Source organism: Heteronotia binoei, chromosome 20, assembly GCF_032191835.1.
Source record: "Heteronotia binoei isolate CCM8104 ecotype False Entrance Well chromosome 20, APGP_CSIRO_Hbin_v1, whole genome shotgun sequence".
NCBI classification, from domain to species: Eukaryota; Metazoa; Chordata; class Lepidosauria; order Squamata; family Gekkonidae; genus Heteronotia; species Heteronotia binoei.
This window is the reverse complement of record NC_083242.1, coordinates 19,269,757-19,341,206: the sequence shown is the minus strand read 5'-3', so window position 1 is coordinate 19,341,206 and position 71,450 is coordinate 19,269,757. Positions and strand designations below refer to the sequence as shown.

Here is a 71,450-nt window from a genome sequence, read left to right as displayed (position 1 = left end):
AGGTATGGAAAGCAGGGTTCCCCCGCACAGGCGTGGAATTCTAGCAGGAGCTCCTTTGCATATTAGGCCACACATCCCTAATGCAGCCAATCCTCTAAAAGCTTACAAAAAAGAGCCTTGTAAGCTCTTGGAAGATTGGCTACATCAGGGGTGTGTGGCCTAATATGCAAAGGAGCTCCTGCTAGAATTCCATCCCTGCCCCCACCCTCCCCACCAAAGCATCATCTAGTAAACTAATTGAATGAATTACTGTTTCATGCAATCAAACTAGTATATCGGTCACTTGAATTTAGAGGATCCGGGCAAAGCTTGGCATGCAGTGAAAATAACTGTGCGGCTGCTTTACATAGAATCATAGAGTTGGAAGGGACCCCCAGGGTCATCTAGTCCAACCCCCTGCACAATGCAGGAAATTCACAAACGCCTCCCCCTAAATTCATAGGATCTGCATTGCTGTCAGGTGGCCATCTAGTCTTTGTTTAAAGACTTCCCCTCCAGGGAAGCAGAGCCCACCACCTCCCGAGGAAGCCTGTTCCACTGAGCTTCTTCCTAACGTTGAGCGGGAAATTCTTTTGATGTAATTTCAACCCGTTGGTTCTGGTCCTACCTGCAAACCCAACTCTTGGCTCAGTCTCCATTGACTCGCGTGCTGATTGCTTTCACCAGCGCTGTAGCTCGGGTGGTGAACCCAGGAGCAGTTGCAGGACTTTTTCTTGTGGCAGGAACTTCTTTGACATATTAGGCCACACGCCTCTGATGTAGCCAACCTCCAAGAGCTCACAGGCAGGGGTCATTTTGTAGAAAAATAGGTGGTGGAGCTCACCCAGGGATTGTGATGCAGCTGTGCCTACTATTCAATGGAGAAGTTAGGTGGAGGGGAAGAGGGGGAACCCTCAGAAAGGTTCAGGAGCTGTGCTCCTGTGAGCTCCTGCTGAATTCAAGGCCTGCTTCCAGGGCTCTTCGTACAGAGCCTACTAAAAGCTCCAGGAGGACTGGCTACATCAGGGGCGTGTGGTCTAATATGCAAAGGAACTCCTGCTAGAATTCCATCCCTGGGCTACACACCCCCTGCCAATGTAGCCAATCCTCCAAGAGCTTACAGGACTCTTCTTACAGGGCCTACTGTAAGCTCCAGGAGGATTGGCTACATCAGGGGCGTGTGGCCTAAAAAGCAAAAGAGTTCCTGCTACGAAAAATGCCCTGAGCAGTTGCAACTCGTATGTGCCGCCCAGGATAGGCATATTTTGGAGCAGCTGCATGACAGTTTTCCAACTTGCACAGCTCTGTGCTAATCCACCCAAGCCCTGTTCCGTCTAGTACAAGATGAATTCCCCCCACCCCCCTGTTGCTGTTTTCATTGCTAATACCTTCCTATACCCCAGGCTGATGAATGGGTGGGCTTACATTGTATTCGGGGGGACAAAGTTTGAGTCCAGCGGCACCTTGAAGACCAACAAAGTTTAATTCTGGGTGTCAGCTTCTGTGTGCACGCACTCTTCTTGAGGAGGGGACGACAGGAACGTCTCTCTGCTCTCCCCCTCTAAATGACAACCCTTCAGATATTTAAAGAGAGCCATCATGTCCCCCCCTCAACCTCCCCTTCTTCAAAACCAAGCTGCTTAGTCATTTCACATTAAGAAGACAATACGCTTAAAGGTGCCACTGGACTCCCAACTTTGTTCTGTTGCTTCAGACTAACACAGCTACCCACCCGAAACTGTATTTGAGAGCCAGTTTGGTGTAGTGGTTAAGTGCGCGGACTCTTATCTGGGAGAACCGTGTTTGATTCCCCACTCCTCCACTTGCAGCTGCTGGAGTGACCTTGGGTCAGTCACAGCATTCGCAGAGTTGTCCTTGAAAGGGCAGCTGCTGTAAGAGCTCTCTCAACCCCATCTATCTCATAGAGTGTCTGTTGTGGGGGAGGAAGGTAAAGGAGATTGTGAGCTACTCTGAGACTCTGAGATTCAGAGTGTAGGGCGGGATATAAATCCAATATAATATTATTATTATTATTTGGTAGTGATGGATAATCACCTAGAGTTTACGGGTCTTTATTTGCAGGATTATGTACCTGACCAAACAAATGAGGGCAGAACAAAGAAGACTCAAAGGTAATGTAGTTTGCTGAGCCCATATGGTTCAGACTAGTATTCACTAGAATACTAAGCAGCAGCAGCAAATAATTTCGTATCTGAAGACAAAGGATCTGAGCTTATTAAAGAGAGCAGGCGGTGCTGGCTGCCAAGTTCCGAAATGACATAATTTGTTGCTCCCCTAGTGGAGCTGCTGGAAGTCAGATGGAGGTTCCCCCAGTTGCAGCCGCTGCTTAACCACAACCGAGATATCCTGCAGATGCTGCTATATTACCGTGTGTACCACCCGTCCTCCAGGGAATGGAGGGCAGGACACGTTATTGCTCTGGGGTTTTTTTTCTCTCTCATCAAATCTCAGAGTTAAGTGATGCTGAGGAATGGGCCAGAGTCATGACCAAACTTGCCATCTGAACAGGGATTCCTGATCCAAGCCTGGCCCTAAGGTTGTACCAGAAGACCTGTCACTGCTGGTTGCGCATGACTTGCGTGCTTATGTTAGCTCATTGGTTTGTAGAATCACAGAATCCCTGAGTTGGAAGGGGCCATCCAGGCCATCTAGTCCAACCCCCTGCACAATGCAGGATCAACCTAGAGCAGGGGTGGCCAAGCTTGCTTAATGTAAGAGCCACATAGAATAAACATCAGATGTTTGAGAGCCGCAAAACATGCATATCAGATGTTTGAGAGCTGTAAAGAAGGCAAATAGATGGGGGAGGAGGGAGGAAGAGAGAGGTGGAAAGAAAGTAACTTTAAATGCGTTCTCCAGGCCACTGGCTGGCTTGGCTTGGAGAAGTGATTTAAAGGGAGAAATGCCTTCTCCAAGCCAGCTGATGGAGCACTACGGGCTTCAAGAGCCACACAATATGTGTGAAAGAGCCATATATGGCTCCTGAGCCACAGTTTGGCCACCCCTGGCCTAGAGCATCTCTCACAAGGGTTTGTCCAGCTGCTGCTTGAAGACTGCCCATGAGACGGAGCTCCCCACCTCCCCAGGTAGCTGATTCCACTGATGAACAACTCTTACTGTAAAAAAGTTTTTCCTAATATCCAGCTGGAACCTTCCCACCCTTCATTTAAACCCATTCTTGCGAGTCCTCTCATCCTCTGCTGCCAACAGGAACAGCTCCCTGCCCTCCTCTTCTAAGTAACAATCCTTCAAGAGAGCAATCATGTTCCCTCTAAGCTGCAGTCTTGTGAGCAAAAATTCTACTTTGTGGACCATTGGCATTAAATTTGTGAGCTGCTGCATGAATTATTATGCTCTGGGGTCATCCTTCCTGAGCTAAGACAAAAATGTGTGAGCTGGAGGCTAAAATTTGGTGAGTTGGCTCACGCTAGCTCAGCTTAGCGGGAACACTGCTCACGTCCCCCCCTTGGCCTCCTCTTCTTCAAATCCAAGCTGCTTAGTCTTTTCACATTAGGAAGCCAACTTTTCCTGAAATGGATGGAGGCTGGGATGGGACATTTTGTGCTCTTGCACAAGATTTGGTCATCGGCTGTTTAGACCCGATGGAGGGCTACATTTGTGCAACAAGTCACAGTAGGTGTCATTTCCATGACAACAGGCATCATTCCATGATGCGTAACTATGCCCCTCCCCACCCAATGCTAGGAGAGCAGCAGATAGGGTGGATGAGGGAGCATGCAGAGTCTAGGACTCAGCATGATGTGCCGTACACCCTTTCATTGGCCCTGCGTAGCTGGGAGCAGGCATCTGCTGTGGTTGAACTAAGATACTTTATAGAGCCTTAAGCCAATTCAGTACTAACCTTTATCAATAGTAGTCTGTTTTGGCTGTTTTGAGAGCCAGTTTGGTGTAGCGGTTAAGTGCGCAGACTCTTATCTGGGAGAGCCAGGTTTGATTCTCCACTCTTACACATGCAGCTGCTGGAATGGACTTGGGTCAGCCATAGCTCTCACAGAGTTATCCTTGAAAGGGTAGCTTCTATGAGAGCTTTCTCAGCCCCACCCACCTCACAGGGTGTCTGTTGTGGGGGAGGAAGATAAAGGAAACCATAAGCCACTCTGAGAGTCTGGTTCAGAGAGAAAGGTGGGGTATACATCTGCATTCTTCGTTGTCGTCTTCTGAGAGATACACATTTTTAAAAGCATGAAACAAGACTTTATTTTGCAATTTACGCTCAAGGAAATTGCTGAGCAGTCGGGTTAGAACGGATAAAAGGAAGTACTTCCCTCTAACCTTTGTCAATAGTAGTCTGTTTTGGCTGTTTTGAGAGCCAGTTTGGTGTAGTGGTTAAGTGTGCGGACTCTTATCTGGGAGAACCAGGTTTGATTCCCCACTCCTCCACTTGCACCCCACTCCTCCACTTGCACCCAAGGCTGGAATGGCCTTGGGTCAGCCATAGCTCTGGCAGAGGTTGTCCTTGAAAGGGCAGCTGCTGTGAGAGCCCTCTCCAGCCCCACCCACCTCACAGGGTGTCTGTTGTTGGGGAGGAAGGTAAAGGAGATTGTGAGCCGCTCTGAGACTCCTCGGAGTGGAGGGCGGGATATAAATCCAATATCATCTTCTTCTTCTTCACCCAAAGGGTGATTAACACATGGAATTCGCTGCCACAGGAGGTGGCAGCTATAAACGTAGACAGCTTCAAGAGAGGATTGGATAAACATATGGAGGTATTAGCCACAGGGTATAAATGGAACTCTCTGTCTGGGGCAGTGATGCTCTGTATTTTTGGAGCATAGTGGGAGGACTTCTGAAGTTCTGGCCCCTCTGATGGACCTTGTGATGGCACCTGGGTTTTTTGGTGGGGGGGCACTGTGTGACAGAGTGTTGAACTGGATGGTCCATTGGCCTGATCCAACATGGTTTCTCTTATGTTCACTTAAGCTGTGCAATATGGCATGTAGTTGCTGTGGTCTTGTTGTTTTGGTGTGATAGTAGTTACACGGTGGAGTGGGGTCTTGTACAAACTGATGTGCCAAATCCCCCACCCCTTCCTTTGGTATCTTGCTTGTGCTGTAATGAACTGATGTTTAGCTTGAAATTAAACACAGATTCCACTTTTCCATTAGGCAAAGTTATTGGCTGCGCGCCCCCTCCAGTCTACACAGAACTGCTACTCCAAGTATGTCGGCAGAAGAAGTGCGGAGACTCGTTTCTTCGGCTTCCAAGTTCGTCGTGGCTGCCGTACGTATTAACCTCAAAAGACAGCTGAACGTTTCCTTTAAAAAACTATTGCTGCTTCTTAAAATGTATTTACTTCACTTAAGCCCCACTTTTCCCCCAGCGGAGGTTGAAAGTGGCATATGACATTCTGTCCTCCATTGTATCCTCACAACAACCCTGTTAGGTAAGTCAGAGTGTACAATTGGCTGAAGGCTGCACAGCAACTTTCCATGGCAGAGTAGGGATTTGAACCTAGATCAGGGGTAGCCAAATGTGCTTAACGTAAGAGCCACAAGACATGAATGTCAGATGTTTGAGGGAAGGAAAGGAGGGGGAGAGAGAGAGAGATGGATGGGTGACTTTTTTGTAGCAGGAACTCCTTTGCATATTAGGCCACACCCCTGATGTAGCCAATCCTCCAAGAGTTTACAGGGCTCTTATTCCAGGACCTACTGTAATCTCTTGGAGGATTGGCTACATTAGGGGTGTGTGGCCTAATATGCAATGCTACAAAAAAAGCGATGGATGGATGGATGGATGGATGGATGGGGGAGAGATGTAATGAAAGCAACTTTATCTTTAAATGCATTCTCCAAGTTGCTAGCTGGCTTGACTTGGCGAAGTGATTTAAAGAGACAGAAGCCTTCTCCAAGCTCACCTATGGGGTGCGGGGGTGCTTTGAGAGCCACACAATATGTGTGAAAGAGCCACATGCGGCTCCCGAGCCACAGTTTGGCCACTCCTGACCTAGATCCTAGTCAGACATTCCAACCACAATGTGATGCTTTTTTTGCCGCTGAACTTTGCATTCCAGCCGCAAGTCCCACCACAGCCCCTATAAGCACTGGTGTTAAAAGGAGGTTTGGAGAAATATCAGTCAAGCAGCTGAGCACCTGTTGCTAGCGAACTGTAATGGCAAAGGGTTCTCATCTCAATAACTTAATGAGCTATTATTCTCTTCCAGGGGAAGGGAGGGACAGTGGCTCAGTGGTAGAGCATCTGCTTGGCAAGCAGGAGGTCCCAGGTTCAATCCCCGGCATCTCCAACTAAAAAGGGTCCAGGCAAGTAGGCGTGAAAAACCTCAGCTTGAGACCCAGGAGAGCTGCTGCCAGTCTGAGTGGACAACACTGACTTTGATGGACCAGGAGTCTGATTCAGTAGAAGGCAGCTTCATGTGTTCATGTGTTCCAGACTTCTGAAGTCTCTCCAAAAGGAACAACTCAAGAAGCTGTTTCGACTCCAAAGAGAGGAGCGACTAAAATCATCCCAAGCTCGGATCGTGCCTGGAAACAGTCTCTTCCTTCTCCTTGGTTGCCCAAAGATGAAACAGAGAGGTATGGAAGCTCAGTCCCATAATAGATGCTTGCTGTTTTTAAAAAGACTTCCGCTCAAATGGCATGCAGCGGATTCATCCGTGCCACAGCTCCCGTGACCCTGCCTGCCTTCCAGAGAGCCTGTCTTTTTGAGCTTTCCAAAAACGTCACTGCCACTCCCACTCCTGTGATAACCCTTTTTAAAATACGAACTGCAACAATGAAATGCTTCTCTGAAGTGCTTCTACGGAGCATCATTCCTCCCCGCTCACTCATCTCCAAAACCAGGATTTTGTGGGGAGGCTTCAGGCTGATGAAGTGACTGGAGCCCACAGGGCTGGTCCATGTGGCTGTTGCTGAGGGACCCGGCATTGTTTGGAAAGGGCTTCAGTCTGGGCTGGAGTATTGTGTTCAGTTTTGGGCACCACATTTTAATAAAGATATAGACAAGCTGGAATGGGTCCAGAGGAGGGTAACGAAGATGGTGAGGGGTCTGGAGACCAAGTCCTATGAGGAAAGGCTGAAGGAGCTGGGCATGTTTAGCCTGGAGAGGAGGCGGCTGAGAGGTGACAGGATCCCCATCTTCAAGTACTTGAATGGCTCCCCTATAGAGGATGGTGTGGAATTGTTTTCTGTGGCCCCGGAAGGTAGGACCAGAACCAGTGGGTTGAAATTAAATCAAAAGAGTTTCCGGCTCAACATTAGGAAGAACTTCTTGACTGTTAAAGCGGTTCCTCAGTGGAACAGGCTTCCTCGGGAGGTGGTGGGCTCTCCTTCCTTGGAGGTTTTTAAACAGACAGCTAGATGGCCATCTGACAGCAATGAGGATCCTGTGAATTTAGGGGGAGTTGTTCGTGAGTTTCCTGCATTGTGCAGGTTGTTGGACTAGATGACCCTGGAGGTCCCTTCCAACTCTATGATTCTATGGGCTGTATCCACCAGTGGTCCTCTGGTGATGCTGAAGCAGGCCACTAAAACTCTGGAACAATCGCAGACAAAGGTTACTGCTGCACACCAAGGCAAGCCACTACCCATTAAAGAGTCTAAGTGCCAGATTAGGCCCAGTTGGGGAATTCCATTGTTGGAATTTCAGACCTGTCACTGGGTCCCTGTGCCCTTCCAGTGAGGTTACCAATAAAACTGATTCAATTGTGCTACAATAGAAAACAACTGTGCATGGGTAAATTTAAATCACTGTGGGACATTAGGTAAATTTGTATCTGACTATCCAGGAAAAAAATATCAATATCAATATTCTATAAAGGTTTTTACCCACAGGGCTATGAGAGTAATATGACAGCTCGTTTAGAAAATTAATAAGCACCATCAATGCATACTAGGCAAAAGCATTCAGCTCAATGAGGTTTTGATCTAGTAGTAAATAAGTACATATGGGGCTCTCAAAACATCAATCAGCAAGCCTCATTTATTCTTGGGACTAATAATAAATGAGGATTTCATTTTGCTGTTCGTCTTACTCATTATTATGTTTAACAGCATACAGGTGCGTCATGAAGAATTCAAAACTGAACTTAATCAGACGGCGTCAGAAAAGAATGGTGGAAGAAGTAAGTTGTATATTCTAAATATAATCCTTGATCTTTAAGATAACAGCAACACACCTTTTCAAGAAATTTTAAGACACTATTTGTTATAATGCTTCTGCTTTCTAGCGATGATTTGCAGTTATGTACTTTGGTCTTTTGGCTTTTTTTTTTAAATGGAACCTTTGAATGCTACATTTACAATAAATCCCAATGTCAGGCTCTGTTCATTTATGATATTAATAAAATAATAGGAGGGAGGGGGGAAGAGTAGAGAACAACTTCCCAGGAGTTCCCAGGAATCTTCCCAGGAATATCAAAGGTTGCTTTTGCATGTGAGATTTTTCCCAACGCTCCCCCCCCCCCGCCCTATCTCTTCAGTTGGTGGTTAAGTTTCCCGGAGGCAATGTCCTTGGTGCCTCCAGAGAGGAGGTGAGAATCTGGCACATACTGTCTACTTCAAAGAGACCTTGGCAACTGAAGAGATAAGGGGGGGGAGCGTTGGGAAAAATCTCACATGGAAAAGCGACCTTTGATATTCCTGGGAAGTTGTTCTCTACTCTTCCCCCCTCCCTCCTTGCTACCCCGGCTTCTATGTTAGTAGGCATTTCTATGCATTACTGAATATGGTTAGTAACAGTTTTATTAATATCATAAATGAACAGAGCCTGACACCCAAGGCTAACAGGATTTTAAAATGCTTTGCATTTTATATCTTTCCAGAACCAAAGGCCACTAAGAAAAGAAAGAATGTGAAATACAGAGAGAGACCAACTGAAATTTCCTCAAGTGTTTCCCGTAACTCTTCTAAATCTAATGAGCTGCTCTCTACAATGTTTCCGAAATCAAATAATTTCTATTCAGTGAATGTAAGTTTCCCAAGTCCATATTCACCAGCAGGGCAAAACAAAGTGTTTAGGAAAGGTATTCTTAAGAACAGAAGATCTCTCTTCAGCACTTCTTCAGATATATCTGAATGCCAAAACATACAGCCAGACTCTCAATGGAAGGGCTCTCTACACCCCCCTGCTGGGCAATCCCACAAACTGCTTGAAATCAAAAGGAAAAAATCATCTTGCACTAGTCCCATGGGGATGACGTCAAGGTGGAAGATTTCTAGATCTAGACAGCCAGTTTTGACCTCCAGGAATACTCCAGAGGTAATGAGAAATAACATGGAAGTACATTCTGTGACCCAGACGGCTGAAGTGATGCATGCCCAAAATTCACAGGTCAGCAAGAAGCCTGGGAAGAGATACAATCCCAAGGAGGTTTCTGGGTATGCTGTATGCAGTGGGCCAGGTAAGGAACTGCATGGCCAAGGTAACTGGGAAAGCGAGTTTTCAGGGAAGCCTCAAAGGCGCTGGCCTGAAGAAACCAAAGAAGGCTTCAGTTCTGCTTCGGAAAAGAACTCTGAGCGCCATCAGGTCCATTTCCAAATGCTTCAGCAAAGTCACCATCCGAAAAACATTGAGCAGAAACACAACTCTGAGAACTGTATCCTGGATGACTTAAGGCAGCCTGAAAACCCAACTCTGCCCATGGCTTCTGTAGATGAATCCGGTGAGATTCTGGCCGGTCTTCAAGATGATCAGGACAAAGACAATATTCTTATGGTGACATGTGATCCATCTCGGGGGTATCAGGTATGCCAGGGAGAAGATCAAGGTGCAACGGCCGGTTCGGCTGTGAGTGAGGCTATGAAGATAGACAGCGCTGTGGGAAATCGGGACATCAAAGGCCATTCAGGAGATCTTTTAAATCAGATACTGTCTTTGAATGAAGCCGATGCCAGGGCTGTCGATGACCCTATGCAGATAAATGACCTTATTTTCGGAGAACCATGGGATGAGCAGGTGGTGTATATCCCACCATCGCTTTCCAGTGTTGGTGAAACCTCTGAAGAGGGAGACAGTTCTTCAGCATCTTCTGATAGGAGCACCCCTGTTCCAAGAAGGCTGGGAGATGAAGAATCCGAGGAGGAATTCACTATTTCTTCTGCCTCTAGCTGCTTGAGTGCCAAATCATTAGCCAGCACAGAGGTGAGAGCCTGAAGGCATGCGGAACTGAGGCACGAGCTGATGCTTCTGTTCCAGCTTCAGCCTTTTTGGGAGGAAACTGCTTGTCCAGTATACCCCCTCCCCACCCCACCCCACCCCGTCAAGAGAGCCAGTTTGGTGTAGTGGCTAAACGTGTGGACTCTTATCTGGGAGAACCGGGTTTGATTCCCCACTCCTCCACTTGCAACTGCTGGAATGGCCTCAGGTCAGCCATGGCTTTTGCAAAGAAAGAACTCTCTCAACCTCACCTAACTCACAGGGTGTCTGTTGTGGGGGAGGAAAATAGAAGAGATTGTAAGCCGCTCTGAGTCTCTGATTCAGAGAGAAGAGTGATGCATAAATCTGCAGTCAGTCATCATCTTCTTCATTTAAACTGGGGAACGCAGTATGATTTGTTGGCATAATGGCACCACTTTAAATACTAGCAGCCTGTGCAATATTAGCTCCTCCTCCTCCAGTCCCCTCAGTTCTTTGAGCCACACAAAGGAGGCTGATGGCAGAGAGGAGAGCAGAAGTTTCAGAAGCCCTGCCCTCCCCCACCCCCATTTGGTAGGAGGGAGGGAACGTGCAAGCACAGATTATCTTACCTTTCCCATATCAGGACAGGTACTCTGGAGTCTGGACCTCAAGCTCATGCCTCTCTGGACAATGCAGCACACTCTAGCAGAAGCCAAGCTTCGTTGGGCATAGAGGGAGGGTGGCTTAGGTGGAAACTGAAGCATTTTGCCAGCACAGGCCTTGGGTCTCCATGCCCAGCCTTCTGGCCCATTGGGTCTGGTACAGCCCAGCTGCTGTTATTCTGTTGAACCTGTGATGGGTGTTTAAATATTGGCATGAGGTTTGTGGTACATGCAGCACAGGTGAATGCTTTTAAAAACAGTCAGCTTTAAGTTTGTGCTGCATATTTTTTTATATACACCATGCCCCTCCATGTTCGCTGGAACAGGAAGAGTAAACCAGATCAATATTTTAGCCCTATTTTTAAATGGAAACACACACTTTATACCATGATTCTAGAGAAAACATTATATAAAATCATACCAGACTTCTCTTTCTGTCCTTGATCATCACAGTTAGACTTATCATTGATATTCTTCACCACCAAACAGGCTTCTGTTACTGTTTTTCTAAGCTGCATTTAAGCCAGGGCTTTTTTTGTAGCAGGAACTCCTTTGCATATCAGGCCACACACCCCTGATGTAGCCAATCCTCCAAGATCTTACGGGGCTCTTCGTACAAGGTCTACTGTAAGCTCTGGGAATATTGGCTACATCGGGGGTATGGCCTAATATGCAAAGAAGTTCCTGCTACAAAAAACCCCTCTGATTCTAACTATTTTCAAATACCTTAAATTGCTCTGGTGTTGTACAGACATCACACAGAACTGCTGGGAAGGAAAGGGTAGAGTATCGTGTTTTCAGCTGCAACTAGATGGGTTTAGCTTAGTTGGCTGATTCTTGGGAAGAGTATAACGTGTAACATACCCGCCTTGTCTTGGTTAACGCTGGATCTGTAGAGTAACACTGCAGGGAACCTTGAAGATGTGCTGCCATTTAAGGCTGATTGTGTCACAGAAGGCTTGGAAAGCTTCAGCAAACGACTCACCATTTGGTATAAGGAAGAATGTTCCCATTTAGGCATCATTTATTGTGCTCGGTAGACAATATTAAGCACAACTGTTCCTTATAGGAAGACCCTTCTTGAAAAAGGGCTGAAGTCAGTGGCTAATGGATTTATTCTAGAGAAAATACTAGGACCTTTCAATTAGGGTTAATTTACCATTTCCAACAGAGACAGATTCCAAAGCATGATCTCTTTGCCCCTTTCAAACCAGAGCAGAGATACCAGTGCCGGACTCAAGGAGGGGGAAGAAAACGCTGACTCCAGTGCAGAAGTTCATGTTCCGAATATGATGCAAGAAAGCAGCACCATTCAGCAAGGAACGTTTGATCAACACAGTGAAAGGCAAAGGTAAAAAAAAATGGCAAGTTCAGATGTGACACCATTGTGTGGTTTGGCACTGAACAGACAAATCCACTCCCACCTCCCATTACTTCCAGGTATTTGGTACATCCTAGCTCATCTTGCTGACACAAAAGTCAAATACTTTAAAAAAAAATTATATGCATGTGTATTGGTGTGTGTGTACATCTGGACGTCATGGCCACCTCTGGTGACTGGTCCCTACTGGGAGCCTGAAAGATATTCAGAAAGGTGGCTGAATAAAGCCTGCCTCTGCCTTCTGGCTCTGGTATTCCTCAGAGGTCTCCCTTCCAGGTACTTGCCAGGGTTGGCCCTGCTTAGCTTCTGAGATATGATGAGATCAGGCTTGCCTGGGCTATCCAGGTCAGAGCTCAAAGCAGACTTCAATCTTTCTCAAGCTTTTGACCAGCAGTGGAGCACCAATCCAAGCATCCAGTTGACATACTTGACTTGACCTGTACATGAATGCACATACACAAAGCTGTCTTATACCAAGTCAGACCCTCAGATTGGAGTCTGTTCTGAGTGTCCCCAGGGTCTCACCAGCTGCCTGTTCCTTTTAATTAGATACGCTGGCAATCAAACCTGGGATCTTTTGCACCCTGATGTAGATGCTCAATCACAGAACCATGGCTCCACTTAAGATGGTGCTCTGTATAGGCAGAGGTGACACAGGAGGAAGTAAGAGGCATGCAGGTTTTATGTATTTTGTTGCATATACCAGTAACTTCTGTTACAACCACTGGAGATAAAAATCTAGTATGTGTTTCACTTCCTTATTGCCAAGTGTGCCAGAGTTATTTTCTAGCATGACTTCCTTGTTTGTGCAGAAAGCACTCTGATTCCCCTTTTTCCCCGTCAGGATGCAGGTAGCTGCCTTTAATACCTGTGCAAATGGTTGAACTGAGCAGAACTGCAGCTTGGTCAAACCCTCGTCTATGACCCCTTCCTCTCTGCCTGCTCCATGCTATCCATAAAATGTGATTGTGTCGCTGGTTTTCTTGCAGTTCTTTTGCCAGAGAAAAGAGAACCAACAAGGATTGTGGGCCAGAGAAGATGAGCGTCGCTCAAGTGGTTTATTTTTCTCATCTCCCCATGTCATCGTAGTTCCACAATTCCCAAGGCCTTCATTTCCAGCCACATTCAGGGCAGTTTGCTTGTTTCCTCCTAGAAGCTTCATTGAGAACCTCACAGCAGCTACTGTCTTATCCATCACTTAGCTTGCATTCAGCTTAATACGACGCAGTCAGGTTCAGGTAGGTATCGCTTGAGACCCACTAGGACCTTGTTCAAATTTCTGGCAGTCTTGAAGCAGCAGCTGGACGGACACTTGTCTGGGATGCTCCAAGCTGATTCTGCATTTAGCAGGGGGTTGGACTAGTGGGCCTCTATGGCCCCTTCCAACTCTGTGATTCTGTAATTGAGCTTAGTCATAAGAACATAAGAACATAAGAGAAGCCATGTTGGATCAGGCCAACAGCCCATCCAGTCCAACACTCTGTGTCACACAGTGGCAAAAAAATTGATATATACACACACACTGTGGCTAATAGCCACTGATGGACCTCTGCTCCATATTGCCTTGCATATAGTCCTTGCAAAGGTTTAGAGAATACTTTTTAAATTGGCCAGCATTATTTGTTCCATCATGTTGATAGGAAATCAAAATACCAAGCTCTAGAACGCAGTGGTCAAATTATGGCTTGGGAGCCACATATGGCTCTTTCACACATAATGTGTGGCTCTCAAAGCCCTCATCTCCCTGTCAGCAGCTTGGAGAAAGCACTTAAAGTTGCTTTCTTTCCACCTCTCTCCCCCATCTGTTTGCCTTCCTTCCTTCCTTGCAGCTCTCACGCATCTGACCTTTATGTCTTGTGGTTCTCAAACATCTGATGTGTTTTCTTTGTATGTATGGGGTCTTATGTTAAACAAGTTTGGCCACCCCTGCTCTTGAACCTCAAACATATATTCCGTTATTGGAATGTGTAAGATCTACCCAGTGCCAACTGCAACAGGATTCTTCTGTGTTAACTTGACGTTTTTATTTTAGCAAACTTCCGCAGAGTATAGCACATGACATCACGTGCCAAAAAAGGTGCTGTCAGTGTTCGGTACAAAGGTGCCTTGTTATGTATCAGACTGTGGTCCGTCAGGGTCAGTATTGTTTGCTCAGACTGGCAGTGGCTCTTCAGGTTCCCAGTGACATCTTTCCCATCATCTACTACCTGACCTGATTCTTTTAAAACTGAGGAAGCCAGGAACTGAGCTTGGGACTTTCTGCATGCCTCGCAGATGCTCTTATCACTGAGCCGCAGTCCTGTTCTCTTTGCCAATGAAACCTACAAGTCTTTGGAGGCCTATAGAAGTTTCAAAACCTGACCGCATTAACCGCTTCTGTACGGCTCGAAGATGGAGAAAAGTAGACTGACTTCATTCCCATACATATCTGTGGCGATCTGGCTTAAAAATCAGTCTCTCTCAAATGTGCTTAACTTCTTAAATGCGTTGTGCCTTATTTTCTGACACCTTGATTATCTCAGGCCTTTGAGGAATATTGTTTTTGAGGTGAATGATGCCAGCAATAAATAAATCTGTTTTCATAAAGTATTAACATTGTATTTATTAGCATCGATGCGTATGTAACACATAACACCTTTGACTTTTTAAAAATAAGCTTTGAAAAATACTGAAAACAATTTTAGATCCCAAACTCTGAAGTTAACCATGTACCAGACATTGTGGAAATTCTTTTTTTTTAAGCACAGCATGCCATTTCAAATTATTCTCTACAATTCCAGTTATGCCAGGTAGGTGTAGTGCCTGAACAAAGTCTATGGAAGCTAGTCTGAAGTTAGCATTTTAGTAGTTCCAAATAGGCCCTCAAGCATGAAGGGCACCACTGAACGGAAGTGGGCCAAGGCAATGTGGCTTCCTGAGAAGGGCCCAACACGAGCTCATTTACAAAAAGGAAGGAGGAAGAAGAAGAAAGAAGGTGAAGATATTGAATTTATATCCCGCCCTCCACTCAGAGTCTCAGAGCAGCTCACAATCTCCTTTACCTTCCTCCCCCGCAACAGGCACCCTGTGAAATGGGTGGGGCTGAGAGGGCTCTCACAGCAGCTGCCCTTTCAAGGACAACCTCTGCCAGAGCTATGGCTGACCCAAGGCCATCCCAGGAATGCTAGTTCAGGATGCAGCCCTGAGAGCTTTACCCTCAATTCACTTGAGCCTCTGGTTTTTGCAAAGCCAGCTTTCCCAGAGGGTGGCAAACAATATTAGAAGACACATTGGTAAAACACTTGGGACTTGTATGTACTGAAATTGTTCAGGAAAGCCAGCCCCGACAACTCCCAACTTGTTTCCCCTTCCCCCAGTGTTTTGAAATCATAGGTTTTAAATCCAGTGACATAAAAGCTTCTACAAACTTTCAGGTCGAAGCAGACCACCTGCAGCTCAAGCAGCTATCCAGTGAAAGACATAACTTAGAAGTGGTTTCTATACAAGGCTCATGGTGGTGAGCCAGAGTCTCTGCCTGGACCAGGCCTATAGCTACAGGGGGGCCCGGGGGAGGCCTGGCTGCTCTAGCAAAAACCCCTTCCCTCTGCAGGGCCCCCTCCATTGGGAGGCACCTCTGCAGAGCTGACAGGAGCTTCAAGCCAGCACTTCTGCAGCCTTCCCAGCCTCCCTCCTCCTCCCCTTCGGCTTGCTGCTGCCTCCCTGCTTCTCTTCCCATGGCTCCTCCAGCCCCGCCGAGAGTCCACCCACCCTGCCACTCTTTTCTTCCATCCCGATGAGCAGGGCAGCTCCGCGGACGGTGGGATCCAGCCAAACTTAAGCGTGGTCCACCCAATGCCTGCTGCCCGTCTTGGAATCCGTGGCAGGCTCCTTTTCATTCAATTCTGAGCCACCTGATTCCCTGCCAGCCAGAGCACCACCACTTCTCTTAGCAACTCGCACCAGTTACGAAGGCGTGAAAATGAACAGCTCTTCCAAGGTGGGGAGGAGGAGGTGGCTGCAAGGGAAGCGAGGCTGGGCCACTTGCAACTCGTGGGGTGCAGCAGTTCGCTCGCCAGAGGTGGTGCAAGCGCGCCTCACAGCAGAGAAGCTGCTGCATTAGACCGGACAGGGAGTGTCAAGCGCGCTCATTTCTGGACCACATTTTTTCTATGTAGAGAGCAGGTCATCAGCTCTCTTCCTCTCCCCCCCTTATTTACAACCCAGCGGGCACGTAGCAAAACCATCTGGCCCTGGGATGTTTATATTACAGGCTGGCCATTAGTACCTCCAAGTCGCCTTTCCCCCCCCACCCCCGGTTTCACACAGACAATCCTTATCTCTGTACAAAGAAGTGTGAGAAGGTTTGATGCTTCCAATAGCCTAAAATTCCTTAGTAGTAAAACAGATAGTTGCCTAGTAACCTCTGAACCCATGACTCAAGTATGCATCTGTAATGTAACCTTTGCTGACATCCTATATAGCAACTGTGTAACTGTTCGTACCCCCATTACTCCCAAGGCTTGTGTCCTTGGCAAAGCTCCTGAGTTTCTAACAATAAACCTGCTTTTGATTCTAAACAAAGGACCTGGTTACTGAGAAATATCGGCGCCTGACAGGGAGACTCTTAACTGGAGGATTGCCAGTTGCCAGGTGGTCCCTGGAGAGTTCCTGGAATTACAACGGATCTCCATGTTACAGAGGTCGGTTCCCTTGGAGGAAATGGTTGCTTTGGAAGGTGGATTCTGTGGCGTTATACCCCACTGAAGCCTCTCCCTGTCCCCAAAACCTCCAGCCCTGCTGGAGGGAAGAAGCAGCCAAGCCCCGTGGCCCCCCCTAATTTTTTTTTTATCTTCCAGGCCCCTCCACCTAAAATTTTCTGCCTGGAGGCCTGGGGACAAGGCTTCTCAGCTGAGCTTCAGGCAGCTTCCTGATGAGGGAGAGATTGTCACAGCTCTCCCAAGGCAGGAATACGAATAGAACACAATTTACATATATTTGCAGAGGGGGAATAAGCTACTATAGGCAAGTTTATGCTACCCGGCCGTGCAAAGCCCAAGGAAATGCAGGTCAATCAATCATGTCTGCAGAGTTTACAAAGCGGGCAAACGTACAGTCTGCAGCTGGCAAAGGGCAAGGAGGACTGGGGAGGGGGAGGCAGCTGCACAACACCTCATTTGGCTTATTTTGGAAGGCACTGTTGGGAGACGGGTGCAATACAGTTCCTTCCCGTGCACAAGCGTGCCCAGGGAACTTCCTGTGATTGCTCAAAGCCTCTTCCAGCAGCAAGGCATGGGAGCTGGGAAAAACTGCATGTGCTGGCAGGGCAGGCCCAGCCTGCTGTCCATGAAGTGGCTGCACAGCACAAACTCTTTCCTGGCCTGCCCATTGGCCTCCATGTCAATCTGGATCAGAACGGCAGCTACGACAGGGACGGGATGCATCCCAAGTTCCTCAAGGCAGTTTGCAAGCAAAAATCCCCTGCAATAAACATGCTTCGCATAAAAGCCCCTGGAAAACGGAGGCTTAAACGTAACCCGTTAAAAGTTAAAGGAACAACATCAGAAACAAACCTACAACAAAAGAAAGTTTGTGCAGGTTAGAGGCAGCGAGGTCTGTACAAACGGAAGACAAGGAAATCCTGCATTAAAAAAACCCAAGGGTATACATGCCTGAAACCCTAACGTAACAAACGCTTCCCTGAGTTGGTCAGCAATTCACTCCAGCCGAGAACGTGAGGGCGATGTAATCAGTGGAAGTGTGCGCGCACACACACTTTCAGAAGAATGTGCACCAAAGTTGAAAACTCACACCTGCCACCAGTTCAGCCTGTGTGTCCCTTGTCTGCAACAATGAGGTCCCCAATTAGTGGTTCAAGGCACTGCAGATCCCCAGCTGTCGTGGTGTTGCTATGTGAGAAGTCCTGCATGTAACTCAGTCGAACAGGCATCTGCAGGCCCCTCAGCTAAGCCTCTGGGCTTCAGTCAGCTTCCTGATGAGGAAGAGTTTGTCCCGGCTCTCCTATATGGTGGCCATCGGAATAAAAACACAATTAATGTACAGCTGGGAAAGAGACAAAGCTTTTCTTGCAGCTTCTGCAAAAGGAGAACAAATAGAGCTGTGACCGGCAGCAGCTGCTTTACTGGTAATTAATGTGGAGCAGCTGCTAATGTTTGCATTTTCCCAAATTGCAGGTTCTGACTCCATGCTGAAAGTGGCACCCTTGGGGACTCGTATTTGGGTAGAAATGCAGCATAGACATGTTTTAAATAAATAACAAGCATCCAGATCTAAGGCAACCTCGGCAGGTTCTCAATAGAAACCACTGGGCAACACCCAGCAAGGCAGCCATGTGATCAGGAGCAACCAATCACCTTCCACTTCCTCTCCTGCAGAACAGGTTACTTGGAGAACCTCTACAGCCCTAATACTATAGTTGAAGACCAAATTCTCAACTCATTTCCAGCCACCCAAGTTAAAGAGGAGAATTAAGTCCAGCACAATACTGCATTTTGAAGCCTGCAGGAAAGCAGGAAGAACTGCAAAATTGTTAACATTTTCATTTTGATTTTAGGATCTAGAATAGCTACAGTTAATGTTACTCAGAGCATGATGTTCCGAAGTTTTTTTTAACAATGAATGCAGGTCTGGATCACAATCCAAGGTGGACCTCACTTCTCCCCCACTCCCAAGTATTAATTTGCTATCTATCATAACTTTATCAGCTACTCTGATCTCACACATGTGCTAATAACAAATGCTGAAAGAAAAGAAGTGGGACATGCACCATTTCACGTGTCCAAACGGTCATGTTCTAAACTGCAGGGGACAAGGGCACGGTCGGAACTTACCATAACTAACTGTTCCCTGAGCTGACTGACAACTCGTTTGTGAGCTCCGGCCAAGGCCATGAAATAGAACATAATAAGGCTGTAGACAATAAAGAAAAAAAAAGAACAAGGCACCTCAATACGAATGCACACCCAAGTTTGGAAAAGGCTACTCAGAAAACAACTAGTAATCCTAAAGTGAAGCTACTTGGGCCACAGCTTACAGGTAAAGCATGTGTATTGTGTGCCAAAAGACCCAAGTTCAACATCTGGCTTAGCAGTGGTTTAAAGAACTCTAGGTGGAAGCTTAAAGGGATCCTACTGATAACAGGAAACACACAAGATTCATTTCTTGCAAGAAAGGCTGAGGTTTGTGGGCTCCCTGTCTCCAGGAGCATCGATGCTCGTTGAGTATAAGCCATGAGTGACAGTCTGGACTTGCCTAGGGCTGTCCATGAATCTAGAAATTCCAGGATGGCTTTATCTGATGTAGTAACGTTTTACGCCATTTGATGTTAGAAGTAGATCCTAGATCTGAATTTCCGCACATGCCCCCACCCCCAGTCTCTCCCCTGTAGTCTCTAGCCTTTCCTAGAGCTGCCCCGAGTTAGGGCAGGGAAGGAAGCAGATCAGCGTGGCTCTGCAGGAAGAGAAATGAGCAAGACACTCAGCCCTGCTAAAGGCTGCTGCGGTGTTTGCGCTGCTCCTTCCTCCAGAGCTGAAGCCTGCAGAAGTACAGAGCACTGACCCCCAAGATGTTGAATGGGGACTCACCAGAGAACCATGAAGAAAGGGACCACAAATGCTTCCGAGGCCATGCTGTTCAAAACCTTCCTCAAAACGTCTGGGAACTCATTGATGGTGTGGGCGATGATGTCCCACGAACGAGTAAAATACACATAAGGTCCACAAGCTTTTGAAGACTGAATGCTGACGGGGGAGGGGGGTTTGAGGAAAAGAGCGAAGTAGCCCATAAAATAAGTATCACAGAATCAGTTTCTCTTTATCGAGCAAAACATTAGCATGACACGTCATTTGATGCAGCTCCTTTCGAAAGCTGCGAGCACGTGCTAAGGTCAGGTTTGGTTAGTGCTAGTCAGCATAAAGATGGCAGAGGCCAGGCAGGTACTTTCAAAATTCCTTTCCAAATTTTCAAAACGAGATGGACTCCACCGCAAAATGGCTGCCGTGGGTGGCTGCAGCCAGTCACAAAACACGAGGAAGTCCCAAGTCAAGCCTTGTCCCATGACAGAGACAGCCATTTCCAAACGGGTGCTCCTTTGAGACAAAAGATGACATCTCCTGAACTTGTCAAAAGTACCTCCTGCTCCAGGGAGCCTGGGCTAGGCTGTCTGCTTCAGGAAAGAAGAAAGAAGGGGCTGGGAGCAGAGTTCCCTCTAAGCTGAGTTCGTGTGAGCTAGCTCAAAGGTTTTTTTAGTCTTCAGCAGTGTTCCCTCTAAGCTGAGTTAGGGTGAGCTAGCCCACAGATTTTTAGCCTCCAGCTCACACATTTTTGTCTTAGCGCAGGAAAATTGACCCCAGAGCACAATAACATACGCAGCAGCTCACAACTGGAATGCCAGCAGCTCACAAAGTAGGATTTTTGCTCACAGGACTCTGCAGCTTAAGAGGGAACACTGGTCTCCAGCTCACACAATTTTGTCTTAACACAGGAAAAATGGCCCCAGTGCAAACTAATTTACACATCAGCCGCCCTGAGCCTGCTCCGGCGGGGAGGGCGGGATATAAATAAAAATTATCTATTATCTATCTATCTATCTATCTATCTATCTATCTATCTATCTATCTATCTATCTATCTATCTATCTATCTATCTATCTATCTACTCACAATTTTAATGCCAGTAGCTCATAAAGCAAAATTTTTGCTCACAAAACCCCACAGCTTAGAGGGAAACACATCTGCACGCAGGATGCGGGGAACAACTGAGACAGATCATGACATACAAGGAAGCAAACCCCTTGAGTTCCTGTTGTCATCCCACCTAAAGATACTGAATTTTTGACACCTGAGCTTGGTGAAAGAAAGACTGACGTGCTGTCAGTGCTTTGCCACGGTAACAGAAAGTAGCACACTTGGAGAAGCAAGCCAAAAAGTTATGCCGACAACACGGCCACTTACTGCGTCATGCTGAGTCCAAGGGGAATAAAAGCCAAGATTAAACCGATCAAAAGCACCACCAGGAAGAAAAAGTTGGAGCTCGATGCTCTGAAAGGTCGTGCAGAAGGCTTACACGTGTGCATCAGGCTTATCTGGAGGGGAGGAAAAAGAAAAATTACCTCTGCCCACATGCCACAACACATGGGCCCAAGACAAATGACGGTTTATTTCTTCTTTTCTCACCATCCCATCATCAGGAACTAGCCTTTCAGAGCTACTCCTTGGAAAATGGGAAAAGGCAAAAAATCTCCCTATCTACCCCCAGTGGCCTGCCAGCAAAGCCCCTATGTTTTACTGGCCACTTGAAACTGAAGAAGAAGATATTACATTTATATCCTGCCCTTTGCTCTGAATCTGAGTCTCCAAGCAGCTCACAATCTCCTTTACTTTCCTCCCCTACAACAGACACCCTGTGTGAGACAGGTGGGGCTGGCAGAGTTCTCCCAGAACTGCTCTTGAGCAGAACAGCCCTGAGAGAACTTGTGGCTCACCCAAGGTCACTCCAGCAGCTGCATGTGGAGGAGTGGGGAATCTAACCTGGTTCTCCCAGATAAGAGTCTGTGCACTTAACCGCTACACCAAACTGTCTCTTTCCTGGAAGGAAGGCCCAAGCCCACCCCAAGATTCTTAATTTCTCTCTCCTGTCAACATCCCCTTCCTCCACTGCAGCTTCCAATCACAGTTCAAATCATGAAATTTTGACCGTTTAAGAACTTGCTCATCCAATCAAGGCCTCTGAGCTGTGTTCCAGAACTGACAGAGTAGTCTGGCTATTGAAGAAGATGATGATATTGGATTTATATCCCGTCCTCCACTCCAAAGAGTCTCAGAGCAGCTCACAATCTTCTTTACCTTCCTCCCCCACAACAGACACCCTGTGAGGTGGGTGGGGCTGAGAGGGCTCTCCCAGCAGCTGCCCTTTCAAGGACAGTCTTAGAGCGGCTAACAATCGCCTTTATCTCCCTCCCCCACAACAGACACCCCGTGAGGTGGGTGGGGCTGAAAGGGCTCTCACAGCAGCTGCCCTTTCAAGGACAGGTGCCCTTTCAAGGCCAGCTGGGTGGGGCTGGAGAGGGCTCTCATAGCAACTGCCCTTTCAAGAACAGAGTCTCAGAGTGGCTCACAATCTCCTTTACCTTCCTCCCCCACAACAGTCACCCTGTGAGGTGGGAGGGGCTGAGAGGGCTCTCCCAGCAGCTGCCCTTTCAAGGACAACCTCTGCCAGAGCTATGGCTGACCCAAGGCCATTCCAGCAGGTGCAAGTGGAGGAGTGGGAAATCAAATCCAGTTCTCCCAGATAAGAGTCCGCACACTTAACCACTACACCAAACTGGCTCTCTAGTTTGAAGAAAACCGCAAACAGGGTTCCAAGCAGATTCCACCCAGATGAGGGAAGTGGGGTAGGGGTGGGGGTGGGGAACACCACCCAGGATGACGTTGGCAGTTGCAGAACGTTTTTTATAAAGTCACACAAGATGAAAATTGTTTGTTTTCCTACTGTCAGGTGGGACACCCTGTTGTTACCTTTTTGACATAAAAGATGACAAAATATTTTATCGTTGCAATCGCAGGGAGAAGCGGACAATAGAAAGTGCCGACCCAGCAGATGGTTTGCCCGTAAACAATTTCCAAGACGTTGTCGGAAACATCGAACTCCTGCAGTCCGCACCACCGGCAGGCCTTCAAGGAGCAGTGGGTAACAATCAGCCTGAGGACGACAAAGCGAAAATGAAGCCTGGGATTTAAACATCCAGCAACAAAGCTAAACGGAGTCTTTTTCTATCCAACCCCCCCCCCCCCCATGCATTTACGGAAGGAGAATCACACAAACGGAACTGCATTAGAAATGCATTCACAGCTTGCCCCAATCAAGTTGCTTTTTCATCTTTTACCCTGCCCTCCGTAGCTAACTTTGTAATGAGGAAAATGAGGGAATCTAGTACACGCCCCCCTATGCTCTTTGGCGAGAGAGAGGGATAAAACTTATTACCCAGGAATGTTGTCAGGCAGCACTTTAGGCAATACTTCTGAGATGTCACTATGAAAGCCAGGGCGGGTGGGTGTTCCGACCCAACAGCGAAAAAAGAAAAGCAGAACAGAGTAGGCAAAAATAAGTAACCATATGCGAGTTGGAAACTCTGCACCAGGAAGAAGTTAGATACAGCAGCCTGTATGAATTATGCAGCTCCTTTGGCCAGGGCTTCACAAAGATGGGCTTGGTTTATGCCACAGCCTCCAAAGCCCGTGCACAGAACTCAGGGGAAGAAATAAAATGTCTCTCACTTGGGGTGAAGGTTATGAAACAGCAGAAGAAGACAGCCCAGCTTCTTTGGACCTGATCATTTGATTTCAAAAAAAGGAACTTTACAAAACTGAGGGGCATAGTAAAAAAGGAAGTTGAAGGGGAAGTGCTGGAGAGTCAAATCCCTACAGCAGGGGTGGCCAAACTGTGGATCTTTCACACATATTGGGTGGCTCTTGAAACCCCCGCTGCCCCATTGGCTGGCTTGGAGAAGGTATTTGTCTCTTTATATCACTTCTCCAAACTAAGCTAGCTGGCAGTTTTGAGAATGCATTTAAAGTTGCTTTCTTTCCACCTCTTCCTCCCTCCTTCCTCCATCTATTTTCCTCCTTCAAACACCTGACGTTCACGTCTTGTGGCTCTCAAACATCTGATGTTTATTCTATGCGGCTCTTATGTTAAAGCAAGTTTGGCCACCCCTGCCCTTGAGGATGCTTGGAAGCTATTTAAAAGCACACTAATTGAAGTCCAAGTAGAATGCATTCCACAGGTTAGGAAAGGCATGCCAAGCCAAAAAGAAGGCCTGGGTGGTTAACAATGCAAGTCAAAGAAGCTATAAGAAGTATTCATTCAAAAATCTGAAGGTTTGCCCTAATTAATTGAACAGGAGGGACCCACAGGCTCTGGTAAAAGAAATTGAAATTAATTTTGAGATGCTGAGGAACAGGTTGATAAAAGCATCAAGACAAACAAACATTTTAAAAAATATCTAGAGCAGGAAACCAGCCAGAGAAGTAGTGGGGCCCTTGAATGACAAAGGAATAATGGGATTGCTACAGGAAGATGAAGAGATGGCAGAGACTGCTTCTGTGTTCACTGTGGAAAGTGGGGCACATACCCATGCCACAGCCCCCATTTTCAAGAAGGGCTTCAGTAGAACTGAGCCAAATTGAGGTGACCAGAGATAAAGTTCTAGAACTGCTAGGAAACTTAAAACCAGATAACTCTCCAGGTCCTGATGGCACACACCCAAGAGGTCTTCAGGAACTCAGAGATTTATTTTATTTTATTTATATCCCGCCCTCCCCACTGAAGCAGATGTGAGATAGGTTACATAAATAGGTTAGCAGATTAACTATAACCAGGGCTTTTTTGTATCAGGAACTCCTTTGCATATTAGGCCATGCCTCCCTGATGTAGCCAATCCTCCTGGAGCTTACAGTGGGCCCTGTACTATGAGCCATATAAGCTTTTGGAGGATTCGCTACAGCAGGGGTGTGTGGCCTAACAAGCAAAGGAGTTCCTGCTACAAAAAAAAGCCCTGACTAACTAAATGTGGAAGGCGATTGGGACGGGTCGCTGAACCACTACTCCAAAGCTCTCAACCTAGTGAATTATGCCAATAGTGAAGGAAACCACATTTCTGAAGACATATCACTAAATTCAGTCACTGTACCAGAAGACTGAAGAGTAGCAAATGTTACCTCAGGTTTTAAAAAGGGATCCAGAGGGGAACAAGGAAATTACAGGCTAATCAGCCTAATGTCTGTGCCAGGCAAATTAGGGAAAAACTGTAATCAAAGATAGAATTCGTTAGGCACATAGGAGGACAAAGCCCACTGAAGGAAAATCAGCATGCCTTCTGCAAAGGGAAGGCCTGCCTCACCAACCTTTTGGAGCTCTTTGAGAAAGCGAACAAGCAGGAGATAACAGTGACCTAGCAGATATTGTACACCTGAACTTTCAAAAGGCTTTTAGCAGGGTAGCTCACCAAAAACCCCTGAGTAAACTTAGCCGTTTACATAAAGAAGAAGATCCTCTTATTTATTTATTTTTTACTTTTTATTTATATCCCGCCCTCTCCGCAAGCGGACTCAGGGCAGCTTACAACATTATAAAAACAATTAATCCAATAAAACATATAAAACCATAATTTACATATCAACTTTAAAACCATTCTATAGCGCTATTTCAGTCCAGTATAGGCGGTATTGACTTCTTAACTATGATCAGACCCACCGATGTCCGGTGGCAGCCCTTTTTCAGTTAGACCACAAAAGCCACGACTTCTAAATTCAGTCACTACTACACCATTCACGCCTACTTGCCTGGATGCCAGGGGTTGAACCTGGGACCTTCTGCTGACCAAGCAGATGCAATCTCCTTCCAAGCCACCAGCTGTAAAATCTTTACAAACTGACATAGCCCTCAGTTTCAATTCTGAAGACTCCCTCCCTTCTTGTGTTATTTGCAGTGTTGCGTTGTGGCCTGAAAAACCTCATTTTGAGGTGGGCTTTCACCCGCAGGCCAGCTGGCCGGTGGCAGGAAAGCCCTCCCCAAGTCAGGGGATCCCCCGCTTGGATCGATGGATTGGGATCCCTACTCCAGACCCTAGTACCAGAGACCATTTTCAACTGCTGTGTGTAAAAAGCTGTTTAAGGTTAGGAGGCTGTCCATAGACAAGGAAAGGTTTGCCTCTCAGGGGGTTTTCCCCCCACCCAAGTGGCATACTCACTTTCTAGGGAAGTCAACAAAGACCGTAACTGCAAAAATGATTATGAAGTCAAAGATCATCAGTTTATACATCTCCTGCCCGACCCGAGATTCCCAGCACTGAAATGAAAAGACGAGACAACAGAATAAGCCCAGCAACTGGAAGAAACAAAGAAGATCCAGCAGCCCACAAAAAACAGCACAGCTTCTCCTCCTAGCCCCCAAACAGAATTCAAAGTAACTACTAGAATGGGGCAAAATGTCACCTTGTTCCTTTTCAAGCAGTTCTAAAACCTTCCCACTTTTTCAATTACTGAAAATGATCCCAAGATAGAGCAGCATCATACCAACACTGCCTAGTATTAGATCCAGGCTCACTCACGTTTTGGAACTTCATTCATGGTGGCTCTTTTCTTATTTACTACATTAATATCCTGACTTTCTCCCCAATGAGGACCCAAAACAGCTCATGTCCTTTTGATCTGTTCCATTTTATCTTTTCAGCAAACATGTGACAGTCTAGGGTGACAGGCTGGCCCAGAGTCACTCAGTGAGCTCACACGGCACAGGAGGGATTTGAATCCAGGTCTCCAAGAGTCTGGTTTGACACACTAACCGCTACACAACACTGGCTCATTTTTCTTGGCAATGACCCCAGAGTGGGAAGATCTAGCTCAGTATGCAGAGTAGGTTATATAACTAGGTAGGCGAACGGATTGCAAGCTAAATTAACTTTGGTCTCATTTGGAATGAAGCAATATTGCTCCGTAATAGGGGTGTGCTGTCAGGTTTACCCGAACTGAAAATATACCTGAAAAACACCTTATTGCAGGGGGGGCTAATGGTAGCTCTCCAGATGTTTTTTGGCCTACAACTCCCATCAGCCCCGACCATTGGCCATGCTGGCTGGGGCTGATGGGAGTTGTAGGCCAAAAAACATCTGGAGAGCTACCGTTGGCCACCCCTGCCTTATTGGTAATTTTCAGGTATATGTCAGCTTTCGAAATGTATCTGGGATTTTTCGGGAGAACTGGGAAAAAAACCCAGATATATTTGGAAATAACTGGCAACACCAGGCTTCCAGCAGAGCCCCAACTGAGTCTGCGAGGAGAGTTCTCCCACAGGATTGGCTGTTTGGCAGGCTCTTCTGGGCAGTCTAAAGCAGGGGTGTTGAGGTCATTTGTTGTGAGGGCTGGATCTCATATAAATGAGACTTCATTGGTCTGGGCCATGCGTCTCATAAAATGTAATGCCAGGTAGCAGAGACATAAATAATGATAAAGGACACAGAAAAACGCAATTAAATATTTTTTTAACTTTAAATAAAACATGCTTAAAAGATTAGCGGTCTTGCAATATTTTGTTTACAGTCTCCGATAACAGAGAAGCAAGAGAGAGAGAGAAGGAAACAGACTTGCTTGTGGGTCTGATAGTAGACCTCTGGGGGCCTAATTCGGCCCCTGGGCTGCATGTCTGACACTCTTGGTTTAAAGGGATTGCCCAAAAGAGTGCCAGCTGAGCTGCCTCAGCTATTTATAGTGACTTTGCCACTGGTTTTTTTCCCCTCAGTGTTTTTTGCTTCGGGCATATTGGACCCCCCAAAAAAAACTGTATTCCCAGATTCGAATCCTTACTGGTATTGGGATCCAGGGGTTTTCAAGAACTCCGAAAAATTTTCCAATAGACTTGAACTGAAAAATACTGAGAGAGAAAAACTGCACACCTCTGCTCTGTAACCCTCACACAGCAGACGGGGGATGAAGGCAAGAGACTGGTTTGTCTGAAGCCATTTGGTCAATTTACAACAAAAACTGAATTCAGCCTTCTTAGCCAATATCCTATACCGGCATTGCATTCTCCCAGTAATCTGCAGAACGCCCAAGATCAAAAGTCACTTTCCAGGTACCTCCACTTGCAGGTGAGATCCACTGCAGAAAGGGCCTGTATCGTGTTTGCAAAACTCCCTCCTAGAGATTTTCACCTGGCACCATATTTTAGACAAAGAGTGAAGTCTCTCATTTGTGGATGCTTTGGGGAGCTGATTTCCCTTCCACACAATCTGTAGTGGTGGAAAGTCCCATCAAGTTGCAGTCCATTAATGGCGTCTCTTCATGGGGCTTTCAAGGCAAGAGATGTTCAGAGGAAGTTTGCCATTGCCTGCCTCTGCGTAGCAACCCTGGACTTCCTTGCTGGTCTCCCATCCAAGGACTAACTGGGGCTGACCCTGCTTAGTTTCTGAGATCCTTATAAAAACCTGTGCCATAGTTTTCCTTGTTCGATTGATCCTACAGATGCTCTTTTTAAACGTTTGGCCATATTGTGTAATTAGGGTTTTTCACTGTTACTGTGAGCCACCTTGAGTCTCTATTAGACAGAAAGGCAGCCCAGAGGTTTGTTAAGTACACAAGCAAGATCTCGTTATGGAGCTTGTCTGTCAGCACTCCTCCACTCCTTAAGAAACCTTTCAAGGACAAGCGACTGAAAGGGAGAATTTTCCCCACAGGCCTTGTAATGATTTACGTCCATATGCAAAATCTGCTTACGGGGTAGAGCTTGTAGTTGTAGCCACAGGCTGCGCACTTTTGATCAGCACAGAAAGTGATCCGAGTCCACAAGGAGAACAAAAGAACACCAATGTTGGCCAACCGCACAAAGACACACCTGGGGGAGGGGGGGAGACAAAGAAAATGAATATTCCTTGTATTAGAGAAGAGAAGAGATAGGATTTACACTCTACCCTTTGCTAGCCAAAGGAGTCTCAGAGCGGCTTACAAATCTCCTTTCCCTTCCCCACAACAGACACCCTAAGAGGCTGGTGGGGCTGAGAGAGCTCTGATAGAGACTGCTCTTGAGCAGAACAGCCTTGAGAGAACTTGTGGCTGACCCAAGGTCGCATGGTGCACATGGAGGAGTGGGACACTTTGTTGCAGCACCTGATCACACAAGGAGACAGAGAGCCAAGTGATCCCACTGTTGTTGGACCATTAGCCACCTTGTGAGTTTAAAGTCTTTAACAGAAGAAGAAGATGATATTGGATTTATATCCCACCCTCCACTCCGAAGAGTCTCAGAGCGGCTCACAATCTCCTTTACCTTCCTCCCCCACAACAGACACCCTGTGAGGTGGGTGGGACTGGAGAGGGCTCTCACAGCAGCTGCCCTTTCAAGGACAGAGTCTAAGAGCGGCCTACAATCTCCTTTACCTTCCTCCCCCACAACAGACACCCTGTGAGGTGGGTGGGGCTGAGAGGACTCTCACAGCAGCTGCCCTTTCAAGGACAACCTCTGCCAGAGCTATGGCTGACCCAAGGCCATGCTAGGTGCAAGTGGAGGAGTGGGGAATCAAACCCGGTTCTCCCAAATAAGAGTCCACGCACTTAACCACTGCACCAAACTGGCTCTCCTAGAAAGGCAAGGTGCACGTTTCCTAAACAAAATATATTAATAAAGGCCCCTTCATGATATTCTGTTGAAGAATCAAAATATTGGCTCAGAAAGATAGCAGACTAGGTAGTTACCTCATCAGTGTCAATCGGATTTCAAATGCTGGAGAATAGTCTTCAAGCTTGATGAGAACGGAAAAAATCAGTGGGGCAATGAAGTTGGTTGTTGTGATTACTACAGAAGGCAAGTACTGTACCCAGAGATTGTCCTCCAATTTGCTTTTCTTGTCCTGCATAGAGAGGTATATCTGGTTAAGTGCAAAATCCAGCCAACTGGTGGGAGAAATGTTACTTTCCCCTTAGGTCTCCTATGACCCAGTTCTTACATTGAATGCCAAGAGATAAACGCTAAAGAGCAATCGCAGTCATTAAAGTTGCAGTAACACAACTAAAGAGAACAGTAGTCCTCAAATAAAGAAGCTTCAAGGAAGGATTACAATGTGCAAATTGCTGAATTTAAGTTCATTCACAAGTTTAGAACAATGAACTCACCAGGGCTGAATGGGGATAATGGGGATTGGATAAACATATGGGACAGCGGTCTTTCAGTGGCTATTAGCCACAAGGTTTAGATGGAACTCTCTGTCTGGGGCAAGTGATGATCTGTTTCTTGGTGCTTGGGTGGAACAGTGGGAGGGCTTTTCTAGTGTCCTGGCCCCACTGGTGGACCTTCTGATGGCACCTGGCTTTTTTTTCCTTTGGCCACTGTGTGACACAGAGGGTTGGACTGGATGGGCCTGATCCAATGTGGTTTCTCTTATGTTCTTATGATGATAATTTTCTGCTCCCAAGCAGTTCCCCCTCTGCCCTAATCAAGCTGATAACAATACGTATGGGATTTTTGCATCCTGAGATCATTCTTTACAATATCTTTCCCACCTTCTGGCTGGAATATAAAGACTCAGATCTCCATTCTTATTCATATCCTATGAAGGCAGCTTTGACTCTCAAAGGCTCATACCCTACTCACACTACACTCAACCTTGGCCAAAAGGTTGAGCAGGAATGGAGGCTCATACCCTGAAAATCTGGTTGGTCTCCTTGGTGCTCCTGAACTCAGATCTAACTGTTCTACTGCAAACCAAAACAACTCCCCTCTGAACCAATGGATGGGTATATACTGCTGCTGCTTTAAAATTGCTATTGTAACAAAAGGGAAAAAAACTATGAAAGTAACAACTGTTGATACAAGTCTTGGTTTGCTACTCTATATTTTGAAACAAAATTACAATAGAGCAGGGGTGGCCAACAGTAGCTCTCCAAATGTTTTTTGCCTACAACTCCCATAAGCCCCAGCCACTGGCCATGCTGGCTGGGGCTGATGGGATTTGTAGGCAAAAAACATCTGGAGAGCTACCGCTGGCCACCCCTGCAATAGAGGGGTTACAGAGGGGTTGATGTTACAGCAGCAGAAATGGATTGCCTAGGTAACTTTCCATTTCATTTGCCTTCTTCAGGTTGCAGTACACTAAGTAAGGCTTTGAATTCAATAATGTAATATCCAGTATTTCCTTCAAATTTAGACACTCTCCAGCTTTTACAATTGTTGTACAGACAGTTGCAGTTGGAGCCTCAGAGATCAACAGTCTTCCCTTAGAGGTTACCCTTTGTCAGATTCAAAATCTCTCCGTGCTAAACTTTAAAATTGCTAGCTTGCTCTTTTCTCAGTACTGGGCTACTTGGAGCAGTTTGTAAAATTTGCCCATCACTTACATAGGAAATATTTTCTTGTGAATAGACAGTGGCTCGATAGATTGCATAAAAGCAGGCTGACAACACAGCAAGGACTATGAGATTTAAGAATATTCTCAAACAATAGATACGGATTTTCTCTTGGGTGGTTCTTTCCGCCGCTCTCTGCCGTAGCCTTTCTTCTTCCAAATCTGTCTGTAAAACAGAAAAAAAGCAGTCAGTAAAAGGAACAAAGAAAACCACTGAGATTATGGTCACAGATCTGCCCCTTGACTAATACTCAAACCACTGTTAATCCATTTTAAGCCAAGGTCTGAAGGGTAAGGATCAGTATTCCCTCTAAGCTGAGTTAGCATGAGCTAGCTCACAGATTTTTAGCCTCCAGCTCACACCTTTTTGTCTTAGCTCAGGAAAAATGGCCCCAGAGCACAATAATGTATGCAGTAGCTCACAACTTTAATGTCAGTAGCTCACAAAGTAGAATTTTTGCTCACAAGACTCCACAGCTTAGAGGGAACATTGGTTAGGATGAAATTCACTTAGGAGTTGGAAGGGCAGGGACTGTTACCTCTAAGCTGCAGAGTCTTGTGAGCAAAAATTCTACTTTGCATTAAAGTTGTTAGCTACTGCATAAATTGTACTGGAGCTGGAGGGTAAAAATCCTTGAGCTAGCTCACGCTAACTCAGCTTAGAGGAAACGCTGCCAGGGAGTGCCTTCTAGGTGCTGAGTTCCAATTTACACAATGAAGTTTGCAGGCCACTGGGGATTCTGAGCCTTCACTGGAACGTGGTGTAAGAACAACAGCACGTAGAAGGAAAACATCTTTTTCTTGTCCAGCTGCTGAAGCCACGGTGAGGAAGAAAAAGAGTGTATTTAGATTCTTATTGTGGGCATGTTATCAGCATATTTCAGTATTCTCCCAGGCATGTGGTGCTTGGGGGGGCACAGTGGCAGGGCTTCTAGCCCCACTGGTGGACCTCCTGATGGCACTTGGTTTTTATAGCCACTGTGTGACACAGAGTGTTGGATTGGATGGGCCATTGGCCGCCTGATCCAACATGGTTTCTCTTATGTTCTTATGTTCATGGGAGGATCCATGGACTCCACTGTGCAGTCTAATGATAAGAAAACAATGACTAAGTTCTGAGCAATCAAGGGACAAGAACGGGAATACTTGTCACTTGCTAGCAGTTCCTGCAGGAAGCCACAATGAAGCAAAAGCTCGTCTGTATAGAACGCTTCACATAGTGGTTTAGCCAACCGAAGACTGTAGAGGTGTGTTATCCTTCAAAAGGCATTGCCTACAGGTGTGTCTCAGTTTTGCCTCCAACTGGGATATGCTGCTCTGAGTTGCCCCAGCCACAATTTAACTAGGATTCTATCTCAAGCACAAAGCAGTCTGACATGCAATGGGGTGGGGGTGGGGGCAGGGAGAGGATGCACAAACACACACACACACTCACTTTAAGTTCATAGTGCAAACTGATGTGCTTCAGCTGTGCAGCATTTACATCTGTGATACAGAAGTCCCAGCCAGCAAATATTTTGTTGCAATAGCTCTGAAATTGATCTTCGTTACGGACCAAGCTTTGCTTAAACCCTTCGACGGATCTAGGAGAGGCAATGCATTTTTTAAAAATAAAAAAGTTCAAAGTCCTCTTTAGCGATAGTTCCATTTTTTAAATATAAGAGCACACGAGTAGTTGTCACTTAGTCCTATGCATATTTATTCTGAATTAAGCTCTGTGGAACTCAATGGGACTTCCTCCAAAGCACGTCAGCTCTGGGACTATCCTCAAATAAAGAAGACTTCCAGGATATTCAGAAAGTTGGTTTTATTGACAGATAGACCAGATGCTTCACACAAAAGTGTCAGATCTGAGGCATGTGGGTGAAACCCAGGAATACATACTTTATCTCAGGCCGTTACATTGCCCACTCAAAGTTGCAACTAAAAGCCCATCAAAGCATTTACAAATTAGTTCTCACAGTACTTTCTCTTTTGCAGACAGTGGGCAGCAAAGCTGTCTCCAGGAACAGATAAAGATGACCTTGAATACCAGGTCATGTATCTATTCTTGGGGCATACTTATGTGTTACACAGAAAGGCATAATCGCAGCCAAGCAAGCCTATAACAGATACATCTTATATCTGCTGTATAAAATCACAGAGTATATAAAATGGCAAGGGATCTTGACAAGTATTAGCGCTAAAATGCAATCAGCATCTCACGAGAAATATGTTGTTATGCGGTACCATTCCTCACCTCCCCCCCAAAAAAATCTCTGCAAACACATCACTAAATATGCAGCTTCAAATCCACTTGCCCTTGTAGTAAAAGGGAAGTCTGAGCACCTACAGCAGAATCCTGGGACTGATGCATCAGCTGGCCTGGCCCAACAAACTGTCATGGGACCATCTGACAGCTTTTCCTACGCTCCAGTCAGCAAGGAGCAGTATGCATCTCTGCCATGCCAGATGGCTGCTCCTTTAGATGAAGAAGCTCTGAGTGCAGCACTACAATCAGGCCAACTAATGAGGGTTTAAGCTCTTTAAGCTGTTGTGAAGAGTGCCGGTAATATACTGTCAACAATGGTTTTATTATCAATAATCCTATTCACTTCTTTAGAGCTCTTCAAAATATGCAAAGCCCTTTTTATAGGCTTTATCATAGCCCTTATCTTAGCCACCCTCAAAACAAATTTTTGATGTTGGTGATGATATTTCATTTCATTTTATTTGATTTATATCCCGCCCTACCCCACCAAAGCAGGCTCAGAGCGGCTATCATAAAACAGGCGGGTTTAGCCACACACACACACCTCACAAACATTGGTTACCTTTTAACAATCCAGAAAAGGCTCAGCAAAAGGTAAGTCAGGGTGGTCAGCAAATACGCAAGAGGCATCTTGTACCTTATAACGCCAAAATATACAGTATCTATTGCGTAATAGCCATAAAAGAGACTCGTCATTTCGAGGAAACCCTGCAGCAGGTTAGAGCAACAAAGGAAGGCTGAGTTACTGCACACGGCTCGGCACTCAAACAAACCAAGGATGACAGTCAAGTCGACCTGAGGAGCTCCTGACATAGAATAAGAGTTGGAAGGGATCTCCAGGGACATCTAGTCCATCCCCCTGTGTGACAAACTGTATTTCTCTCAGCATTACTGAAGTTGCTCAGTGATGCTGCAACCCTAGTAAAGCAAGACTCTTCATCGTTATTCTTTTGCTTATTAGGAATACAACTGCATAATCCTACAAATTGCATATTGGGATAGTTCCATCCAGGGCTTTTTGGGTAGCAGGAACTCCTTTGCATATTAGGCTACACCCTCCCTGATGTAGCCAATCCTCCAAGAGCTCACAGTAGGCTCTGTAAGAAGAGCCTCGTAAGCTCTTGAAGGAGTGGCTACATCAAGGGTGTGTGGCCTAATATGCAACGGAGTTCCTGCTAGCAAAAAGCCTGGTTCCATCCCTCTCTTCCTCTAAGGAGCTCACAGTGGTTGTCACAAGCAGGGGACTAGGGAGAACCTCTACAGGCTGCTACCACTCTGGTACAGGTCTGTCTGAGAGAGCCCAGAGCACTCAACCAACCTCTCTGTCTTCCTTCTTGGCAAATACTTTCCTCTGTGACCAAACAGGTATGAGGACCCAGGCAGTATAACAATAAGTTTATTGTAGGTGCTCAAGAACAAACAAGTGGGTTTTAATTATTAGCAGAAGAGTGGAAAAGAGAAAAACAGTAAAGCTGGTATAGAGAAAAACCCTGACATGACTAACTACATGTTCCCTCCTTCAGCTTCCAACTCACTCACCCCTCTTTAGATGAGGGAATTCTCTTGCTGCAGCCTCTCTTCAGCTCAGCCTTTCCAGAGAGAACACCCCTCCTCTTCTAGCTATGACTCTTATCCTTTCCTCCAAGGTCCCACCTCTCTATTCTTCATTGGGCAAGTTTTCCCTTCAGAATTTCTGCCCACCCAATCAGGGACAGAAGGAATCTTGGGAGATGTAGGCCTGGTTATTACTCTAATACAGGCTTCTCTGGAGCCTACAGGCCGCACTAGGCCTCGGTGGGGTAGGGCGGGATATAAATCGAATAAAGTAAAGTAAAGTAAAGTAAAGTAAGGATCATGACAGTGGCATACAGGGTTCTTAACAGTTGAGGTTTAGAATCCAAGTCAGTGACAGGGGAACAAACTCCCATTTGTCAGAGTGTCTGTATTCTAACACTGTGACAAACTGGAACTTGATTCTTCTCAAATACTAAGGGAGAGATGAGAACACTGAACTAAGCTGCATTTGCACTTCTGTGTGCCCATGATACCTGACATAGCAAAGAGTTTTCAAATCTCACCTGTGACGAACTGTGGCTACACGATATACCCTTCCAATGTGTGCCCTTGAGTTATTCAGAAAGCTGAGATCCTAGTGATGCTGTTACCTTTTGTTTTTAGCTTTAAAAATAAATAAATCAGAGCAACTACTTACCGTGCCAGAAAGAAGATCTATAATGTAAGTGTAGAAATAAATTAGTCCTTTGGTCCCACTAACGATATACTTTGTGCATTCCGTCTCTGTAAACAGATTTTTTTAAAATCACTAGAATAGAAAATATAAAGAACCTGATACTTTGCTCATTAATGACATTAAGCTTCGCTTGTTCTTTTGCAAAGGAAAAAAATCTTATCCTGCCTCAGAAAGAGGGGCACTGCGGAGAGTTTTTAAGTCCTCCAATGGACAAGGTGGACAAAAAGAACGATTTCTCTGCACAACGCAGGGCTTTTTTTGAGCAGGAACGCAGTTCCAGCTGGCTTGGTGTCAGGGGGTGTAGCCTAATATGCAAATAGGTTCCTGCTGGGCTTTTTCTACAAAAAAGTCATGTGTGAAAAAATGGTGCCATCAGGGGGTGTGACCTAATATGCAAATGAGGTCCTGCTGGTTGTGCACAACGCATAATTTACTTATGGAACTCATTGTCACAGCCTGTAGTAATTGCCTTTAAAAAGGGACTGGAAATTGAGGATAAGCCTATCTATGACCAGTCTGGAGGCAGCAGCATACCGCAGACGTAAAGCAACTGGGTGACAATAGCAGGGGGAGACTTTGATCTTGGTGGCTCCCTTGCGGGCTTTCAGGAGGGATCTGATCAACCCCTAATGAGAAATAGGATGCTGGCCTAGATGCCCCACTGGTCTGACCCAGAGGGGTTCCCCTCATTTTCTTACCTGTGCTCCCCAGAGGTTTAACGTAGCTGCCATTGAAGACACCATATTTAGAAAGAGTGCTGGGAAGTGTGACAAAGCTGAACATCAGGAGGAAGATGACAAAATTCAGCAACACCAGGAACCGCAGAAAAGAGAAATAAGACTGGATTCCGGTGCCAAATTTCCCTGCGTAGATTTTTTAAAAAATGCATTTATAATCAACACATTGTTCAGGAAAAACAAAATTCTAAAAAGCACGGGTACATACATCAATGGCACTTAAGTAATGGAAAGCTAAGGATGCACCTGACCCTTTCACATCACATAGCGTCTTCCATAAAACAGGGATTCAACATAGACAATTCAAGGATGATGGCAGGGCTTTCTTGTAGCAGGAACTCCTTTGCATATTAGGCCATCCCCCCTCCTATTGTAGCCAATCCTCCAAGAGCTTACAGTAAGCCCCATAAGAAGAGCCCTGTAAACTCTTGGAGGATTGGCTACATCAGGGGTGTGTGGGCTAAGATGCAAAGGAGTCCCTGCTACAAAAAAAGTGATGGGCTTGTACTGCCCTGGATCTTAAGGAAATGGGGCAAAATGCATAAGCAACTCTGCAATAAAACTAAAATAAATTGTTCCAGCAATGTTCTCATATGGATGACACTTGTACTGTAGCCCATGCACTAGGTAAGATCAAGGATGACTCGCTTAATGGTTCATGGAATAACTAGCCTACTGCAAGCTCACTGTAGCTTCAGTGTACTAATACGGTCAAAGTAGATCAAAGAGATTCTTGGTTCTCTTTCCAGGAGTGAAAAGCACAGAAAGGACATTGTTATAGAGTGGCAAGTTGTGGATTTGGTGATGTTTCCTTATTGAACAGTTATTTTCCCTTGCTCCTCTAGGGCAAAAAAGTATGTGCTGTAGTTTAGTTTCACTTTCTTTTACTGGATGTTCACTGTAAGTTTTTGCTCAAGCAGAGTCCAGGAAAGGCTCTGCTTTTGTTTTAATAAAACTTTCAATCCTTCTGGCATGGTGTGCTTATGGAATTATCATAGGCATATTACAGGGATGACTATTGCCTGGTTGTAGCTATTTGGGTAGGAGGCTTGTGTTTATCTACTACATCAGGGTGGCCAAGCTTGCTTAACATAAGAGACACATAGAACAAACATCAGATGTCCGAGAGCCGCAAGACATGAACATCAGATGTTTGAGAGAAGGGAGAGAGAGGTGGAAAGAAAGCAACTTTAATTTTAAATGCACTCTCCAAGCTGTCAGCTGGCTGTTCCTGCATCCTGGCTTTCTTCCCATGCTTTTTGGTTTAACCATCAAGTGCCTAAGGGGCTTTTGCAGACACTTCTCTGAATGTTCAAAATGTATTCCTAATCTGCACTTATGCATGGAGAATGGGCAACAGATGTTCCAAATAAGAAGCAAACAAAAGCATAAAGCATTCAAAAAACCAACAATACCCTCAATGCTGTGAATGTCGTGTCTCCAGAGTTTCAGGTAAGACAACAATCCTTTGGTCTCCACTAGAAACTTTCTCCACGATTTCCTACTTGTCTGTTTCCACTGGTCCCATCCTGACAGGTATTTTATATTTGGCTCCTGAATATCTCTTGTAGAAAAAAATTAGCAAAACATGAGAATCATGTCCAGGGTTTTCTTTTAGAGCCTGTAAACCCACCACACTGCGGTTTGACTCAAAAAGTTTCAGAGGTCCAATAAGGCTAGTTCTAGAAGTTCTCTTCTCCATGGTTAAATAAGCATAACAAGCCAAGAAAGCAGAATTACGGTACCTAATTTATCCAGATCAAGGAATTAAGCATACATTTAAATGTGAAATACACACTTAAATAAACCTGTTGGTTATCCTCCAGGTTCCTGTTCATTGCAGGCAACAGCCTGAAGAGGAAACCATTGTTTTTATCTGCTCCTGCAGGGCTGGGCCCAAAAAACATTAAACTAGTAACTTGCTTTAGTCCCCAAACTGGCCCACCGCCATTTTTTCCACTCTCCACTGATCATTCAAGTCACCCAGAGGCCTTTTAGGGGCTTAACGACACTTAATTTCTTCACCAGCATTTCCACATTAAGAAAACCAATTTTGTGACTGATAAATGACAAAGAACAGCTGCTTACAGACAGGCAGTTTGAGGCAACCCAGAGACGCCCCAAAAACCAACTAGAAAAACCCATCCAAATGAGCACATCTTCTGCCCGTCCTCCCACATCCTCAGAGCAGCTCAAAAAGCTAACGCTTTCGAAGTGTACAAAATATCTGAGCCACATGCCAGTCGCCTCTTTAGCATCTGAATGCAGAAGCACACAAGCGAGGCACCTTGGTGATGTGAACTCACCAAAAGCGGCCCCAAGCCACTTCCAGCTTTTTTGTTAAACAATATATATTGAATGGGGAGGAAAAAGAAACCCAAACCAATCTACAGGGATGGTGCTCAACAACCGTCTGATCACGCCAAGTTGCCCCGCGGACGGGATGGGAACGGTTTGCAGGGAAGAGCGTGGGACGGTTTAGCATGCTTCTTTCTGAGCCAACCCGATTTGGGACACCTCCCATGCGCCCCAAACTGCCCATATGTTAGCAGCCAACATCTCCACAAATCTGGAGGTGAAGAACAGGAAAAGACTGAAGACTCCCACCAAACTGAGAGCCAGTTTGGTGTAGTGGTTAAGGGTGCCGACTCTTATCTGGGAGAACTGGGTTTGATTCCCCACTCATCCACTTGCAGCTGCTGGAATGGCCTTGGGTGAGCCATAGCTATCGCAGGAGTTGTCCTTGAAAGGGCAGCTTCTAGAAAAGCTCTCTCAGCCCCACCCACCTCACAGGGTGTCTGTTGTGGGGGAAGGAGATAAAGGAGATTGCAAACCGCTCTGAGTCTCTGAATCAGAGAGAAGGGCGAGGTATAAATCTGCAGTCTTCTTCCTTTCAGACATAACTGAGAAAGCATTTGCAAGGTCTATTCAGAACCCTACTTAATACAGCTGATTCCCAGGCCCTGCAGGTATCCTAGAGACCCCTTTCCATTTATTTCTGTACTTATTCAGAAGGTCTGGCTCTCTTCCATCTCATCAACTCAATCAATCCACAGCATTTACTTAACCTTTACCTCAGTTAAGTAGAAGCTAACTTGATGGGATCACCTCATGGTGAAAAATAAGTTTTGCTTCACATTATCCTGATTTTCTTGGTTAAACACAATTTTATTTGGTAATATATGGTAATTATATCCAGTTCTAACAAAATATTAACACTTACTACCTTCCCCTCCTGTAATCACTTTCCCCTCCTCCCCTCCCCCCAAATCTTGACTTCTGCCGGTGTCAGTTACCTAAACTTCTAATATCAAAAGGTATCTTTAACTTTTAAAGAATCTTAATAAGAAATAAAAAGAAAATATATATATATAATTTTGCAAAGAAGTTAAAAAACACCATTTCTTATACTTTATAAAGTCCCACCCAGTTGTTATAATTCATCTTCTTTCTTCTTCTGAAGACCTAGGTGGTATTCTCAAAAATCACCCAGTGTCCTTTTATTTTCCATTCTTTTTCTATGTACTTTCTAAATTTATCCCAATCCCTTTTAAATCCCTCTAACTCATAGTCTCTCAAGATTCTTGTCAGTTTGTCCATTTCACTCCATGACATAACTTTTACAATACAGTCCCATTTTTCTGGTATTTTATTTTGCTTCCATAACTGCGCATATAATGTCCTAGCAGCTGAAAGCAAGTACCAAATAACAGTTCTATCTTCTTTTGGAAATGTCTCCATTTGTAATCCCAATAAGAAAGTCTCTGGAGTTCTCTTAAATTCATATCCCAAGATTCTAGAAATTTCTTGTTGAATCTTTGCCAAAACTGTTTCGCCCTTTCACAAGTCCACCACATATGGTAGAAAGAACCTCCATGCTTTTTACATTTCCAACATCTATCTGGCATCTTGTTGTTCATTTTTGCTAGCTTTTTAGGAGTCATATACCACCTGTACATCTTTTTATAACAGTTTTCTTTAATACTATAACATGTCAAAATTTTCATAGAGTTCTTCCACAAATATTCCCATGTTTCCATCTGTATTTCTTTATTAACATTAATTGCCCATTTTATCATTTGAGATTTTACTACTTCATCTTCAGTAGACCATTTCAGTAATAGTTTATATAGTTTTGAAACCAAGTTTCATTGTCTCCAAGCAGAACTTTTTCTAATTCGATTTGCTCTTTTCTTATTCCTTCACTTTTAATGTCACTTTCCACCAAATTCTTAATCTGTTGAATTTGAAACCAATCATATTTGTTACTTAATTCTTCCATCTTTAATTCGATTTTACCACCTTGGATTTTCAATATTTGACCATATGATAGCCACTTTCCTTCACCAGCATATATTTTTATTACTTCCATTGGCACTATCCACAACGGCTTTCATCTCCATATTTTTTATATTTTAATAATAATAATAATAACTTTTTATTTCTATCCCGCCCTCCCCGCCGGAGCAGGCTCAGGGCGGCTCACAACATAAAATACACATTACATCAATTATACTTATAAAAACATAGTTAAAACAATTACAAATTATTAAAATTAGCATAACAATAAGGCGTTAACAATAAGCGTTATAAACAGGTTATCAGTGAGTTTCACAGAATAAAAGCATTTTCAGCAGCCTCTAGCGTTGTCACTAGTTTTGTCACTAGTTGAAGGCCATCTTGAAAAGGTGGGTCTTACAGGCCCTACGGAATCCATCTAAACATCGTAGGGCCCTCACCACCTCAGGGAGTTGATTCCACAGTAGTGGAGCGGTGATAGAGAAGGCCCGGTCCCGGGTGGCCTTCAGTCTGGCCTCCCTTGGCCCAGGGATATTCAACTGGTTTTTCCCGGATGACCTCAGTGCCCTCTGGGGCTCATATGGGGAAAGACGGTCCCTCAGGTAGGTAGGTCCTCGGCCATATAGGGCTTTAAAGGTGATAACCAGCACCTTGTAGCGAACTCGGTATGCCACTGGCAGCCAGTGCAGCCCGCGCAGCCCCGGCTGTATGGGCTCCCACCTTGGGAGCCCCAACAACAGCCTAGCCGCCGCGTTCTGCACCAGCTGCAGCCGCCGAATTCGGCACAAGGGCAGCCCCATGTAGAGGGCGTTGCAGTAGTCCAGTCTCGAGGTGACCGTAGCATGGATCACCATTGCTACGTCACGGTGCTCCAGGAAGGGGGCCAACTGCTTCGCCCGTCGAAGATGAAAGAATGCGGACTTGGCAGCGGCCGCTATCTGTGCCTCCATCGATAATGAAGGCTCCAGAAGAACCCCCAGGCTCTTGACCTTGTGTGCCGCTTTAAGCTGCACACCGTCGAGGACCGGCAAGGGGATTTCCCTTCCCAGGGCACCGCGACCCAAGCACAGGACCTCTGTCTTCGTTGGATTCAACTTCAGCCCGCTTAGTCTGAGCCAACCTGCCACGGCTTGCAATGCTAGGTCCAGGCTTTCTGGGACGGAGCCAGGCCGGCCATCCATTAGTAGATAGAGCTGGGTGTCATCGGCGTATTGATGGCACCCAAGCCCAAACCTCCGGACAATCTGGGCAAGGGGGTGCATATAGATGTTAAATAACATCGGGGAGAGAACTGCCCCTTGCGGCACTCCACATACTAGTGGGTGCCTCCGGGACCGCTCCCCCCCAATGGCCACCCTTTGTCCCCGTCCTTCAAGGAAGGAGGAAAGCCACTGTAAGGCCAATCCCCCAATCCCCGCGTCGGCAAGTCGGCGGGCCAGTAACTGATGATCGACCGTATCAAATGCGGCCGACAGATCCAACAATATCAGCACCGCCACGCCGCCTCGATCCAGATGCCGCTGGAGGTCATCCACCAAGGCGACCAGCACTGTCTCCGTCCCATAACCCGGACGGAAGCCGGACTGGTGAGGGTCTACCCATGTATTTAACAGATTTCTCCTTATATAATAGTGTGAGAAGAAGCCGTCCATTTTACTTTTACCATAATATATATATGCGTGCCACCCAAATTTGTTTCCGTATCCTTCTAATGCTAAAAGTTTTTTATTTAACAATATTATCCATTCTTTTATCCATGCCAAACTCACCGCCTCATGATATAGTTAAATCTGGTAGTTGAAATCCACCTCTTTCTTTAGCATCTGTTAACACTTTCATTTTAATTCTTGATTTCTTCCCAGCCAACACAAATTCCAAAATCTTCCTTTGCCATTTACTAAATTGTTTATTGTCCTTCACAATCGGAATAGTTTGAAACAAGTACATTATTCTTGGTAAAATATTCATTTTTATTGTGGCTATTCTTCCCAGTAACGACAAATTGAGTCTATTCCATTTTAACATATCTTCTTCCACTTTATGCCATAACTTTTCATAATTATTTTTATATGTCAATATTTTCATGGTAATTTCCACACCTAGATATTTTACTTTAGACATAACTTCACACTCCATTGAGCTCTGTAATTCTTTCTGTTTTTTAATTCTCATATTTATACACAAATTTTTTTATTTCTCTTTGTTTATATAAAATCCAACCAATTCTCCATATTCTTGTATTTTACTCAAGAGCAGTGGCGTTACTTTTAATGGGTTTTCATTTATGAATATATCATCAGCAAATGCTCTATATTTATAGGAAAATCCCTTCAATTTCAGTCCCTCTATCTCTTTATCTTCCTGTATTTGCATCAGCAAAATTTCTAAAGTCATTATAAACAACAACGGAGATAGAGGGCAACCTTGTCTTGTTCCTTTGCTGATCCATCATATACTCCTTTAAATCTAGGGTTGCCAAATCCAATTCAAGAAATATCTGGGGACTTTGGGGGTGGAGCCAGGAGACTTTGGGGGTGGAGCCAGGAGACATTGGGGGAGGAGCCAGGAACAAGGGTGTGGCAAGCATAATTGAACTCCAAGGGAGTTCTGGCCATCACATTTAAAGGGACAGCATACCTTTTAAAATGTCATTTCCAAGCTCCGGGGTGGTGCACAGCCCCTTGCTCCGCGGGCGGCAGCACCGCTTTTTCTCCTTGGCACAGCTGCTCTGACTGCAAGGGATGGAGCTGGTGACGTTACAAGGATCACGCAGCCTGCCCGGGGCCACTGCTCTTCACCTGTCACCCCAGCCTGGCCGGGGAACTTTAGGGGGTTTGGGCAGCAGCCGCAGGCAGGGAAGGCAGCGGCGGCTGGCCTCTCTCCCCCTGCCCCCGCAGACCAACTGCGCGCCCAGAAGGGCCAGGGGGGTGCCAGGTAGGCACCCAGCTGCAGGGGCTGGTGAGGCCCAGGCGGCTTCCAAGCGAGAGAGCATGCTGAGACAGAGGGAAAAGATCTTGGGGTTGTAGTGGATGGCTCAATGAAAATGTCAATACACTGTGCTGCAGCAGTGAAAAAGGCTGTCAGAACTTGTAACTTTATCTGCCTACTATTAGCCCAACCGACTCCATGTTGTAACCTAACACTAACCCAGAACATATAGCTTAAGCAATTAACCCAAGTGCCTTGCAGCTATTCCAAATATTCTGTGCTCACTGGAGGGTGACAAGATAGGCTCTGGTCAACATCCACAGGTGCCCTTTGAAGCCGGGCCGTTTGGCCTTCACCACAGGAGAGCATCCTCCCTTCTGATAACAGAGCTTGGGAAAGAGACACTTGTCTGCAATCCGTGTGAATGATCGTTGTATTGTACTTTTGCTGAAGGCATAAAATGTAACCAAATGCCGGACTCAGCATTACTGTTATCTCGTAGCTCTAGCACTGTAGTTCTCTAATAAAGATCCTATACTTTGTAACAAGTCTTGGAATCGTCTGAAGTTCGTTCCAGTTCTGACAAAGGCAAACTCTGTTAGGGATTACTAGAGAATAAAATGGCCAATATTGTAATGCCCCTGTACACATCTATGGTGCAGCCTCACTTGGAAAACTGTGTATAGTTCTTGTCAGTATATTCCAAAAAGGAGACTACAGAGCTGGAAAAAATACAGAGGAGGGCAACTAAGATGGTTACAGGATTAGAGCTTTTTCCCTATGAGGAAAGGCTGAATAGTCTGAAAAGACATGACTGGGGGGGGGGGGGGGGGCATGGAGGAGGTTTATGAAATTTTGCATGGGGTGGAGAGGGCTGACAAAGAGAGCTTTTTCTCCCTCTCCCAAAATGATAGAACTCAAGGGCATTCAATGAGACTGATGGACAGTAGGTTCAGGGCAGACAAAAAGAAATACTACTTTGCACAGAGTGATTAAAATGTGGCATTCTGTACCAGATGATGTAGTGATGGTTACAGGAATAAACAGCTTTAAAAGAGGATCAGATAGATTCATGGAGGAGAAGTCTATCAATGGCTACTAGCCATGGTGACATAGGGAACCTCCACAGTCAGAGGGACAAAGCCTCAGAATCCCAGAGCCAGGAGGCAGTTTCAGGGGAAGGCCTCAGCCTCTATGCCCTGCTGTTGGCCCTCCAGAAAAACTGGGCTGCCACTCGTTTGAGACAGGATGCTGGACTAAATGGCCCATTGATCTGATCCAGCAGGGTTATTCTTATGTTCTTGTGCATTAACAGGATTAATCTGACATGTCCATAAAGGAGTGAAGATGTATTTATTAAAATCTTTACTGTAAATCTTTACTGTTACATTACACTATGATCTTTCTGATCTGTCCAAAGACACATTCAAACTCTGTCTTCTCCTACACCCATAACACCACAGGACTGCACTGGTAGCCCAGCTTGTTGATTTAGATGCCACCTCTCCCTTCCATCTCCCCCTGAACACAGGTTAGCTTACCAACCAGAAACTGCCCAGACCCAAGCGTCAAGAAGTCTGTCATATTTTTTGTTTTTGTTGACTAATTAGGGATACATGAGATGAAAATAATCAAGAACATCAGCCTTCCCCCTGCAATGTCAGCATCTTTGCTGAAAACGCACAATGAGCCCTCACATAACATGTCCTGCACTCTTATAAAGAGGAAGGGGAGGACGAAGAGGAAACTCTCCTGGGACCCTTCAGTCTGAAAGACACCGGTCTCTTGCAGCAACCCAGAGGAATGAGCGGGGAGAAAGAGGCCCTTCTATGTCTGGAGGCTCCAGCAACAAGACCTGACCCGTAATGGAGAACTGAGCCGGGCTAATCCAGGACCCTCAGTAGCTCCCCCTCCTCGGTCCCGAAGTCTCTCACCTTGACTCTGACTTCATAGGTGGTGAAGCAGCCCTGCCCACGCGCGATGGTCTGACATCGATCTCGAGGAAGTTGCTAGGCGGCCCGTAGGCATCGTTCAGGTTCTGCGGCTTGGTGATAACGCGCCTGGTGTCCGCCACAGTCTCAGCCGATGCCCGCCCCTGCCTCATCGCCTTCGGCCGGAGAAGAGGCACCTGAGGGGTGCACGAAGGGGAAGAGGCGAAGACGGGGGGGGGGGCTCTTGGGTGTCACAGCGACCCAACGCTCGCCACCTCTTGCGCTCTTATTCGAAAAGCCAACACGACGCCAAGACTCGCTCCGACCCGGCCACCGCCGGCCGCAGAGAGAGAGCGCAACCTTTCATTAGCGCGCAAAGCAGCATGGGACTTGTAGTCTTCTGCGACATCCAGCAGACAAAGAACACTTTTTGTGAACTACAAGTCCCATAAACTGCAGAGAGAGCAGTCAAACGGGAGTCTGAAGAATACTCTTTAAGGGCCCGCTGGGAGTGAAAGGGGGAAGGGGCAGGACACGCGCGCTTCTCTCCCTCCCTCCGGGGACAGCTGGCGCTCCACCACCAGGACATGGAAGAGCCCCCAGTCAGCTGGGCTGAGGCGGGAAGGGAAGCTGCACGGCCACCACCAAGGGCTCCGAGAAGGAGCGCCCAGCTCCAGCCCACCCCACCAGCGCGGCGCAAGACCTCAGTCAGCAGAAAACCCAGCCAGAGGCCCGCTCGCACTCGGCTCGTCTTGTCTTGGGCAGGTGGGAAGGGCCGCCATTCCCCCCCGCTTTCCAGATTTTTGGGGAACGGGGGGAGGAGCCTCCAAACCGGGGTCCCCCGCCCAGGCGGGGGATTTGGGAAGCCTAGTTAAATCTGTATTAATACAAAGTCTTGCCCATTGTTCAGTGTATATTGCTCCCAATCTCAATTTTTCCATCACCGCAAACATAAAGTCCAAATTTAAATTATCAAAAGCTTTCTCTGCATCCGCAAAGAATAGCGCCACTTCTTTTTCTTTATGTCTTTCATAATATTCTACAATATTCACAACAGTTCTAATATTATCTCTTATTTGTCTCCTTGGAAGAAATCCTGCTTGCTCTTCTTTAATAAACTTCATTAAAAATTGTTTAAGTCTTTCTGCTAGTATTCTCGTATATATTTTATAATCCACATTTAACAATGAAATTGGTCTATAATTTTTTACATCAGTGACATCTCTATTTTCCTTTGGAATCAAAGAAATTACCGCTTCTTTCCACGTATTCGGTACTTTCCCCTCCATTCTTATAGTATTAATCAATTTATACAGTTTGGGTGTTAACCCTTCTCTGAGGACTTTATAAAATTTTGCTGTAAATCCATCTGGACCAGGTGCATTCCCCATTTTCATTACATTTATTGCTGCTTCAATTTCCATTTTTTCTATTGGATCATTTAAAACTTTTTCCATGTTTCCATGTCAGCGGAGCCACATTAATTCTTTGCAAATATACCTCCAAGTTTTCTTTACTTATTTTTGATTTTTTAAACAATTTGGCATAGTATTTTAAAAATTGCCTTTTTATTCCTTCTTGATCTACAATTTCTTTTCCACCAGCCTTTATTTTGCTTATAATTTTAATTTCTCTTTTCTTTTTTTCAGTTGCCAAGCCAAATATTTACCAGGTTTATTTGCTCCTTCAAAAGATTTCTGCTGCAGTCTTTTCAGGTTCCACTCTACTTCTTTGTTTAACAAATGTCCCAATTGTGTCTGTAGCATTGTAATCTGCCTAATAATTTTTTTCTTTCCAGGTCTTTTCCTTAATTCCATTTCCTTTTTCTTTATTTCATTTTGAATGTCTAACATTTGTTTTTCTTTTCTTTTTTTAATCTTTATTATTCAATGTAATTAAAATACCTCTCATCACTGCTTTATATGCTTCCCATACAGTTAGAAAGTCCATGTCCTCAGTTTCATTTATTTGAAAAAAGGCTTTAGTTTCTTTTTCTAGAGATGTCACTATTTCTTTGTTTTGTAGTAGATCTTCATTTAACCTCCACCTTCTGGTTTTTTTAATCAACTTTGTTGACCACTTTAATGGGTTGTGGTCTACTCTTACTTTGGGAAGAATCTCTATTTTTTTTAGTTATAAGTCCTAAGTCTTTTGTACACCATATCATATCAATTCTTGGAAAAGTGTTATGTTGCTGACAAAGAGGTATAGTCCCATACCTCAGAGGTGAACTTCCTCCATAAATCCTCCAAGTTTTCTTGTTTAACTAATTCAAAGAAAGATTTTGGCAGTTTCCCTTCCTTAATATTTTTTTTCTTCCCCGATCTATCCAATGTATTTTTAATTGCACCATTAAAATCTCCCATTATCATAATTTGTTCATATGACACTTGATCAAGCTGTTGCATTATTTCTTTAAAGAAAGAGTCTTTCGCACCATTTGATGCATATAGTCCCAGCAGCAGTGGTTTTTTTTGTATTTAATGTTACTTCCACTGCTAAATATCTCCCATCATCGTCTTTAAAAATTTCTTTTGGCTCAAATTCTTGTTTAATATAAAAAAGTACACCTCTCTTTTTTTGTTTAGCCAATGAATGAAATTCCAAACCCAATTGCTTATTCCATAAACATTTATAGTCCATTTGTTTAATATGAACTTCTTGTAGACAAATTATGTTGCATTTTTGTTTTGCAATCCACTGAAATGTTGCTTTTCTTTTTTGAGGTGAATTTAGTCCATTTACATTCCAAGATAATAATTTGTAATCCATTATGTTTTCTTCTTTAAGCTGTGTCGCCAAATTCTTTATGCTCTTCCAAAAATCTTCTCAGTTCTTGTACACTTGTAATTGTAATCCTTTTGCCTTGGAGTTCAAAACTCAAACCTTCTGGTAAAATCCATCAATACCTTATATCATTGTCCCGTAGTTTTCCTGTTAATTTTTTATAAGTCTTTCTATCAGACAGTACTTTCTTTGGCAGCTCTCTCGTAATCCTCATATTATCCTGATTTTCTTTAACATGAAACTGCTCATTAGTTGGGAAGTTCTGAAATGACCTGTTGTTATTCGGATGTGGATTTAGAAGAGATCCACATCCAGATGCCAAAAGTCCTTTTGCTTATGCACTAAAATATCCGGCACGCTTTGCTGTTACATCGCAGGCCCCAGGAGAGCCCTGAGGCTCATATATAGCCCCTTTTCCCTTCTCTATTCAAGTGTAGCTTGATAACAAGAGACTATTGCTGTTGAAGGAAACCACAGCTTGCTACTATGTGAGAACCACAAAACTATGTTTGCTGCGTTACCTAAAAAACAGGATCTCAGACTCTGGTTTAATCCTAGTTTGGAAACCGGGAAAGGAGATGAAGTTCTGCATTGAATTCAGGTGAAGTGTCAAAATAGGATTTTCTACAAAAGTGAAAGTCTCATGTCATTTACAACAGGAAAATGGGGACAGTGAATGTGGAAGCTCAAATGATCTACCCCATACTCATCCTATAAGAAATTAACTACAGTTTATTGCTACATCTTTCCAAACAAAAGCATTCTAAGACAACCAACAAAGGTTAAATCAGGGGTGTCAAACATATGAACATATGAACATATGAAGCTGCCTTATACTGAATCAGACCCGTGGTCCATCAAAGTCAGTATTGTCTTCTCAGACTGGCAGCAGCTCTCCAGGGTCTCAAGCTGAGGTTTTTCACACCTATTTGCCTGGACCCTTTTTTGGAGATGCCAGGGATCGAACCTGGGACCTTCTGCTTCCCAAGCAGATGCTCTACCACTGAGCCACCATCCCTCCCCAAAAAATAGGCACGGGAGCCTAAATCCTGTCCTCTCACATGCCTGATGACCTCGCTCTGCTCCATTCCTTTCCTCAGAACTGAACTTATGAAGCTGCCTTATACTGAATCAGACCCTCGGTCCATCAAAGTCAGTATTGTCTTCTCAGACTGGCAGCGGCTCTCCAGGGTCTCAAGCTGAGGTTTTTCACACCTATTTGCCTGGACCCTTTTTTGGAGATGCCGGGGATTGAACCTGGGACCTTCTGCTTCCCAAGCAGATGCTCTACCACTGAGCCACCGTCCCTCCCCTAACATGTGGCCTGGGGGCCAAATCAGGCCCCCAGGGGGCTCCTATCAGGCTCCTAAGCAACTGGCTGTCATCTGCTTCTTCTCCCTCTCTCTTGCTTCCTTCTGCATCACAGCTTGCTTTGCAAGGCTTGCTCAATTGCACAGAAGCCACAGAGCAAAACCTCTATTTTCTCCATTTGCTGAGGCTCTTCCCTTGAGAAAGGGGGAGGAGGCAGAGCTTGCTTTGCCAGGCTCTCTCAGTCACCAAGCCTCTCTTCCTTCTATTGGCTGAGGCTTCTCTTCCTCCTGGTCCCCTGGGGAAGGAAGGAAGGAAAGAACCAAAACTTCCTTTGCCCAGTTCCCTGGATCTCATGGAAGAAATACGAAGACAGCACCTTTAAGATGAACGAGTGCTGATGTCTTAAGCATAAGCTTTTTAAAACATTCTTTAACTGTGTTTGTCCGTGTCCTTTATAAAGTTTATATCTCTGCTGCCTAATCTTAAATAAGTACACATAGCCCGGCCTGACATGGCCTGGCACAACAAGGTCTCATATCAGATATGGCCCTCATAACAAAATTAGTTCAACATTCCTGGGTTAAACCATGGCAAACCATTTCTAAAGCAAATCTATAGGGAAAACGCAGAAAATACCCAAGTAGCAAAAATAACCAGAGCAGATAAAATCAATCAATTCCAGTTCCTATAAATAATAAGCCTAACCCAAAAGTGTTCTGGACTGCCAAGGTTTCACTGATCCTTTCAAGCAGAAATGGACACCACTCCTTAACACAGAAAAGATTTTGCCCTAACCTCAGCCGTCTTTTTTCTGCAATACTTAATGCATATTCTCTCAGTGGCTTTGCAGGCTCTCGACAGCCAATCCTTTCTACAAGGCTTCTGAACTCTTCAGAAGTTGACCGAGCTAAACTGTGGTAGTCATGCGTTCCAGCTGAAGTTCTCCTCCTCAGCATAGACTGGTAACTAGGCAGTTCTTGCAGGAAAGTAACTGTTGGGGACACATTATGTGCATCAAGCACAAATACATCTGCAAAAGAGAAGGGGGAGAGAAAAAGACAAAGGAGCTCAAATTTTAATGGGAGAATAACAGCGCAAGTCTAAAGCAAGTTACATCTAAATACACTGATGTCAACAACTTTAGAAAGGCGCAACTCCATTGAGGATCGCACTGCAAATTTAAAATAAAGGAAAAGAAAAAGCCACTGTCACCTTTGAGACTAACAACATTTATTTCAGTATGGACTTTTATGGGTCACAGGCAGCCCACTTCATCAGATAAATACCTGATGGGAAAACCATAACAGGAAATTTCATGGGGTACATTGGCGAGGTCAAGGCTTGATGTGAATTTAAGGTACAAATCTCAGTGTAAGGGAAAAGGAGAGGAATTGATGTAGTAAAGTTAGGGGCATGACCCGTCATAAAAACAGAATTTGCAGTTATACATACTGGGTGGTGAGGAAGACAGAGAGGCTCAAACCGATTAGCAAATTGGTACTTTTCAATGTTTTTTAAAATGATCTGGATGAGGGTGTGGAGGGGCTACACATTAAATTGGCAGATGACACCAAATTGAGAAGAGCAGAGAACCAAAAGACAGAAATAGAATCCAATGAGATATGAACACACTGGAAGTGAGTGGATGTGAATAAGACGCAATTTAACCAGGGTAAGTGCTGAGATCTACATCTGGATAACAGAAATGTGGAACACCCATACTGGATAGGGGATGCACTTCCACGTGAACAAGATCTTGGGGTAAGGTTGGACCATAAATTAAATATGAGCAGCCAGGGTGATGCAGTGACAAAAAGGCTAATGTCATGGAGTCTATCAACAGAGGTATGACATTCAAATTACAGGATGTCATAGTCCCACTGTACACTGCATTGGTCGTGTGCAGTTCTGGAGGCCTCACTTCAAGAAGGATGTGGGCAGAATGGAGCAGGTGCAGAGGAGAGCGACGAGGATGATCAGGGGCCTGGAGACCATGCACTGCAAAGAAAGGCTAAGGAACTTGGGAATGTTCTGTCTGGAGGAGAGGAGGCTGAGAGGGGACATGGTTGCTCGCTAGAAGTATCTGAAGGGCTCTCACTTAGAGGAAGGGCAGGGAGCTGTTTCTGTTGGCAGCAGAGGATGAGAGAACTTGCAATAATGGTTTAAATTAAGGGTGGGAGGGTACCGGCTGGATATTAGGAAAAACTCTTTTATAGTAAGAGTTGTTCAACAGTGGAATCAGCAACTCAGGAAGGCAGTGAGCTCCCTATCACCAGCAGTCTTGAAGCAGTGGCTGGACAAACACTTGTCAGGGATGCTCTGATCCTGCGTTGGACTAGATCGGGGCTGGCCAAACTTGCTTAATATAAATGCCATGTAGAATAAACCTCAGATGTTTGAGAACCACAAGACATGAACACCAGATGTTGGAGAGCAGGCAGACAAATAGATGGAGGGAGGTTGAGAGGTGGAAAGAAAGCAACTTTAACTTTAAATGGATTATCTAAGCTGCCAGATGGCTTCGTTTGGAGAAGTGACTTAAAGAGACAAATGCCTTCTCCAAGCCAGCCAATGGGGCAGTGAGGGCTTTGAGCCACATGAGATGTGTGTAAGAGCCACATGTGGCTTCCGAGCTGCAGTTGGCCCACTCTTGGACTAGATGGCCTGGGTTGGCATCTTCCAACTCAGGGATTCTACGATTCCAAATAACATAAGTAAAAATTAACCAATATTGGTTATAAGATCAGCGGCTGATAAAACAAGTTAAGAAGAGCCAATTAAAATCCCCCAAAAAGCATGTCCTGCAGAGGGTTACAGAGACTGCAAATGCAAGTCAGTTTAACCATGTGTGAGCTGCCCAGACCAAGGCAACAGGGCTACCCACCTGAACCTGTTTCCTAGAGGATGCTAGGATTCTTGTCTCAAAAGAAGTTAACTATTTGGGATTCATTATGTGCATCAAACACAATTGCCTCCTGCCAAACTGAAGAGGGGCGAGCTCAGATTTTAACAGAGGAACAACACCCACACCCAGGAAACAAAACACTACCTGGAAGAGAATTTGGATTATTTAGCTGAGAAGGGGCTAAACCCCCCAAGGGCGAAAGAGCAACGCTTATGGGGCGCAGCAAAGAAACGGCCCACCCTTTTTAACCTCCCCCCACAAATTATGAACCCCAGTCGTGCCCCGCAAAGTGCTTCCACTTCGGAGGTTCTCCTCACCGTCTCCGGGGCTTTCTGGTCCTTCTTGGGGAAGCCACTGCGGCTCGCTCATGGCGCCCCGGGCGGGAAGGCGCGGGGGTGGGTGAGGCGACCCCCGCGGCCTTCAATCCCCCCTCAGCGATGAGCGAGCCCTCAGCTTCCGGGCCTGCGGGAGACGGCCGAGCGGCCTCTGGTGGCAGCCAGGCCGGATATGGAGCGGGAGAGGCGGCGGCTGAGGGGAGAGGGGTGCGGCCTCCTTCAGCAGAGGGCTGAGGCAGCGAGTGGGACTACTCAGGCAGTGGGGCTGGATCCCCGGAAAGGGCCTCTCTCCCTCAAAGAAATGCCTCCAGATGTGGCTTCTTCGAGAAGGGAGGATCAATGGCTTCGGCTTCTTTGCCTGTTAGAGTGGAATGGGGGCATATCTAGTTTGAAGTAAGCCCATAGTGAGTCTATTACTTTCACGTAGCCTTAACTACCTGGCAAAATGGGTGTTGGCTTAGGAAACATGAGGAGCATTTTTGGTCTCTTAAGCCTTACAGGGGTGGCCAACGGTAGCTCTCCAGATGTTTTTTGCCTACAACTCCCATCAGCCCCAGCCATTGGCCATGCTGGCTGAGGCTGATGGGAGTTGTAGGGAAAAAGCATCTGGAGAGCTACTGTTGGCCACCCCTGTCTTAAGGAATTGGTGGGTGTGAATGTTGTTCCGCTTTTAGTTGCTGCCTTTCCCCATGGGGGAGCATTATGTGGGTGCACACAGTTAGGTGGGTCATTACAAGTTGAAAGTGCAATTATTTAAGGTGGGGGGGGGGGTTAGGGTTGCCAGATCCAGGCTGGGAAACTCTTGGAAGTTTGGTGGAGAGGAGGTCAAGGACACCAGTGGGGTACGTTGCCCTAGGGGTGGCCAAACTTGCTGGATGTAAGAGCCACATTGATTAGAAGTCAGATGTTTGAGAGCTGGAAGGAAAATAGATAGAGAGGTGGAGAGAAAGCAGCTTTAACTTTAAATGCATTCTCCAAGCTGCTGGCTGGCTGACTGGTTTGGTTGTAGATTTAAAGAGAGTAATGCCTTCTTCAAAGCCAGTTGGCGGGGAGGATCTTGCCAGTTCACACAGTAAAATCCCACTGGAAAGTGCACTGGATTATTCGGTGTGTGTGACCACAACCTGAGATCCACAGAATATGTGTGAAAAAGCAATGTGTGGCTCCTGAACTGCAGTTTGGCCACTGCCGGTCTATACGAAGCCATAGGCCAGGGTCTCCCCAATATTTGTGTGATACCCAGCTCTTACCTTTCTTTCTCACTTAACTTCAGGGAGGCTGTTGATGTTTTTAACCCTTGCTTGGAGTCTGAACAAGCTGCAATTTCAGCCTGACAAGACTGAAGTTCTCTGGGATGGTAGAAAGGTACTCAAGAATATGAGATCTCTCCTGGCTTGGATGGGGCTACACTCCCCCCCCCCCCGAATAGCCAGGTTTGCAGCCTGGGAGAGCTGCTTGCTAGGATTGCCAACCTCAAGGTGGGGCCTGGAGACCTCCTGGACTTACAACCAATGTCCTGACTACAGTGGTCAGTTCCCTTGGAGAAAATGGCTGCTTTGGAAGATGGAGTCTGTGGCACTGCACCCCAAATCATGCCCTCCCCCCAATCTCCAGGAATTTCCCAACCAAGAGTTGGTAACCCAGTGCTTTACACAGGGGACACCTTAGAAAACCAGGTGGCTGCATTGGCTTAGGAAGTGTTTTTGCCCAGCTTGAGCTGATGCGTCGGCTACTTTTCCATCTGGAACAGCCAGATCTAGCCACAGAGAGCCATGCCTTAGTTATCTCTGGACTGCTGCAATTCGTTCTATTTGGGGCTGCCCTTGAAGAGTGTTCAGAAGTTGCAGCTAGTGCAGAATGCTGCAATTGGACTGCAGATTGGGGTTAGCATATGTCCCCAGCAATTACACTGGCTACTGATCCGCTCCTGAACCCAATTCAAGGTGTTGATTTTGTCCCTTAAGGTCCTACATGGCTTGGGGCCGGGGTATCTGAAGGACTGTTCTCCCATCCTTTCCTGCCCAGGCACCCAAGAGAAGGCTTTTTGGTGGCAGTCCCATGATTATGGAACAACCTTCCCAGGGCACTTCACCTGGCCACATAACTCTTAACCTTCAGGAGGCAGTCAAGGACAGATTTATTTAGGACTGCATTTGACTGAGTCCTAAATAGAGTTTTAAAATTGTGATATTTTCTGTGTTTTTAGAATTGTTTTGTTTATATTGTGGGTTTTTTAAATATTCATTTTATTTATATTGTAAGTTGCCTTGAGTTTTGCAAGGGAGAAAGATGGCTAATAATTTTTTTAAGAGCCAGTTTGGCGTAATGGTTAAGTGTGCTGACTCTTATCTGGGAGAACCAGGTTTAATTTCCCACTCCTCCACTTGCAGCTGCTGGAATGGCCTTGGATTAGCCACAGCTCTTGCAGGAGTTGTCCTTGAAAGGGCAGCTGCTGTGAGAGCCCTCTCAGCCCTCCCCCCCACCTCACAGGGTGTCTGTTGTGGGGAAAGATATAGGAGATTATAAATCACTCTGAGTCCCTGATTCAGAGAGAAGGGCGGGATATAAATCTGCAGTCTTCTTTTTTAAAAAAAAAAAAATTCAATGTTTTATTGAAGTAATTAAGATCCTACAAACATAAGGTAAATGCAATAACAACGGTAAGCTATGCATATCAATACAAATCAAAAAATTGTCATTGATGTATCGCAGCTTGAGTTAGGGTATGATACAAGGTAGGGTAAGGGGTATAACAATTTAAATAATAATATAACCACAACAACTATGGGAAAAGGGAAAACATGTACGCCCGGCGAGCTGAATAAGGTAGGTCATTGGGTAACCAAGAGGAAGGGCAATCACAGGTAGAAACTTAAAACAACAAAAGATCCTTATACATAGTGTTTTTGGTGAGAGAATTAATGTAAAAGGGATCACTATCCAATTTTTCCAGAACAGGTAACCAAATTGCAACATAGTTAGTGTGGGCTTGAAGGGGGTCTGATTGGTCTAATGAGGCTTGGATCCTGTCCATTGCGATGTGTTTCCAGATTTTGAGTAGCCAAGAGTCGAGTGACAAGTTGTTTGAACTTTTCCAGGTTTGGGCAATCAATGATTTAGCCGCGGTCAATAGTTTAGTGATTAAAGATTTTTTGGAGGGAGTGATTTTTAAACCTGACCAGTGATTGAGAAGGACTACCTCCGGCGTAACAGGTATTAGGACATTTGTTAAGGATGAGACATGAGCACAAATTAATGACCAAAAGGGTTTAAGTTTGGGGCAGTCCCACCAACAATGAATATAAGATGCCTTAAGGCCACAGTTCCTCCAGTAATCAGAGGATCCATGGGGCGAGGCGTGGGAGAGTTGATGAGGCGTATAGTACCAGCGAGCAATTAGTTTGTAATTTTGCTGAGAGATGTTTATAATTTTGGATTGTAGTGTCTCGGTAGGGTTGCCAAGTCCAATTAAAGAAAAATCTGGGGACTTTGGGGGTGGAGCCAGGAGACTTTGGAGGTGGAGCCAGGAGACATTGGGGTGGAGCCAGGAACAAGGATGTGACAAGCATAATTGAACTCCAAGGGAGTTCTGGCCATCACATTTAAAGGGACAGCTCACCTTTTTAAATGCCTTTCTTCCATAGGAAATAATTAAGGATAGGGGCTCCATCTTTTGGGGCTCATAGAATTCGACCCTCTGGTCCAATCATTTTGAAACTTGGGGGGTATTTTGCAGAGAGGCACAAGATGCTATACTGAAAATTTGGTGCCTCTACCTCAAAAAATAGCCCCCCCCAGAGCCCACAATACCCACGGATCAATTCCCTATTATTCCCTATGGGAATCGTTCTCCATAGGGAATAATAGAGTGCCTAGTAGACATTTCCCTCCCCCCCACGCTTTCTAAAGGGGGGGAGGGCCTCCATACCAGGGAATCCCCCCTCCCTCTCTCACACACACAAATACTTACTGGGTCTTCTTCTGGAGAACTCTGCCTGCTGTGAAAACGAAAGCAAAGAAAGGGAGGGGCCATTCTCCGAAGCCCTTCCTGTTTCCTCCTTCCTGCCCAGCCTTAAAGGGGCAGACATTTTACAAACTGCTCAGGAGCTCTACACCAACAGGTATGTTCTCCCCCCCTTCCACCCCCCGCTTCCTGATTTCTGGAGACCGGGGGATGAAGCTGCGAACCCAGAAGTCTCCCGCCAAAGCGGGGGGGTTGGGAAGCCTATGTCTCGCTAGTCCAGATGGAGTCCCACTGAACTGGGGAAAGTGTAATGTTACAGTCTTTATGCCAGTGGACAGTATAGGAAGGAGGCAAGTCTTCTATTTTGGTAAGGAGAATTTGGTAGATTCGTGAGATGAGTCCTTTTGTTGTGTTTTTGGTTTTAGGGAGATGTAAGATCAGATGTTCGAAGTCTGACAAGGGACGGGAGAGGGATTGGCGTAGTCTGGGATCTTGAAGCAAGTGCCGAACTTGGAAGTATTCAAACCATGGAGAGGGTGATGTCAAGTTTTGGTCTAGTTTAATTTTAGGTAAGAATTGTCTTGCCGCAGAGAGAAGGTCAAAAAGGTAAACTTTAGAGGAGTTCCTCCAAATTTTGAAGGAGGAGGGGAGTTGGGCTGGGGGAAACCATTTCTGGCCTATAAAAGAAGAAATAATGGAATAACCAGGTGCTAGATAAGAACGCTCAGACCCCTGTCCACTTTAAAATCCTGGCAACATACAATGACTGCTTTCATCTGGAGCTACAAGAAAGCCAGGATAAAGTTAGCTACTATATGTAGGTCCAAGTTAAAAGGAGGAATGGCCATCCCTGACATTAGTCGTTACTATAAGGCTACTATTCTGTCTCAATTTGTCAAACTACTATATCACCACCCTTCACCCCCTTGGAAGTCTATAGAAGAAGCTCATTTCTCTCCCCTTAAATATTATGAGTTACTCTGGCTCAAGAAGTCTGAAAGGCCACTCTGGCATTTCGTAAATCCTATTCTCAGTCTTCTTCTTAAGAAAAATCAATAATGAACAGGGCTTTTTTGTAGAAAAAGCCCAGCAGGAACTTACCTGCATATAAGGCCACACCCACTGACATCACCATTATTTCTTACAGAAATACATTTGCATATTAGGCCACACCCCCTGACACCAAGACAGCCAGAACTGAGTTCCTGCTCAAAAAAAAGCACTGATAATGTTTTGGCAAATGATTCAACAAGAGATATCTAAGATCCTGGGATATGAATTCAATAAAGAGGCAGAGACTTTTCTGCTGGGATTACAAATGGAAAAATTTCCAAAAGAAGATAGAACATTAATATGGTACTTGCTCTCAGCTGCTAGGACATTGTATGCGCAGTTGTGGAAGCAAGAAAAAATACCAGAAAAATGGGACTGGATTATGAAAGTTATGTCATGGAGTGAAATGGACAAATTAACAAGAAAATTAAGAGACTGTGATTTAGAACTTTTTAACCAAGAGTGGAAGAAATTCAGAAGATATGTAGAGAAAGAGTGGAAAATAAAAGGACATTGGACAATTTTTGAGGATTAAGATTTTTAAGATAACAATATAACTCTTGAAGGGGGTTCTTCTTCCCTATGTTTCTTTTTTGTTTCGTCTTTTTTCTTGATAGTTAAGGGTACCTTTAATATCTGTTTTTTTAAAGAAAATAACACTGGCGGGGGTCAAGTAATTGGGGGAGGGGTGGGAGAAAGTAAGATGTGGGGTAGAATGATGGTCTTTTTCTTAATATATATTAAGCTTTTTATAAGTTGTAGTTATAGTTCTACTACCATATGTTACTAATAAAATTGTTTATTCACAAAAAAAAAGCACTGATAATGAATAGGTACATAATAAAAAGGAGGGATTTAATGAAACAGGGATTTAATAGCTGCTTAAAAATTGACCAAAAAATTTCTAGTTAAAGCTTTTAGATGTTGAAGTTCACTCAGCCAGTGCACAGTTGTTCAAGAGGGAGGGAGTCTTGAAAGGCCCAGAGCTGTGCCAGAAAAGCCTGGTTTTAGCCTCAGGGGGAGTGGAACAGAGATTATTCATCTAATCTTTTATGTGGGAGGAGAGGATGCACACGGTCTCATGGTGTTAGGTCTTGCAGTGGTGCTTGAAGTGAAGGTAGTTGATGGATTTCAATGAGTGTGTCTGTATAAACTGTGGTTCAGCTGACAGAAAGGGAACAACTGACAAATTATGTTTAATGGTATTTCTCGTGGGCAGTGACACTAAAAACATTTAGTTAAGGAGACACTCAGACTGACCTGCCAGTTCCCCTATTCTGTTGCCTCAAGCACGGCAGTAAAAATCTTATTTTTTAATGTCTTGTTTTTGTATGTGCAACAAGGCTGCAGTTACAAGCAGCAAAGGTTCCAATTACTTTAGAAGTGTGTGCCTAGTAGGCTTGCAAGATTAACTCCTTGCGGCAATATTGACAATTAAATTGCTGTGACTAATGCAATAAATGCTGGAGGGAGCGATTTCTAAGTAGGTGATGAAACTAGGCTTCTTTCTTTAGTTTGCCACTTAGGTTGAACAGGTCATTTTTTTTTTAACATTGCTGTAGAACTATCATATTTTGCTTCTCTCTGTAGCTCTTACTGGCTGCACCATTCCACAGGACTATAATACTCAGGGGTCATTTTGAAGAAAAAGAGGTGCTGGAGCTAGGGTTGCCAAGTCCAATTTAAGAAATATCTGGGGACTTTGGGGGTGGAGCCAGGAGACATTAGGGGTGGAGCCAAGATCAAGGCTGTGACAAGCATCCTTTAACTCCAAAGGGAGTTCTGGCCATTACACTGGAAGGGCCATCACCTTTTCAATGCCTTCCTTCCATACGAAATAATGAAGGATAGGGGCATCTTCTTTTGGGGCTCATAGAATTGGACCCCCTGGTCCAATATTTTTGAAACGTGGGAAGTATTTTGGGGAGAGGCACTAGATGCTATACTGAAAATTTGGTGCCTCTACCCCAAAAAACAGCCCCCCCAGAGCCCCAGATACCCGCGGATCAATTCTCCATGATTTTCTATGGGAATAAATCTCCATAGGGAATAACAGAGTTCTCAGCAGACATTTCCCTCCCCTGGCTTTCTGACGACCCTGAAGCGGGGGGAGGGCCTCCAAACCAGGGGATCCCCTGCCCCCACCTGGGGATTGGCAACCATAGCTGGAGCTCATTAACACAACTCATTTGCATATGCCACACACCCCTGACATCACCAGAACGTGTACTAAATTCTGTCAGCTCAGCATCTACCTTAAAATGCTTCTTGAGGGGGGCGGAGCGTCGCGAGTTAATGGCGGACGCAACCTAAGCTAGCTCCGATCTCCTCCTTCCTCAAAACCTTCAGAAATCAACGAAACAAACTCTAATGCCTACAAAAACAAAAGGAAAAGCCGTCCGAAGCAAACAGAAGCAAGCTCCGAAAAAGAAAACCTTGGTATCGGCTTTCTTCTTGCCTGAAAACGCCTCAAAGGTGGGTGACCCGACCGCGTGCTCCCCAGACGGCCCTAATATGGCGCCCACTCCGACTTCTCCCGAGCCGGCTGACGCTTCTCAGCCTGATAGCGAAGCAGAAAGACCAATCACTAAAAAAGACCTAGAACTATTAAAAATGGACATTCACAAGTATTTTAATGAAGCCATTATAGATCATATTAAGCCACTGAAAGAAAAGATTGGGGAGCTCACAGAAGACCTCAATACGACTGCAAACATAGCCGAACGCTCAGCAGAGCTGGGCTTGTCGTTAAAAAGGGAAGTCACCACCTTAAAAGAAAACGAGCATAAATTGCAGAACAGACTGGCAACCTTGGAACATAAATGGCGTGCCCTGAATATTAAGCTTCGCGGATTTGATGAGGGCGCGGAAGAGAAAAAGGACTTGCTGCTATTTGTGGCAGACTGGCTGAAGGAGACATTCTCCCTTCCCGACAACGTGGCTGCTAGTATAGTTCGAGTTCAAAGACTGGGCGCCATTTCCTTGCAACGGCGCAATTTCACTAGAGACATTCTAGTCCAATTTACTAACTCTCGACTGAAAGACCTTATACTCCAAAAATCAAGGCAAATGGATGCTATCGTATACAGGGGGAAGAAAATTTTGCTCCTGCTTGATCTTTCGCCAGAATCACTTGAGAAAAGGAGAAAGCTAAAGATCGTTTCCAGCAAGCTGCATGAGAGCAACCTTAGGTTCAGATGGAGCCCGACTTCGGATCTCCTACTGTTTAAAAATGGCGCCTTTTACAAGATCCATGATGCGCAGTCAGGAATCACAGCGTTGAATGCTCTTGCCATCAAATACTCAGAAGAAGAAGAAAAAGAGCTACGAAAGAACTTTGAAGCGTCTGTAGACAACCAGCCATCTGAAGATGCGGTTTAACTCTCTGTAACTCTACATAAACTCCATTGGAGCTACCAAATAGTTAATTTGCCTCAATAGCCCCGTTGGGCTTTTAGCTTACAAAAACTGTTTTGAAATTGTTGTGCCAATGTTAACCTTGAGAACACTGCTTTACAAATCTCAGCAGAAGAAATGCATCATTTAACAAACGGAGGTGTAAAACATGCATGTTAACCAACAAAAGCAATGAGCCCAAGCAGTTCTGTTGGGGGGGTTTTCACCTGTGGGAGATCACTTTGAATTTGTTATGAAACTGTTAACCCATAGAAAATTGTGTTACAAGTCTCATCAATAGAGCTGCTTGAAAGGGAAATGTTTTCATAGACCTACCTACATTGCTTTAGAACTTTTGATGAGGCCTTTTTCTGCTGAACTAATTTACTTTATTGACCGTTAACATTTATTGTGTTTTTCCTCACTAGCTCCACAGGAGAGGTTATGCAACTAACTTTTATTTCCAGATCTGGCAGCAGCACTCTTGCCTTCGATATCCATACAGCAACTAGTTGTGCAAAGCACGCATATTGAGGCTAAGTTCATCTATCCATGGTTTCTAAGGTTTATACTCATATTACCCAGATGTTAGAGTTTTTAAGGCTTAATAAATGAGGAGGGGGGAGGAAGGTTAAAGTATTTGTGCTTTACTTGTAGCTTTTGCCCTCCTGGTAGGGATTTGAGAGTTTCAAATAAGGGAAACCTAAAGGGGTTTTTTCCCTAGCTCCCTAGTTACTGGGTAGCTGTGAAACTTCACCCAAGAATTGGGTGTGTGTGAGTGATATATAGTTGTTTTGTTCTTTATTGGCGGGTGGATTGGCATTCCCCCCTTTCTTTTTTCTTTGTTTTTTTTTTCTCTTCCTTATTCATTTAACTCTGCTATTTCCTCTACTCAGCTACCAGCTCTTATAAAATAGCAATTCACATTAGGATTGATCTAGTTTGCATTAGTGAAACAACACCTTAAGTCTCCTGGTAAAGTGTACTAAACCTCACGCTTAATGCCTATAATGTCTAAAAGTCTGAAACTGTTAACCTGGAACTGCAGAGGGTTTAAACACCCAATTAAGCGCTCTCGCATTGCTAACTTTCTAGCAAGGCAGCGACCGCATGTGGTCTGCCTGCAAGAAACTCATGTGAGGAAACAAGCCCCTTTCGGGTTGCGCTCTAAATGGTTCAATCAGATTTACCATGCGCCAGGCTCATCTAAAGCAAGAGGGGTGGCAATCCTATTTTCTAAAGACACTGTTTTTGATTTGCATGATACCAAATCAGACCCCAAAGGACGATATATTTTTGTTAAAGGTACTTTGAACGGTAAACCCATAACGATTGTTTCTATTTACGCACCCAACAGCGGCCAATTGTCCTTTTTGAAGGAGACCTTCGCTGAGCTGATGGATTTCAAGCATGGTGAGCTTATTGTTGGAGGTGATCTTAACTACATCGCAGATCTGAACCTCGATAAGACGGGGGGTAAGAAGCCCAAAAAGAGTCACACCAAAAAAACAGGCCTAAACAACCTTTTGCAATCCTTAAATTTGATAGATGCCTGGAGGGCATTACACCAAAAAGCAAGAGATTACACTTACTTCTCACATGTGCACAACGCATACTCCAGGATTGATTACATCTTAACTTCCCCAGCTCTCTTAGCCTGTATCCATGATGTTGAAATCAGTTCCCGGACCATTTCAGACCACTCATGGGTATCAGCTAATTTCATGTTGCAAGAGCTAAATAGCAAAGGGCAAACCTGGACCCTGAATAAACTATTGTTGACGAAAGACAGCATTTGCGATAGGGTAGATAAACAGATTCAAGAATACTTTCAATTCAATGACAACTGCGGAGTTGCACAAAACGTAGTATGGGATGCCTTCAAGGCTGTACTTAGAGGCAACCTTATCTCTTTGGCTGCATTCTGCCACAGAAACAGAAATAAAGATATTTTGGAACTTAGATCCAAAATCACTGAATTGGAAACAAAACATAAGAAATTCGGAGGAAAGAAAACCCTTAAAAAACTAACTATGGAAAGAAATAAATTAGACCTAATTGAAACCTCAGACGTCCAAAAAAATCTACTATACTTGAAACAACGCTATGTTACTAAAACAGTAAAATCCCTGAGATTATTAAAATTTAGACTCCAGCAAAATAAGGCAAACTCTCAAATCCACTCTATTAAATCGCCTCAAGGCAATTTGCACGTCATACCCCAGGAAATTACCAAAGTTTTCCAAGACTACTATTCCACCCTGTATAGTACAGCTATAGAGGCAGATTTGGACTTCAAAAAGTATTTGAGGGACATGAAATTCGACCGGAAACTATCAACTAACGATGCTGAGTTCATGGATAAGCCTATTTCAGAAATAGAAGTTCGTGAAGCGCTCTCCTCAATCAAAAACAATAAGGCGGTTGGTAATGATGGATTTCCTATCGAATTTTATAAAAGGTTTAGTTCTAGTTTGCTGCCCCCTTTAACGAAAACATGTAATTTGGCAATGTCAGAAGGTATTATACCTGAGACTTGGAAAGACTCAAAAATGATAGTTATTCATAAGGAAGGGAGAGACAAGCAAGACCCTAAATCTTTTCGACCAATTTCGCTCCTGAATCATGATTTTAAAATTTTTTCCACAGTGCTGGCCCGCAGACTAAACAAAATTATTAATGCATATATCCATCCGGATCAGACAGGATTCATTCCTGGTCGGTCCATTGCCGACAACATTAGGAGAACACTCAATCTTATTCATTTCGGTAAATCAACACAAACAACTTCTCTTATTGCGTCATTAGACGCCGAGAAGGCCTTTGATAGGTTGGAAATTAAATACTTGAAAGCAGTGCTGGAACAAATGGGCTTTGGGGAAAAATTTCTAAACTCAATAGCTGCCATTTATAATCAACCGAAAACACAAATTAGTATTAACACCCTTAAATCTGAAGTAATCACTTTATCTAGAGGTACGCGACAGGGATGCCCCTTGTCTCCGATCCTATTTGCTCTCTCATTGGAGCCTTTAGCTCACCTGATACGGATGGACCCCGAAATTGAAGGTATAAGAGTTGCTGGAGTAACCCATAAAATTAGTCTGTTTGCAGATGACGCGGTCATATACTTAAGCAATCCATTAAAATCTTTAACTAAATTAATGCAAACAATAGAAACCTTTGGAAAATTTTCTGGCCTTGCTATTAACATATCCAAATCAGAAATTTTTCCAATTTATGTTCCTGCTGAGGTGCGCCGGAACATTATGCTCACCTTCCCCTTTAAATGGGTCGATAAAACCTGGCGACATCTGGGGGTTCAAATTCCTATAGACCTAGCTAACTTGATTAGTGCAAATTATGGGCAACTCTTTAAAAAGGTTAAACTAGATTTACAGTCCTGGGCAAAACTTCAACTCAACCTACTGGAGAAAATTGACTTATTAAAAACTTTTGTGATGCCTAAATTTCTTTTCTTATTTCAAAACATTCCTGTAGATATTCCAAGAGGTGAAATGAAAATGTGGCAAAAGAGCTTTTCCCTGTTTCTGTGGCAGAATAAAAAACCAAGAATAGCATATCATCTTCTTGCTAAACCTAGTGCCAAGGGAGGTCTAGGTGCGCCAATCTTAGAAAATCTTAGAAAAATATCACCTGGCGGCCCAGCTGCGGAACAGTGGCATACAATTTGGACTTCATCTTTATGTAAATCTAGATGCATTAATTTTAAATTGCAGCAATACAAAATAATCTCGAGATGGTATCTGACTCCACAAATGCTAAGCCATGCACAGAAAAACATCAGCTCTCTCTGTTGGAAAGGTTGTGGGACTTCTGGCTCCTTCCTCCATTGTTGGTGGTCGTGTCAAAAGGTGCAGATATTCTGGAATAATATAATTACCAAAATTGAAGCAATTATACAGGAAACCATCCCTCATACCCCTGATTTTGTCCTTCTTAATTTATGGCCGAAAACAGCCTGCTCCAAATTGAAATCAGAACTCATTTCACTCTTGCTCTTAGCAGGAAAACTGCTGCTTGCAAAACTCTGGAAGAGCACTAAGATACCTTCAATAACTCGCTGGTTTCAAAAGGTGTGGGAACTTATAATACAAGATAAGATTGCCTCTCAACTCATCGCGGGGGAAAACCCCAGATTAGGGGGAAATTTTGTGGAAAGATGGTTTCCCTTTTTAGACTTTATAAACAAAAACACATCCAAGAAGTATGCAATGCCGAAAAAGTTCCTGGATTTTGTTTTATACTGAAACTTGACTTACACAGACCGGGCCTGCTTGAAATTGTTTGGGCAACTGCTTAGGGACACGACCATGTTATAAGTATAGATGTCAATGTATAAATGTAGTTTCATGGTTAAATGCAAACATATGAATATGTATGCTGGTTATTATCATATATTTGTCACTCCCTTATTTATTTTTATATTTATTTATCTATTTACTTTTTCTTCTTCTTTGTTTCTTTGTTCTAAAAGTTTTGGTTGTTACACCCTTGTCGACATATGCATGGAAGCTGTGTTTGAGCCAACCACTTGTGTTTGTATAAGATCTGTTATTAACGTTCTTTTTCTTATAAAATAAAAATTTTAAGTTTAAAAAAAAAAATGCTTCTTGAATTAGAATTGTCATAATAAAACCTGACTCCCAGCATATTTTTTAAATTATTTTCTCCTATGTGTCCGCAATGGCATGAGGAAGATTTCCATCTGTCTGTTCTCTCTCGGCTTGACTTCGCGAACGAAGATTTAAGAAAGGTGCAGTAGTCCACGTCTGCTGGAGGCTCGCTGGTGGCTGACAAGACCAATGCGGGACAGGCAGGTCTGGCCACAGTGGCTGCAGGGAAAAGTCTGATTTGGGATTGGTGCTGTAGCAGTACGATTTTTCCTCAATCTCCTTTTATCCTCAAGACCAGCTATGCGTGCGTTCTCAAAGGAAGAGACAGCCTGGTGGATGGTGTGCCTCCATGCTTTGCAATCTGAGGCTAGGTCAGACCACTGGTGATGGTTAATGCAACAGGTACCAAGGGATTTCTTCAAGGAGTCCTTGTACCTCTTCTTTGGTGCCCCTCTATTTCGATGGCCGGTGGAAAGTTCGCCATACAGTGCAATTTTGGGAAGGCGGTGGTTTTCCATCCTGGAGATATGCCCTGCCCAGCACAGCTGCGTCTTCAACAACAGTGCCTCGATATTTGTAACCTCCACTCGCTTGAGGACTTCAGTGTTGGTCACAAAGTCACTCCAGTGGATGTTGAGGATGGTGCAAAGGCAGCGCTGATGAAAGCGCTCAAGGAGTCGCAGGTGATGACCGTATAAAACCCACGATTTGGAGCCGTAGATGAGGGTTGTCATCACAACCGCTTTGTAAACATTGATCTTTGTGCCTTTTTTCAGATGCTTGTTGCTCCACACTCTTTTATGCAGTCGGCCAAATGCACGGTTTGCCTTTGCCAGCCTGTTGTCAATCTCCTTGTCGATCTTGGCATCTGAGGAGATGATGCACCCCAGGTAGCTGAACTGCTGGACTGTCTTCAAAACTGATTCACCCACAGTGATGCAAGGAGGGTGATAATCTTCCTGGGGTGCAGGCTGGTGGAAAACTGCTGTCTTCTTCAGACTAACTTCTAGGCCAAATAGCTTGGCAGCCTCTGCAAAGCAGGACGTCATATGCTGCAGACCTGATACCGAGTGGGAGACAAGTGCAGCATCATCAGCAAACAGTAGCTCTGGGATAAGTTTTTCCATTGTCTTGGAGTGGGCTTTTAGTCGCCTCAGGTTGAACAGGCTGCCATCGGTGCGATAGCGGATGTAGACACCATCGTCGTCATCTAAATCTACTGCGGCTCTTTGAAGCATCATGCTAAAGAAGATCGTAAAGAGAGTTGGCGCGAGAACACAGCCTTGCTTTACACCTGTGCCTATTGGGAAGGGCTCTGAGAGATCGTTGCAGTGTCTGACTTGGCCTCGCTGGTCTTCATGTAGCTGGATGACCATACTGAGGAACCTTGGGGGACATCCTAAACGTTCCAAGATTTGCCACAGGCCGTTCCTGCTAACGGTATCAAAAGCTTTGGTAAGGTCGACAAAAGTCACATATAGATCCTTGTTCTGTTCCCTGCATTTCTCTAGGAGCTGCCTGAGAACAAATACCATGTCGGTGGTGCTCCTGTTAGCCCTGAAGCCACACTGGCTCTCTGGGAGGAGTTCTTCTGCAATGGTGGGCACCAGTCTGTTCAGGAGTATTCTAGCAAGGATTTTGCCTGCGATGGAGAGCAGGGTTATCCCCCGGTAGTTGGAGCAGTCTGACTTTTCCCCTTTGTTCTTATGTAGAGTAATGATGATTGCATCGCGAAAGTCCTGTGGTAGTTTGCCTTGTTTCCAGCAGGTGACAAGTACTTTGTGAAGTGTGCTATGTAGTACTATGCCCCCATGCTTCCAGATCTCTGGTGGGATTCCATCAACTCCTGCTGCCTTGCCACTTTTCAGTTGCTTGATGGCTTTAACAGTCTCTTCTAGGGTGGGGATCTCATCCAACTCTGTTTTCAACTCTGAAGTGGGGTGAGGTGGATTGCTGAATCTTGAACTACGCGATTGGCACTGAAGAGAACCTGAAAATACTCCGACCACCGGTTCAGTATGGATGCCTTGTCTGTGAGGAGCACTTGGCCGTCTGCACTACGCAGGGGACTCTGAGCCTGATATGATGGACCATATACTGCCTTCAGGGCTTCATAGAACCCTCTTAAATCACCAGTGTCTGCACATAGCTGGGTTCTCTCTGCAAGCTTGGTCCACCACTCGTTCTGAATGTCTCGAAGCTTGCGCTGAAGGTTGCTACATACAGCGCAAAAGGTTGCTTTTTTCCCGGGACAGGAGGGCTGAGCAAGATGTGCTTGGTAGGCAGATCTCTTTTTCGCCACTAATTCTTGGATCTCTTGATTGTTCTCATCAAACCAGTCCTTGTTCTTCCTTGTGGAGAACCCGAGGACTTCTTCAGAGGTCAACAGGATGGTAGTTTTTAGGTGTTCCCAGAGTGCTTCTGGAGAAGGATCTGTGAGACAACTGGGGTCGTCAATTCTTGTCTGGAGTTTTGCCTGGAAGGCAGCTTTAACTTCGGCTGACTGAAGGCTGCCAACCTGAAACATAAGAACATAAGAGAAGCCATGTTGGATCAGGCCAATGGCCCATCCAGTCCAACACTCTGTGTCACACAGTGGCAAAAAATTTTATATATACACACACACTGTGGCTAATAGCCACTGATGGACCTCTGCTCCATATTTTTATCTAAACCCCTCTTGAAGGTGGCTATGCTTGTGGCCGCCACCACCTCCTGTGGCAGTGAATTCCACATGTTAATCACCCTTTGGGTGAAGAAGTACTTCCTTTTATCCGTTTTAACCTGTCTGCTCAGCAAGTTCATCGAATGCCCACGAGTTCTTGTATTGTGAGAAAGGGAGAAAAGTACTTCTTTCTCTACTTTCTCCATCCCATGCATTATCTTGTAAACCTCTATCATGTCACCCCGCAGTCGACGTTTCTCCAAGCTAAAGAGTCCCAAGCGTTTCAACCTTTCTTCATAGGGAAAGTGTTCCAGCCCTTTAATCATTCTAGTTGCCCTTTTCTGGACTTTCTCCAATGCTATAATATCCTTTTTGAGGTGCGGCGACCAGAACTGCACACAGTACTCCAAATGAGACCGCACCATCGATTTATACAGGGGCATTATGATACTGGTTGATTTGTTTTCAATTCCCTTCCTAATAATTCCCAGCATGGCGTTGGCCTTTTTTATTGCAAACGCACACTGTCTTGACATTTTCAGTGAGTTATCTACCACGACCCCGAGATCTCTCTCTTGGTCAGTCTCTGCCAGTTCACACCCCATCAAACTTCCTCCGGGGGATACCGCCTCTCCTGGGTGTAGATTTAAAGTGAAGACGGAGATTGCAGCGTACAAGACAATGATCTGTATGACATTCTGCACTGGGCATTACTCGAGTGTGTAAGACATCTCGAAGGTCTCTCTGGTGCACCAGAATGTAGTCAATAAGGTGCCAATGCTTGGATCATGGGTGCATCCAGGTTGTCTTCAGACTGTTCTTCTGCTGGAAGATAGTGTTGGTAATGGTGAGCTGATGCTCCGTGCAGAATTCTAGCAGGAGGCGCCCGTTATTGCAGTTGCCAATGCCGTGTTTGCTAAGTACTCCTTTCCAGGCTTCCGAGTCTTTACCTACTCTGGCATTGAAGTCGCCAAGGATGATCACCTTGTCCTCTGTAGGGGTCTTCTCTACGAGGTTACGTAGATCAGCATAGAACTTGTTCTTTTCTGCAGGATCTGCTTGAAGGGTTGGGGCATACACACTGAAGAGTGTTGCATGCTGCTTGTTTTGAAGTGGGAGGCGCATAGACATGATGCGATCTGAGTGACCTGTTGGCAGGTTTTCGAGTTTAGAGGCAATGGAGTTCCTGAGCATGAAGCCAACGCCGGAAAGGCAGCTCTCAGCCTTTGACTTACCCGACCAGTAGAGGGTATAGCCAGCACCGTGTTCTTGAAGACTACCTTCCTCAGGGAAACGGACCTCACTGAGAGCTGCTATGTCAATATTCAACCTGAGAAGTTCGTGGGCAACTAGAGCAGAGCGTCGTTCAGGGCGACCACTGTCTACTGTGTCAAGCATGGTTCTGATGTTCCAACACGCAAGCTTTAGTCTTTGCACACTTTGTGAGGCAAGTGCATGCCTTTTCTTTGTTGTTATTTTTCGACCGTAAGTAAGGATGCCCGTTGACCTGGGGGCGGGGAGATGAACTTTGTTTAGGCCACCTTTTCTAGGCCTCTCTCCATACGGAGCAAGCAGTGCTGTCCCTAAATAAGGCTGCTTGGTCGTTCAGGGTGCTGCCGAAAAATGCTTTCGTCTCCAGGTCAGCATCAAGCGACCAATACCCTGAACCGCCTACATGCAGGATCGGGACTGCGGCTTCCAGTGGCATCTTCCACCTGCCATTTCACCCCTTGCCCATTGCTACAGGACTTGGTATGTTGTGGGTTGTGGATGTGGATACCCTTCAGGCCTGCGCAGAGGAATTTTTAGGTGAAACGCAGTGTGCGCAGTACTGGCTCCACCCTTTCACCATGGGGTCATCTGCCATGGCCCAGTAAGCCGGGACGCCGGCAGCGAGTCCTCCAGGTGGTAGATGTTACATTAACGAGCTCTGTCTGCCCGGGCTTGATGTTAGAGTTTTCCTTCTCTTGGCTGGCGAGGTTGGTGAGCCCAACCTGCCCATCCAGTTATACCGCTGGACATTCGGTCACACCATGACGTGGCAAACTCTGTGAAAACGGGGGGGATTAGCGAGAAGGTGTTGCCACGGATGTAGTGATGTAGGAGAGGCCATTGCAGTGACCATCTGCCAGGCATAGCCAGACAGTGACCCCGCAGCATTCACTACACCGGGAAAGGATAGGCGATGTATTGCGCATGCACTTTCCCTGGGGGGGGGGGCAGGACACCCGGAGGGAGCCCACCCCCCACCCCCTCATCTGTCTGTTACCGTTTTGGTTATTTTCTCATTTTTGTGAGGAAAAATATTGTTTGTCAAATCTTAAGAGTTCAGCAAAGTTCTTCCAGGGGGTTTGAACAATGGAGCCCAGAAGCAAGTATTTTTTTTTTGGGGGGGGGGCGAGTAAGAAAGAAAGAGCATGATAAAATTTAGAGGTTCTGGCGCTCCACTCCTGTGAGCTCCTGCCCAAAATGAGGCCTGATAGTACTCCTCTTTGGCCAAAATGTGGACTTGCTTGAGTGTTGCCCCAACCTTCTGGCTAGAAGGTTGTTGTCCTTGTTTATTTTATTCACTGACTTTATTTATACCCTGCCTTTTCAGAACCCCAAACAGCTGATCTTGTTCTCCTCTCCTCCATTTTGTCCTCACAACAACCCTGTGAAGTAGGTTAGGAAGAGAGCATGTGATTGGCCCAAGGCAACCCAACAAGCTTCCATGGCAGAGTGGGGATTTGAACATGCATCTCACACATCCTAGTCCAGCGCTCCATCCGTTACATCACACACTAGCTTTCAAAAGAGCAGAAGTTGCCACTGGAGGATATTGTAAGTGTAAATTGTTCTGTACCCAGAGTGCTTTTGTTAAGTTTATCTGGTTGTTAGCAAATTGCTGGTTGATATGTTGAGGTTTTTTACACTGTTTGGTGAGTCTGTGTTTTCTTATATGCCTAGCCTCAGTTGTCCTCTGCGGCTGGGCTG

General features: G+C 45.2%; 2 protein-coding genes across 2 annotated transcripts in view; one reads left to right on the top strand and one right to left on the bottom strand.

Moving 5' to 3' along the window:
- Positions 1-6,576, top strand: part of LOC132588601 (uncharacterized) — a 10,337-nt gene extending 3,761 nt beyond the window's left edge. Inside the window, exons 4-6 of the mRNA XM_060261032.1 lie at positions 2,062-2,111; positions 5,127-5,241; positions 6,412-6,576. Coding sequence (XP_060117015.1) covers positions 2,062-2,111; positions 5,127-5,241; positions 6,412-6,576 — 330 coding nt within the window. The remainder of the gene's footprint in view (positions 1-2,061; positions 2,112-5,126; positions 5,242-6,411) is intronic.
- An 11,416-nt stretch (positions 6,577-17,992) lies between these two features.
- On the bottom strand, positions 17,993-52,793 carry TMC7 (transmembrane channel like 7). Its single transcript, XM_060261031.1, has 16 exons — positions 52,695-52,793; positions 50,315-50,586; positions 37,679-37,827; positions 36,225-36,389; positions 35,488-35,573; positions 33,838-33,983; positions 32,460-32,607; positions 31,017-31,190; positions 29,379-29,533; positions 28,404-28,521; positions 25,883-25,980; positions 22,650-22,833; positions 21,087-21,217; positions 19,719-19,874; positions 18,966-19,044; positions 17,993-18,135 (listed from the first exon to the last, which is right to left on the bottom strand). Exons 1-16 carry the CDS (start codon positions 52,791-52,793, stop codon positions 18,076-18,078), a joined length of 2,220 nt encoding a protein of 739 aa, XP_060117014.1. The 3' UTR covers positions 17,993-18,075.
- Between the last annotated feature and the right edge of the window lie 18,657 nt (positions 52,794-71,450).

Excerpts from the sequence above, each read along its gene's own strand:
- TMC7 (XM_060261031.1), bottom strand. The coding sequence starts at position 52,793 with ATGAGCGAGCCGCAGTGGCTTCCCCAAGAAGGACCAGAAAGCCCCGGA. Across the intron at positions 37,828-50,314 it reads GCAGAAAAAAGACGGCTGAG|AGATATTCAGGAGCCAAATA; the intron begins GTTAGGGCAAAA and ends TTTTTCTACAAG. Across the intron at positions 36,390-37,678 it reads CGACATTCACAGCATTGAGG|GGAAATTTGGCACCGGAATC; the intron begins GTATTGTTGGTT and ends AAATCTACGCAG.